This window comes from Mustelus asterias, chromosome 25, assembly GCF_964213995.1.
Source record: "Mustelus asterias chromosome 25, sMusAst1.hap1.1, whole genome shotgun sequence".
Lineage (NCBI taxonomy): Eukaryota > Metazoa > Chordata > Chondrichthyes > Carcharhiniformes > Triakidae > Mustelus > Mustelus asterias.
In genome coordinates, this window is record NC_135825.1 from 7,388,782 (window position 1) to 7,460,870 (window position 72,089).

General features: G+C 41.5%; 1 protein-coding gene across 2 annotated transcripts; it reads left to right on the top strand.

Annotated features, from left to right (window-relative positions):
* Nucleotides 1-2,508: 2,508 nt before the first annotated feature.
* On the top strand, nt 2,509-52,690 carry LOC144511771 (lamina-associated polypeptide 2, isoforms beta/delta/epsilon/gamma-like). Of its 2 annotated transcripts, none has more exons than XM_078242044.1 (7): nt 2,509-2,567; nt 25,666-25,789; nt 28,536-28,661; nt 32,934-32,969; nt 36,419-36,498; nt 48,062-48,129; nt 48,250-52,690. In XM_078242044.1, exons 1-7 carry the CDS (start codon nt 2,529-2,531, stop codon nt 48,596-48,598), a joined length of 822 nt encoding a protein of 273 aa, XP_078098170.1. In that variant the 5' UTR covers nt 2,509-2,528; the 3' UTR covers nt 48,599-52,690. The 2 variants fall into 2 exon arrangements, with proteins under 2 accessions (XP_078098170.1, XP_078098169.1); XM_078242043.1 differs by having other exon boundaries at nt 2,511-2,839.
* Nucleotides 52,691-72,089: the final 19,399 nt, after the last annotated feature.

A 72,089-nucleotide genomic window follows, 5' to 3' on the forward strand; every position in this document is an offset into this window, starting at 1 on the left:
CTTGGCTGGCCTTCCGTGTCCTGCTCTTCATAAACATGAGGTCACCAAATACAGTGCTGTTCTCATCCTAACTCACATCAAGTCCAGTTCACATTTCACCATGTACTTACTAGCTTACATTGGCTCCCAGTTAAGCAAAGCCTTAATTTTAAAATTCATATTCTTATCTTCAAATCCTTCTGTGGCCTTACCCCTACATATCCCTATCATGTCCTCCAACCCCGCCCCCCAATTCTCTGAACTCCTATTTCTGGCCTATAAAGCATTCTCCATTCTAATTGCTGCACCAATGATGGCCATGCCTTCTGTCTAGGCCATAAACTCTGGACTTTCTTTTAATCTCTCTGCTTCTCCACCTGACTCTTCTCCTTTAAGACACTCTTTAAATCCATGTACTTCAAGCTAATATTTTGTCATCTGTCCTAATATCGCCTTTCATGGCTTGGCATCAAATTTATGTTTAACACTGCTGTAAAGTGCCTTGAACATTTTATTATGTTAACAGCACTACATAATTATAAATATAAGCTGTTTCAGTACTGCAACCAGGATGGTCATAGAATCTCTACACAGCAGAAGAGGCCATTCAGCCCATTGGGTCTGCACCGACTCTCTGACAGAATATCTTACCCAGGCTCTCTCCCCTGCTTTATCCTGTAATCCCACACATTTACTATGGACAATCCCATCTAAGGTACACATGGGTGGCACAGTGGTTAGCACTGCTGCCTTACAGTGCTGGGGACCCGGGTTCGATTCCTGGCTTGGGTCACTGTCTGTGGAGTTTGCATGTTCTTCCCGTGTCTGCATGGGTTTCCTCCGGGCGCTCCATTTCCTCCCACAGTCCGAAAGACATGCTGGTTAGGTGCATTGGCCATGCTGAATTCTCCCTCAGTGGTCCCAAACAGGTGCTGGAGTGCGGCAACTAGGGGATTTTCACAGTAACTTCATTGCAGTGTTAATGTAAGCCTACTTGTGACTCAAGTAAATAAAAAAAATCTTGGGACACTAAGGGGCAATTTAACATATCCAATCCACCTAACCTGCATGTCTTTGGACTGTGGGAGGAAACCGGAGCACTCAGAGAAAGCCCATGCAGACATGGGGAGAAGGTGCAAACTCCACACAGTCATCCAAGGCCAAAATTGAACCCTTGTCCCACACTGCGTCATCATGCTGCCCTATGTTGTGCGTCAATGTCTTTTGATTTATTCAGTGCACTCCAACATAACATCAGAAATGGGGATATTCGCCGATGATTGCAGTGTTCAGTACCATTCATAACTCCTCAGTTATTGACGCATTCCATGTCTGCATGCAGCAAGACCTGGACAACATTTAGGCATGGGCTGATAAGTGACAAATAATATTTCTGCCACACACAAATGAGGCAATGACCATCTTCAACAAGAGAGAATCTAACCGTCTCCCCTTGATGTTCAACAACATTACCGTCACTGAATACCCCGCTATCCACATCCTGGGAGTTACCATTTTCCAGAAACCTTTAGGCCAGCTGTATAAATACTGTTGCTGCAAGACCAGGTCAGAGGCTGAGACTTATGTGGCAAGAAACTAATTTCTTGACTCCCTATCTACAAGTAAGGAATGTAATGGAATACTTTCCACCTGCTCAAATGAGTACAGGTACAACAACATTCAAGAAGTTTGGCACATTCCAGGACAAAGCACCCCACTTGATTGGCACTCCATCCGTCACCTTAAATAATCACTTCCTCCTTCAACAGCACTCCATGACAGCAGTGTATACGATGCACTCCCACAACTTGCCAAGCCTCCTTTGACAGCACCTTTCAAACCTGTGACTTCTACCATGCAGAAGAGGGGTAGCAAAACACGACCAGCTACAAGTTCCCTTTTGTACGTTGGAACTATAGTGGCATTACTCCACTGCCACTAGTCTCTTACATAGGCCACATGGACAGAGCGGTTCAAGAAGGTGACTGCCACCATTTTCTGAGGGGAATTAAGGATGGGCAATAAATGCCAACTTTGCCAGTGACGCTCAAAGCCCACAAATGAATTAAAACTCTTCTTTATATCATAATTGTCTGAATTGTGATATCTATGATGGTAATATGTTATCTAGGTAAACCGAAAATCCATGTAATGCAAGCATTGTAATTTATTGACTTGCACAAAGTACAAAACTTTACCTGCAGAATCTCCATTTGTTCTATAATCTTGCATGTTGAGACAGTTTTTGTATGGCATTCAAATTACTTATGATTAATGTATGCCCTGGTCAAGTCAATATATTTGATCTGCGTGTATGAGGGGTACTCGTTATTGCTGCTGCATTTATATCTAATATTGAAGATGACTTGTATTAATAAAATGAACATTGCATCAAGAAAAAAAAAGTGTTTTAAACTATTTGACATAAAGAATCTGTCGCCTTTGATGTGGCTTCGAAGGAGTTAATAACAGTTGTCCAATGGGTTTCCCTTTTCAATCGCGTCCAATCCGCCTTCAACTTGTTTTCATGTACAGTTTGTAATTCGTACATGCGTGTGTGCGGTGGGATATTGTATGCTGTTTCTTTGGTTAGTGTTTAACCTTAATTTATAAACAAAAGAGTAACCTGACCCTCGTGCTGAATATGTCAGTTATTGGGGAGAACCAGGATCCGTCTCATTTAACTAAAAGCAGACTGAAGAGTGAATTAATCGCTCATAACGTGTCTTTACCGCAGAGGGAGCAGAAGAAAGAGGTTTATGTGCAGCTCTATTTAAAACACATTACTTCTAAGAATAAGTCAGAAATAAGGGCGGATTTTTCCAGCGACGAGGAGGATTCTTCAGAAGTTAAAAGCACCGTGAGTTTAGGGGACTCGATGTGTTTTGTGTATGTTTTTGTATTTGAGTGTGATAATGGTTGTCAGTAATCAATCAATTTTAGTTGCGCGCCGAATTGTAAGATTTGAATCTTTTTTTAAAGGCGAGTGTCGGGCTCGCTGTTGGTATTCATAATAATGGGCTTTGTGCGCACAGCTGCTTGTTTGAAGATTTGTTCCAAGCTTGTCTGTGTTAGTTGCATTTGGATTTGCTGTTCTTGTGTTTACAAACCGAAAATTGTGTTATTGTGCATCTTGCATATTATTTCGCTAAGTCTTTAGAGAATGAGTTTGTTGAATTCTGTTCGATTTTATTCTCATCTGGGTTTTCAAATGGCATTTTTTTCGTGCACAATAAATTGAAATAACATTTTTATGGTGGGAGTAAAGCACATACGTAGGATACCGCATTGTCTGGGAATTTTATTTTAAGGTAGTAACCGACCAAAAGATAATGCCCCAAACTTGATAGCAAAGCTTATTTAAAATATTTAAGATACAAAATGGCCGTTACTACTGGGAGCAGATTCTACTGTGTGGGGACCTGTACAGTATAGAAACTTTTTTAAGTTGCTGGCAAACTGCACTTTCGGTTTCTCTTCGGGCTGAAACTTATTTATATTTAACAGCTAGTGCCAGTAACAATCTTGGGATTTTTTTGGTGGGTAGGGAGCGAAATTGCTAAATTGACCTAATTTGTTCAAGTTAACTATGCTTGTGTTAATATCCGTTGATAGTTAGTCAGTCTCTTGGTCCATATTATCAACATTCATTAACAACTGAACCACTTTGCCCTCCCTACTCCCTTCAAAATAAACTTTTGATGTTAACTGTGTTGTCTGGGTCTTGCCATAGGGAGAATATGTTTTCAAACTGTGATCCAAAGACCACATGTGTCCAAACCATAACAAGCTGGCCCTCAAAACTTAGGAACTCCATCCTAATTGTGGTTTTATTTCTCATTTGCTGGTTTATCCTTTCTGAATTTTGTGGATCTGGAGCTTTGGAAGAGTTTGCTCATTTGATGGAGAAAGAATAAATTAAAACAGCAAGGTCGGTTGGCAAAAAATATCTTTAAATTAATCAGAGTGTGAACTTAAATTTTGCATGTGGTCCTTGAGGCTTCATGATTTTCAAAACTTGGACAGTTCTGATATAGACCATCGTGTTTAGAATCATAGAATAATTACAGTACAGAAAAGGCCATTTGACCTGTTGTGTCTACATCGAGACTCTGACAGTATTTTGTCTGCCACGCCGTATTCCTGTAATCTCATACATTTAACATGGCTAATCTATCTAACCTACACATCTTGGGACACTAAGGGACAATTTAACACGGCTAATCCACCTAACCTGCACATCTTTGGAGTGTGGGAGGAAACCGGAGCACTTAGAGGAAACCCATGCAGACACGGAAAGAGTGTGCAACCTCCACACAGTCTAGTTAGTGGCAGTGGCATAAGCATGTTGCCTAGCTGCCTGTTTGATTCAGAAATAGCACTTGGAGGAACATCCTTACGGTTCTTCACTGGATTGTTTCTCTCCATCTCCTCCCTTGGCTTGTAATCATTTTTTTGTAGCTTCGTGTTCGTTTCCTTAAGCACATTAAAAAGTGTATCCCTCAGAACAATCAGTTTATGAAATAGGTGTCCAGAGACACACTCTGGATTTTGAAAAAAATAAGTAAGTCAGTGCTGAAAAGAGATTCTTTTAGGACTTTTCTGGGTGGCTGATTTGTGATGATGTGAATGGCGCAGTTTTTATGGGATATATGAATTTGGTATAAATGAGCAATTTTTGCAGCCTTATGGATTCAACGTTCAGTTCAATAATTTCAGACCATGGTTTCTGTTCTCTATTTTAATTCTGCTTTTTATGCCATGTATGGGTTTGAATCTGGTTTTCGTGTTTTTCTTCTGTACAAGAGCTGCCATTATTCTGATATTTACACTTGTTTTGGACAAATGCTTTGCCTCTTTACCACAGCCATTACCACTCCCTTTGCCTTTCGTTCATATGGCATATTTTTCATTTAATTTCTCCCACCCTCTAACCTATTCCAAACCTTCCTTCCCTTTTGTTCACCACCGCCTCCACTTTCTCAGAAGACTAAGGAAATTTGGCATGTCCGCTATGACTCTCTCCAACTTTTACAGGTGCACCATAGAAAGCATTCTTTCTGGTTGTATGACAGCTTGGTATGTCTCCTGCTCTACCCAAGACCACAAGAAACTACAAAGGGTTGTGAATGAAGCCCAGTCCATCACGCAAACCAGCCTCCCATTCATTGACTCTGTCTACACTTACTGCTGCCTCAGAAAAGCAGCCAGCATAATTAAGGATCCCATGCACCATGGACATTCTCTCTTCCACCACCTTGCTTTGGGGAAAAGATACAAAAGTCTGAGGTCACGTACCAACCAACTCAAGAACGGCTTCTTCCCTGCTGCCATCAGACTTTTGAATGGATCTACCTTGCGCTAAGTTGATCTTTCTCTACACCTTAGCTATGACTGTAACACTACATTCTGCACCCTCTCCTTTCCTTCTCTCTGAAGGTATGCTTTGTCTGTATAGCATGCAGGAAACAATACTTTTCTCTGTATGCTAATACATGTGACAATAAATCAAATCAAAAGTTCTCCTTTCACCTCTCCCCTTTCAAATACATAAGATCTATCTACCCTCCTTCAGTCTTGGAAAAAGAGTCATATGCAACTCAAAATAACAACTGTTTTTCTCTCCACAGGTGTTACCAGACCTGCTGAGTATTTCCTGCATTTTCTGTTTTAATTTTCAATTCCCAGCATCTGCCGTATTTTACTTTTAACAAATAATGAGTTCATAGTAATGTTTCATTTATGTGTGTACAAACTTAAAAGCTATATTCTCTCCATTTCTCTTTTTTTTTTGTTCAATTTCTCTTTTTTTTGTCTTTCACTCTGTGTCAGCCTGCCCTTCCTATGATACCTGCTGGAAATAATCTGTATTGAGGATACTGGCTAAGATTGGCTAACTCAGCACAGACTGGGAATTCAATCTGCAACTCTGATCCATATGGCTCAACTACGTACTGCATTTGCCATCTGTGCTATGCAGGGAGACCTGTCAGATATTTATAATCCAATGCTAAGATCTGTGTTGGAAAGGGCCGTAGAAGTGAGTCAGTTATTTTTGGCCTTTGTTGCTTTCAGTAGGGTCAACTTTATGGCAGAAGAGAGGTGAACAATGAGAGTAAGGTTTTTGGTCATATATGCATGCCAGCGAGGTCTCCGAATCAGTTTCTGACCTGTGCTGAATTAGCTGGTGTTTTCTCAGCCAGGGACTACTCTCGATTACTAAATGGTGATTGCCACTTTAAGTGCGCATGTGGTGTTACAGAGTTAATACAGGATCAGATTCAACTGTGATGCCTGCTGTGCTTTAGCAACTGTCAGCAATTCTGCTCAAATTCACACACGTACTGATCATCTGAGGGAAGGTTCCCAGGACCAATAGAACTGTACCCCAGCAAGAAACAAAAACAGGGAAGAGAAACAACAAAGAACAGGAATTTCCATTTATGGTGTTTGCATGTAATTTTCATAAAATCATGGAATAGTGCAGTTCAGAAGGAGGTCATTTGGACTAGTGAATGCGTGCCAGCTCTTTCACAAAACAATTCTCTTCGTTCTACCTCTGCTCAATCCCCATATTCCTGCATTTTGTTCTCATTTATTCAGTTCCTTTTGAGAGATGTTACTGGATCTATAGTCACCACCACCACCCTATCAGTCAATGCATTCCAAATACTAACCACAATGGCAGACATTACCCTTGATAGTATTAGTGTGATTTACTTTGGCAGTGGATCTCACGTGATTTCCTCAATGTTGATTGAATGATACAGTTTACTACAGCATTAATTGCATGCTAAAAGCTGGATTACCAGCAGGTTGAATTAAATTTCATGAATTCGTAGATGACGGGTGTCAAACATCAGCTGAACTGAGCACTGAATTATTGGGTTTAAAGCATTCATTTGTTCGCAGTGAGTGTGACCCCAGGCAGTGAGTTGGGATTTTGGAGAAATGAATCAGGGTTTTCATTCATAAGTTGTTTTCAAATATCGGTGCTAAATATTGCAGGGCTGAATTGTTTGCAGCTAGAAATGCCTTCGGTTATTACATTTGTGTATATGTTTTCTAGTTGGTTAGCACTGCCTCACAGTGCCAGGGACAAGGGTTCAATTCCTGGCTTGGTCACTGTCTGTACGGAGTCTGCACGTTCTCCCCATGTCTGCATGGGTTTCCTCCAGGTGCTCCGGTTTCCTCCTGCAATCTGAAAGACGTGCTGGTTAGGTGCATTGGCCATGCTAAGTTCTCCCTCAGTGTACCCGAACAGGTGCCAAAGTGTGGTGACTGGGGATTTTCACAGTAGCTTCATTGCAGTGTTAATGTAAACCTACTTGTGACACTGATAAATAAACTTTTAAGTTCCATGTAGCCTGACACTGGTAGTGGGGAAAATTCTGGAGTCCGTTATCAAGGATTTTATAGCAGAGCATTTGGCAAACTGACGGAATTGGACAGAGTCAGCATGGATTTATAATAAGGAAATCATGCTTGACATATCTACTGGAATTCTTCGAGGATGTAACTAGTCGAGTTGATGAAGGAGGGTCAGTGGATGTGGTTTATTTGAACTTCCAGAAGGCTTTCAACAATATCCCATGTAAGAGATTAGCGTGTAAAATTAAAGCGCGTGGGATTGGGAGTGGTGTATTGAGGTGGAGAGAAAAATGGTTGGCTGACTGGAAACAAAGAGTAGGAATAAACAGGTCTTCTTCCAAATGATAGGTAATGACAAGTGGGTTACTGCTGAGATCAGGTGTTAGGACCCCAGCTATTCACAATATATTTTAATGATTTAGATGAGGGAATTAAATGCAACATCTCCAGAATTGCAGGTGACACAAAGCTGGGTGGGAGGGTGAACTGTGAGGAGGGTGTGGAGATGTTTGTGTGATTTTAACAAGCAGAGCGAGTGGGCAAATATGTGGTAGATGCAGTATAATATTTATCCACTTTAGTAGCAAAAATAGGATTATTAGCTAAATGACTATAAATTGAGAGAGGGGAATGTGCAATGAGACCTGGGTGTCCTCGTACACAAGTCGCCGAAGGTAAGCATGCAGGTCCAGCTGGCGATAAGGAAGGCAAATAGCATGTTGGCCTTAATAGCAAGAGAATTCAAGTACAGGAGCAGGGTTGTCTTGCTGCAATTATACAGAGCCTTGATGAGACCACGCCTTAAAAATTGTGCGCAGTTTTGGTCTCCTTATCTGATGAAAAATGTTCTTGCTATAGAGAAAATGCATCAAATGTTTACCAGACTGATTCATAGGACTGATGTATGAGGAGAGATTGAGCCAGTTAGGATTATGTTCACGAGTTCAGAGTAATGGGGGGGCAGTGGGGGAGAGAATCTCATGGAAACCTATAAAATTCAGAAAGGATGTTCCTGATGGTGTGGGGAGTCCGTAACCCGGGGTCATGGTCTAAGGATAAGGGATAAACCTTTTAGGACTGAGATGAGGAGAAATTTATTCACCGAGTGTCTGGAATTTGCTACCACAGAAAATAGTTGAGGACAAAACATTGTATGTTTTCAAGAAGGAGTTAGATATATGGGTTATGAGCACTGCTGCCTCACAGCGCCAGGGTTCAATTCCAGCCTCGGGTCACTCTGTGTGGAGTTTGCATGTTCTCCCCGTGTCTGCATAGGTTTCCTCCCACTCTCCAAAGATGTGTGAGTTTGGTTGATTGGCCATGTTAAATTGCCCCTTAATGTCAGGGAGACTAGCTACGGTAAATACATGGGGTTATGAAGATAGGGTCTGAGTGGGATTATGGTCGGTGCAGACTCAATGGTCCAAATGGCCACTTTCTGCACTGTATGTATGATTCTATGATATATAGCTCTTGCGGCAAAAGGGCTCAAAGAATATGGGGGAAAGGTGTGATCAAGTTATTGAGTTGGATAATCAGTCATGATAATATTGAATGGCAGAGCAGGCTTGAAGTGCCAAATGGCCCTCTCCTGATCCTATTTTCCATGTTTCTATGAATGTTGGCCCATTGTGTAAGCTAAATGATTTGGTGCCTGGAAGGGTTTTATCATTTTCCCTTGGTGACTTTTTGAAGATCGGGGAAATGCACAGAAAATCTATCTCATAGTTTTGCAATAAATTTCTAGCATTTTATTACCATATATTCTATATAGTATTTTGTTCTGGTGTCAGTGAACACCAATAGCACCCAAGTATTTAGCTTCCTGTATTAAAATGTCATCATTAATAAATATATATGTCTTACACTGATATCTGGCAAATTAAAAGTGATCATTGAAGCAAATGCTATCAACTTTTTAAAGAAAATCATTGTAGTTCTTTGCTTTTATATTCTTGAAAATTATTTTGGGGACCATCTTGATGGCAGTCACTTCAGGACCTAATGAAAGTAAAGTTTTTAAACAAAAGAAAATACATCAAAAGTAATTCATGACAAATTTAAACTTCCCTATACGATCCACCTGTATGTATTTGAATTTCTTAAGTGTTGCTGTAGAGACTTTTCACTGTTTAAGAAGGCTGAGGTGCAATTTTGCTGAACCCTTGAGTGAAGCCAAGAATGAACCAGTGTCACTCTGAAAGGCTAAAATTCCCCAAAGCTTCCTGCCGTCTTCAGTCGGTGCCAGGTCATAAAAAATGAGAATTTGCAACTATATATAGACCCTTTCACTATCTCTGGTTGCAAATTGCTTTTAGTTGTCCAATGTAATTATTTTCCTATAATGTCACTGTCGCAGTGTTGGGAAACAATTCGTGCACAACAAATTCCCACAACCAACAATGAGATAAATGACCAGTTAATCTGTTTTTGATCTTGGTGGAGAGATAAATGTTGACTGACTACACCAGGAGAGAAAGCCCACCAACGCCTCTACTTTCTCAGAAGACGAAGGAAATTTGGCATGTCAGCTACGACTCTCACCAACATTTGCAGATGCCCCATAGAAAGCATTCTTTCTGGTTGTATCAGAGCTTGGTATGGCTCCTGCTCTGCCCAAGACCGCAAGGAACTACAAAAGGTCGTGAATGTAGCCCAATTCATCACGCAAACCAGCCTGCCATCCATTGACTCTGTCTACACTTCCCGCTGCCTCGGCAAAGCAGCCAGCGTAATTAAGGACCCCAACCCCGGACATTCTCTCTTCCACCTTCTTCCGTCGGGAAAAAGATACAAAAGTCTGAGGTCACGTACCAACCGACTCAAGAACAGCTTCTTCTCTGCTGCTGTCAGACTTTTGAATGGACTTACCTTGCATTAATCTAATATGTCTCTACACCCCAGCTATGACTGTAACTCTGCAATCTCGTTTCCTTCTCTATGAACAGTATGCTTTGTATAGCGCGCAAGAAACAATACCTGTCACATGTATTAACATACAGTGAAAATAATAAATCAAACGATGAATTTGTAGAAATCAAACGAGGCAAAAGTAATGCACAGTAAATGTGAGAGGTGTGGAAGAATTACCTTGGAGTGAATGTCCATAGATCGCTGAAGGGTTCTTCAGGTTGATAAGGTGAGTCCTTTCATTTATTAGTCAAGGCGTAGACTATAGAGCAGGAGATTTAAACTTTAGTCAGGACACAACTTGAGTACTGTGTGCAGTTCTAGTCACCTAGTTGGAGAGGAAATTTACGAGGAAAGTTGTAATTATGAGGAATGATTGAATAGACTAGGGTTGTTCTCCTTGGAACAGAGGTGGCTGAGGGGAGGTTTGATTGTAATGTGCAAAATTGTCAGGGGCGTGGATAGAGTGGATCAGAATAGCCTATTTACGTTAGCAGTGACCAGGGGGCCTGGATTTAAAGTAGAAGGGTTAAAAGGGAGATGAGGTTTCTTTTTTACCCAGATGGTTGCAGGGGTCTGAAAATTACTGCCTGAAAGTAATAGATTGGAGATGCTGGCATTGGACTGGGGTGGGCATAGTAAGAAGTCTCTCAATACCAGGTTAAACTCCAACAGGTTTATTTGGAATCACGAGCTTTCAGAGCGCTGCTCCTTCATCAGGTGAGTGGAGTCTCTCCACTCATCTGATAAAGGAACAGTGCTCTGAAAACTCGTGATTCCAAATAAACCTGTTGGATTTTAACCTGGTATTGTGAGACTTCTTACTGAAAATAATAGAAGTAGAAACACTCAACTCATTTAAAAGATGCTGTCTGCATGTGAAGCTGAAGTGCCGTAACTTGCAAGGCTACAGACCAAATGCTAGAAAGTGGGATTAGGCTGGGTGGCTCGTCTCTTGGCAGGTGTAGACACAATGTGCCAAATGGCCTATTTCTGTGCTGTAAGCTTTCTATGATTCTAATTCTGTTTTCATACATATCTTCTAGTTCCATGCAGGAAGGTTGACCCATTAGGTTTGGATTTGGGCCCTGGAAATTCCACAGGGATTCCTCCACTCCCTGTTGTGACTTTGAGAGGAGATTGCGGATAATGTGTAGAAAATCTACCACATAGTTTTGCATGGTGAATAGTGATCTTTGAATCGTACTGTGTGACCTTTCACATCCACCAGATAGGACAGGGCCTCAGTTAACACCTCATCTGAAACAGGAAGTTGTAGCTCATTCCAGAAATGAATGGACTCTTACTCATTCATTTTATTTAATAAAAGGTTATCCACATTCTATAATTTGAACAAACAAAAATATTTTTATGCCATACAGTTTTAGGTTAAAAAGCGTAGAGGAAATTTTAGAACAAATACGTGGTATAACCATGCAAGTCCCTGCCTCTATCTCTTTCCAGCTCTTTTTTAAAAAAATTCAGCTTTTGCACATACGTTTGTACCTCAACTCTGTTCTTCCCTTGCACTGTATTCTCACAGCTGTGCTGTTTTTCATCACCCACTTCTGCTGTGTTCTGTTCCGTTGTTTGCTTTGTCCCACCCACTGCACATTTCTCTCCGGCCCTTCACTGTGCTTTCTGCTTAGAATTAGCTCATACCAAACATTACAACTGCTCGCTGAACCTCAGGGCCCCTGGGTAAAAGTTAGGTATGCATTTTCATCAGCAGGTACATCTGCAAGATGTGATTTTAAAGATCTTGGTTTCTTCAAAGCTTTGAAGGGACTATTAAAGTGCCAATCTATATATAAACTGTTGCTAGATTTGAACTCAGAATGCACCCATCAGGAATTAACTTCCTTTTTGCATCAGTTGGGCGTTTGTAGCATAAAGGAACAGATTGTGTTACCCACAACTCCTCCTTTGTATGTAAAATGATATGCTGCTGCCTAACAAAGAAAAGTGTATCCTGTGACATACCATGGACATCAAGAAATCTGTTAGTGTTAATACAGTTTTATTGAAACATTCAGCATCAACGTCAAAGCATTATGAAGTTCATTTTAAAAGATTCTAAGTTAAAGTGTAACTGGAGAAAACATAATTTTTGTAAATGTATCCCAGGATTCTCCCCGAAGTCACTGATGGGAAGGGATGGAGAAGGTTGAGTTTCCTCTTTAAAGCTATTATTTTGTATTGTAGACTGCGATAATGCATGCAGAATAATACGGCAAATCATCGGTCATACTTCTGTTTCTTTCACAGTGTATAGTATATGTTTCTAGTGAATGCTGCTTGAAGTATTAGACATCAAGCAGGGATCATTGGACTGGACTTTTCAGGCCCCTAAGTGGGCTTAAGCAAAAAACTTGAGCTTGGAGAAAAAGTTTTCTCCCTCCATTATAGTTCCGGCATACTGTATCATCTATCCTTTGAAAAATCCATCTTAAAATGTATTACATACTTATGAAACAATTCGAGGCTAAATTCTGGAGCAATATCAAAACTAAATGTGAAGTGGAACTACTTGAAATTTCTCATGAACCTTTTAATGAAGAGAGGTTGAACTAACTTTTGCATTACCTAACTTTTTTAAAGTGCCAAAACTATAAGTTTGGGCTGTTATCATTGTATCGCTGAAAACCTGATCTAACATAAGGATTTGAAACCTGAGGAAAATGTTCTAACTGCAGAAAGATTTGTTTTCGTTCGCTTATCAGGTACAAGATGTACATTTTGGGACAAGAACATTTTCTCATTTTATTAAGCACTTTAGCATCATTCCCTTCAGTGCCAGGTATAGCATGACTAGACGTGTTCTGATTGATGCAGAAATGTATCTTAGTTATAGCAATGTTTGGATTTGCTATGTTTGGGCTTGCACCCACCTACAATAGCAGCTGAGGCAAAATTGAATTCAAATCCATTTCATTTTCCCAGCAAAAAGAGCAACTTTTTCATTTTGTTGGTCTGATGTAGATTCAAGTGTTGTCATTAGCTGTTGTGCCATCCATTTCACTTTGTGGATTGAATAAATTGGGTATTGCATAATTTTATGCAGTGTAACTAATTGACATTAACTAGAAGTTTTTCATACAGTCTTGTCTGAAATCCAGTACTAAACGAGCATAAGATTTCCTCCAACTAAAATTAGAAAGACTGAAGCCACTTTCCTTGGCCCCTGTCACAAACTCCATTCCCAAGCAATTAATCCATTCCTATTCCTGATAACTGTCTGAGGTGAACCACAACACCCATGTCATATTTGACCCTAAGATGAACTCGCGACCACATATGTAATGTATGCGGGACGTAGCTCCGTTAAGTGGATGGGTCAGGTGACCCAGGGGAGTGACCTTTGATTTGATTTATTATTGTCCCAAGTATTGGGATACAGTGAAAAGTATTGTTTCTTGTGTGCTATACAGACAAAACATACCATTCATAGAGTACATAGGGGAGACGGAAAGAAGAGAGTGCAGAATATAGTGTTACAGTCATAGCTAGGGTGTAGAGAACGATCAGCTTAATATATGGTAGATCCACCCCGGTAGTCTCTGTATTAACACTGGCGGCATTGGGTGGTGCCTTGGTTCCATGACTTTGAGAAAGGAGCTAGGATTTTGTTTTTCTTCATCGCAGACCATTGAGGGACCCACAGCAAATACATTGCTTTGGAGGCCGTTCAGGACTGTGAGCCTGTTAAGAATAGGCGTCGGGCAGACATCGGGGCAGGGAAACTTTGAGTTGGGTGTAGCTATGAGGCTGCTCACTACAGCTGCTGCTGATCGCTGGTGGACTGTGGGGCATGTGAAGGATTCCTGTAGTCATCGAGTGACTGGTCAGCAGCCAGGAGTCAGTGCGAGAGGAACAGGCTTCGGACCTAGTTGAGCAAAAGCGGGAAACCTTGTCGCCAAGGAGAAGTGACAGAAAAGTTCGGGACATCAGGGAGTTCAATGAAGAGGCCGAGGATTGGTCGGCCTACATAGAGAGATTCAATATCTTTGTAACCATGAACAAGATAGAAGATGGCCTCGTTATTCTGGCATTTTTGAGCACAGTGTGGAGTAAAGTGTTCAGAGTCCTACTGCAGCCAGAGAAACCCAACTGATAAATCATTTAGAGTTGTTCAAGTTATTGAAGGGACACTGAGCCACAACCATTTCAAATTGCAGAACAGTACAGGTTTTACAAGCAGGACCAGCTGGAGGATGAAAATGTTATAAAAGTTGTAATGTCTCTCAAGGTTGGCAAAATGTTGTGATTTTTAGAAGCTTTTCTTCAAGAAATACTTTGGGCCCGGTTTATATGTGGGTTACAACAGGAAGAAATTCAGGGAAGGTTGTTGGTGGAGGCACAACTGAATTTCAACAAGGCTTTTGCGATCACAGTATCCACAGAACTGGCTGACACTGATGCAGCACACTTAGGCACAAGAGCAATGAGAGTAACAATGCACAAGATGGTGGACACCCCAGGAAGTCGATCAAGGCCTGAGGAGGGTTGTCAGTGTGGCAAAAGGGGGCCATATGGAGAACGGTTGCTGGAGAGAGGAGCTCAATGTTAGAACTGCTGGAAAACGGGTCACATTGCCTGAAATTGTAGACCACCAGTGTCCCAGGAAGGGTTGAAACATAACGGTCAGGGCCCACAACCAGGAGGAAAACAGTGAGCCGGCAGGATCCGCAGACAAAAAGGAACTGACGGAGAGAATGAAACTTAAGCTTAATGTGCTTTCGGTCCAATGTGAAGCGAGCAGTTTTGGGCGATGCCCAAACTGGAAGGGAAGATGGAGGTGGATATGGGGCTGGTGGTGTCGTTGATTCCGGAGTCCCTATATAAAGATAAGCTGAATCACCTTCCCTTGAATCCCACAATATTGTTCTGAGAACAAATATGGATTAGGCAGTTCCTTTTAAACGGTTATGTCCACCAAGGTACACCTGAGGGACCAGTGTGCACGTCTACCCTTGTACGCTGTAAAAGATAATGAATTACCCTGCGTCGTTTGGAAGATCTTGGGTGAAACAATTGAGACTAAATTGGGAAGTGGTAAACAGACTAACAAAAGCTCATTTGGGCCTGGATAAGATATTGGGGAGATGCCAGAAGGTGTTTAATGAAACCCTTGGTGAGATGAAAGGAGTGAAGGTGAATATATGACTGAAACTGGGAGTTTGCCCCAGGAGCCTGAAAGCTTGTGCAGTACCGTATGCAATTAGACCCAAGGTGAGGGCTGAACTTGTGAGATTGGTAGAGTTGGGGGTATTGGAACCAGTGGCCATGAATGAGTGGCCATGCCCATAGTCCTGGCCATGGGGACTGATAGATCAGTGGGGCTATGTGGGGACTTTAAGGTCTCAGTGAACTCGAACTTATGCGTGGAACAGTATCCATTACCTCTCATCGTGGATCTTTTAGTGGCCTGGCTGGGGGGACAAAAATTACAAAAATAAATAGATCTTTCCCAAAAGTATCTGCAAGTGGGAGTGGCTAAAGATTCACAACTGCTATTAACTATTATCACCCATTAAGTGTTGTTTCGTTACAAATGACTACCCTTTGGAATTACATTGGCTCCAGCCATTTTCCAAAGAGCAATGGAGCAAATTCTAAGTGGTCTTCCGGGGATCCGATGTTACTTAGTTGGCATACTGATCACAAGTGCCACCGACGAGGAACATTTATGGAACCTGGAAGAGACGTTGAAGAGATTAGGATTAGGAAAGATGAGTGCGAATTTTTCAAGGATTCATTTGCGTACTTTGGTCATGTCATTGACGGTGAAGTGTTGCATAAGGCGCCGAACCAACTTGGAGCTATGACGAAGGCACCTAGGCTGGAAAATGTGGCCCAGTTGAGGTCTTTTCTGGGACTCATCAATTATTATGACAAATTTGTGCCGGATTTGGTGACGGTGGTGAAGCTTCTCACCCAACTACTGATGACAGGTCAGACATGGCAGTGGATGCCGGAATGTGAGAAGGCATACCAAGCAGCAAAGGAGGCATTAAAGGAGTCCTGGATTTAACTAATCTTAGAGTTATGAAGTTCCACCAATTCCTGGCCAGAAATTTGTCCAACTGACAGACCACAGGCCACTCACCAAAGTTTTGGGCCCCTATTCGGGAATTCTGTCGATGGTTGCAAAGATGGACATTGACCTTGTCAGGATACCCGTTTGAGATCCATTATTGCCAGTCAGACCTACACGCCAACACAGACACGTTATCGAGACTGCTCTTGCCAGGGAACAGGGAGAATTCTGAGGAGACTGTAAAGATAATGTACTTTTCATAAGAGAATAAAGTTCCAACTACAGCTGCGAGTGTTAAGCTGCAAGCAAAGACCCCATACTGTGATAGACCAGAGTTGAGGCGCTATTTAAGTTGACAGTGGAAAATGTTGGAACAGAATGGCTGTTGTGGGGTTTACGGGTCGCTATTTCATCCACCTTGAGAAGGAAGGTGCTGGAGCAGCTGCAGCAAGGGCACACAGGGGTGGTACGGATGAAAGAGATTGCCAGGAGTTGCGTCTGGCGGCCAAACATTGATGCTAGCATAGAAGAGAAAGCAGGAGCGTGTGTAGCGCGCTCCCAAATTCAGAAAGTACCATTAGTGTCGCCATTACAACCATGGATATGGCCAAAAGGACTTTGGGAATGCATCCATATTGATTTTGCTGGGCTGCTGGAAAACCACATTTTACTGGTGGCCGTGGAAACACACTCCATGTGGCCTGAGGTGATGTGTATGAAGTCAACTACCACTACAACATCACAAGAGGCAGAAAACCAGACGTGAACCCAATTCCTTGCCTCCTGTCCAATCTTACTAGCTCACCACACTGATCAGCATGACAAGCCAGTAAGATCGCCCCCTTTAATATTGTAACCCACTCGTGGTTGGCCTCCCACGCTCTACTCTTCATAAACTCAGCTGCCGTACCCTAACTCTCATCCCAGGTCCCATTCACACGTCACCTATAATTACTGACCTACATTGACTCCCAGTTAAGCAATGCTTCAATTTTAAATGTCTCATCCTTGTTTTCAAATCCTTTCTTAGTTAGCTGCTCCCATCTCTGTAGGCTCCTCCACACCACAACCCTCCAAGATCTCTACACTCTAATTCTGGCCTCTTGAGCATCCCAGTTTTAATCTCTCTGGTGACCATGCCTTCAGCTGCCTTAAACTCAAACTCCCCCCTTGAATCTCAGCACTGTTTTACCTCTCATTCTCTCTTTAAGATTCTGCTTAACACCTAACCAACTTAAGGTCCTGTATCCAAGTATTTCCTTGTGTGGCTTACTGTCAGATTTTGCTTTAGAACACTCTGAAGCAAATTGGCAACTTTTTACTACTTTAAAGGTGCTATGTAAGTATAACTTGGCAGCAGTAAATTATTTCAAAACGTTTTGCTCCTGGAGGAGGAGATGAATTTCAATTGAGGTTGGGGAGGGAATAAAACTGATTTCAACCACAATTGTATTGTTTTTATGAAGTTAGCTGGTAGAATATTAGAAGTAACAACAGAAAATGCTAGAAAAACTCCGGTTTGCAGCATCTTCATACGTTAACTCTTTCTTTTCCATAGATGCTGTCATACTTGCTGAGGTTTTTCTAGCATCTTCTGTTTTTATTTCAGGTTTCTAGTATCCAGTATTTTGTTTTATTGCAGAAGATTAGCTATATTGTCAGTGTATCATGATCTCTGGACTCACAGCTTCAGTGTTTCTCATTGCCACCGAGCTATCCTTTCATTGCTCCTTAAGTGACTTAAATAGGTGCCTTAGGTACTTTGAGATTAGTTTTATGACTGCATTGTTTGGAGGAAAACTGGTTGGCAAGTCAGGTGACAGGAGCTCTTTGATTTTCAGTTTGGAGCTGCAGGTTTGAGTTTTAGAAGGGACAGCAAGCTGAAAAGTGTCTCTTCTGGTTTTGGAAATTCTGCAGGTTATCTGAAAGCCTTCCTGAAGTAGACAATCTGCTGTTGGTCGTTTGACCAGAGTCTACCCTGGGGTTCTGAGAAGCTGTTCTGACTTGGGTGTTTTTGATTTGACTTGATTTATTATTGTCACATGTATTAACATACTGTGAAAAGTATTGTTTCTTGCACGCTATACAGACAAAACATACCGTTCATAGAGAAGGAAACGAGAGAGTGCAGACTGTAGTGTTACAGTCATAGCTAGGGTGTAGAGAAAGATCAACTTAATGCAAGGTAAGTCCATTCAAAAGTCTGACAGCAGCAGGGAAGAAGCTGTTCTTGAGTCATTGGTACGTGACCTCAGACTTTTGTATCCTTTTCCCGATGGAAGAAGGTGGAAGAGAGAATGTCTGGGGTGTGTGGGGTCCTTAATTATGCAGGCTGCCTTGCCGAGGCAGCGGGAAGTGTAGACAGAGTCAGTGGATGGGAGGGTGGTTTGCTTGATGGATTGGGCTACATTCACGACCTTTTGTAGTTCCTTTTCAAGAGCACTGCGAGAACTTTAAAAAACTGACGAGTTTTCAATTCTCCAACCAAAGGACCCAATTCCAGTATCATGTTAACATTAGGCTTTACTGTGTTGAACTTGTTTAAAGGGTTTTGTCTATGGAAGGTTTTAGTTTGATTGGAACATCTTAGATATATTTGTAAGGGTATATGTTATTGTGGATGTTTTGTTTTTGTTTGTAATTGATAAAAGTTATTGCTAATTTTCTTATATGGTAACTATATTCTTAATTCAACTTTGTTTGATATAAGTTCCCTAGTGGATCATTTGAATCATATCTGTATCATGCTTATCCTAGCCAAAATCAAGATGCAAAACTTATGATTCAAGTGGGCTCCATGAAACTCTTCGGAGTTTCTGACTTGAGCCGTAACACACGTAATAAATCTTCATTTTATTCCCCCTCATTAAATGTAAGATGTTGCTATATTCTGTCAGAATAAGGTAGTGAACTGTTGTTTAATATTGAGATGGGAGAGAGCAGGAGTAATCTGAACTGTGGACTGGATTTTGGTTTGTAGAACAATTCTTTTGGTTACTTCTGTCACTGAAGAGAATGTTTTCGCCCCCATTTGTTAAAATCTGTTTGTCTATCAAACAAACTTGCTATACAGATAAAAGTATGGCCAGGGAAGAACTAATTAGTTTTTGGCGAAGATGAGTATCTTGGAATTTTTTTAAGAATCTGGGAGCGTTGGGAGTTACGGTGAATTGACTATTTTACAATTTTGAGAGTTTTCGGAACAGGTTATTGGATGTTGTTCAGATGCTTGACCCAAACCCCAAGGTATGTTATGAAATCGGATTAGACTCCAACATTTTTTTATTTTTGGCATAAATGTGAGGCTAGAATGCTTTGTTCCAGGTGTGATTCTACTAACAAATTAATTCTTTTACCAAAACAAGTTTTATTCATAACGTAGCTTACACATAGCTCAAACAAAATGAAGTAGCTTAACTTTTAACAGTTGAACAATACTTAAAACGAAAAGAAACAATTCTAATTTCTAACTTATCACTTTTTCAGTTCCCATAAAGCAGTATTTCTCATACACTTAAAACACACTTTGAATATAGTTAGCAATCACACATATACTTGCTCTGACTTGGGTAACAACCGTGAAGTTTCCAGAGAATCTTTGCAGAGAAAGAACGCAGCTTGTAGGCTTCTAGCTTTTAACAGCCCCCTCCAACACTGAACATAGCTGTTTTTCTCTGCTACAAACTGCACTGTTCTGTGTTCTATGTTCTGTGTTCTAGAAGTTCCCACTTCTAGTATCACATGACTATACAACCCTGTATACCTAACTCACTTCCCACTACTTTAATCAAAACACAATTAGCTCTACTCTAAGTAAACACCAAAGGGCTAAAATGAATAATTATCCTGCTTTCCAACATCTGCTGCTTTCCCTCCAGACATAAACTGAACTTTAAACACCCTGTATAGAAACATAAAATAAATCAATAGCAAGGGATCATCATAATGCCGATTGACTTGAAGCCTCCCAGGTGAGATAAACTTGCTTTGTGGAGGCGGGAGGAGTAGAATGTTTCCCCTGGCTTCAAAACTAGAAGAAACTGTTAGTCACATGCCAGCCAACACTCAAGTTTATTTATTAGTCACTAGTAGACATACATTAACACTGCAAAGGAGTTACTGTGAAAATTCCCTAGTCGCCACACTCTCGTGCCTGTACGGGTACACTGAGGGAGAATTCAGCATGTCATGCTAACCACTGTGCCACCTGAACACTAGCTACACCTCCATTCATTTTCTTTACACCCTCTCCCCGAATCCCTGGGATTTGCCTGTGGACCAGTTCTGTCAAGGCAATTGGCCCAGAAGTGACAGGCTGCATCAGAAATATGCAGATGAGACACTTTGATCAGATGACCTTCTTCAGGCCTATAAGCAAGAGTAACCTAATTTCTTCCATCTCCCCCTCCCCCTGAAATTGCTGCCTGCATCAGAATGGTTCGATGCAAACTTAATTCACGTGCAAGTAAAAATTTGAATGGAATTAATTACCGTGAAGTTTGACCTGTGGCTTTATTTTCCTGCCGCATATTTTTGCCCCATCCATACTAAAATTTGAGAGGGAAGAATTCGAAGTGAAAACTGACTGAAACCTTTTTTCACACTTTTTTCAGCCAGCAGAGAATTTGCATAGCTAAAATCCTTGTGTTCTGCTATCAAAATAACTAGCTCTGATTTCGTCATAATGCACATACCTGAGGATTTAATTACAGTTTGGTCCTAGCCAAATTCTCATGACCTTTCAGAGCACAGTAGTAGTTTATTTGCAGATAAAAATAACATATGTATTGCCTTACCGAATGAAATTTAAAAGTCTAGCTAATTGATTGATACCAGTTCCCAAAAAATGTTTTACATCGGTAAGGAATCACTTTTTTTCCCATTCACTTCTTTACATTTATGAATTTAGTGCCAGTTTGTAGATGCCAGATGGGCCTTTCAACAGATGACCTTTACGAATGGGGAGCAAATAATTCGTGATATATACTTCTGTTTTTGAGTGACTATCCCTGTGTGGTTTTGAGAAGACATCGTGTTCCTCTAATATCCAACAGGTTTATTTGGTAGCACGAGCTTTCGGAATGCCGCTCCTTCATCAGTCTCCCCTGATGAAGGAGCAGCGCTCCGAAAGCTCATGCTACCAAGTAAACCTGTTGGACTGTAACCTGGTGTTGTGAGACTACTTACTGTGCCCACCCCAGTCCAACGTCGACAACTCCACATCACCTCTAATATCAGCAGGGTTCCAGTATCAATTACAGAAATATAATTATGTCGTCTTCAGATCAAGCCAGTTTAATTTTCCAGAGTATCATGTCCCAATATATTATGAACTTTCAGTCAGTACAGTACTTTGTAATTGGACAGCAACTATTAAAATGGCTGCTGCAAATCATGTGACCTTTTCATTTTGAACTCGGACAGTCCTAATTCTCAAGCGAATATCTAATTAAATATGGACATTTACAGCTGTCTGGGGAATTTGCAGATCTCTTTGTTTAAGGATAGATCAACAAAAGCAATCAATTGACCTGACTCTTTCATTTTGGACAGAAAGGATCATTGAGGCTCATGTGAATGTATCCCCAATCAACTTTCCAGAGTATTTAAATGGTTCCCCTCATCCTAACTAGGCTGGGTGAATCTCAGAAACAACAGTACAGGTTGGTTGTTTAGAAACAACATAGACACCAGACTTTGTTTGGAAAAAGGACTTGAACTCAAGGAAACCATTTTGTTGTCTGTTTTTAAAAGCTGCAAGAAGTTGCCTGCAGACAGAGTTCCACCAAAAGCGATCGAACAAGCTGCAAGTCACCCAAGCAGCCATGGTAATACAAAGCAATACCTTGAAAGTGGGAGACCGTACCAGATCTTTCCCAACCTGTTCCAGTTAAAATTCACCTGAGAAACAACCGAGAAGTTGGATTACAAGGAACCTCATAGCCTGCTGAAAATCCCACACTTTACAATTGCATCTTAACGAACTAGAGGCCTGCCGTGAAATGAAATGAAAACTGAAATATTACCTTCAACTATATAAAATCTTTGCTTATGAGTGAAACATAGCATTGATGATAAATAACTTCCTTTATTTTTAAACTCTCAAAAAACCTGCTGTCTGAATTGTTTTAATTGGGATACAGACACTGAAGGTAAGAATACACACACCTCTTATATACAGACATACTGATCTTGGAAACACACATTCTGTCGGCGACACGGAGGAAAAATAGATTTGCTCAGAAGCCACAACTAGTGAAAAAATGAATGTTCTGGAGGGCCTTGTGCTGTGAGAGGCATTTGGACTTCGGGTGCTGCATTGTGCTTTAGATGGAAGCTTTTAGAATCATTTTAAAATACTGTGTATATCGAAAGGAAAAGACTGCAATTTATTGATAAAGTACTTTTGTTGTGTGGTTGCTGCTGCAATTAGGTACTGTAGCTGCCAATTTCCACAAACTTCCGCAAATCGCAGTGCAATACATAACCAGAGTTTTTTGTGATTTTGAAAAACTAAGTGACCTCTCCTGTTCTGATTTGAAAAGTGCCATGGGCTGAAGTATGACACCTCAGACAGTGCAGCATTTCCTCAGCACTGAATTACTAGTGTCAACCTAGACTGTGGAAACTCTGGAGCGGGGCTTGAATCCACAATCTTCAGACAAGAATTAAAGAATGCTAACATGAAGCCTAGGCCAATATCATTAGTTGGTATTGAAATGTCTGTAAAATTTACCTGCATCACTGCTAATTTTGGTGTGTAGACATAGCTAGATTGTAGAAGTATGATTTGCATTTATGTAGCACCTTTAACTTAAAAAGAAATGTGCCACGATGCTTCACCACAGCATGATCAGTTAAAAATTGATACCAACTCAAAAATTATTTCGAGGGTTTTTCAAAGCTTGGTCAAAGGTTTTAAGGAGGAGGGAGAAGTTGAAAGTTTTAGAAAGTAACTCTAAAACTGAGGCCCGTGGTGGCGATACGGGACAACGCATGGCCACCGATAATGGAGCAGAGTAGAAGACGCTTAAGAGCCCAGAGTTGAAGGTGTCTGTTATTCTTGGATAGAGAGATAGGGTGGGATGAGACAATGGAGTGACATTTTAAATTTGAGCTGTTGGTAGACTTACCACTAAAATTCATGTCAGTAAATAGAGGTATAGGTGAGTGGAACAGGGTGGGTTTTAGATACAGGTTTCAAATTTTTGTTTAAACTCAAGTTTATGGAAGTTGGAAAGACATCTAGGAGATCATTCCAATATTTGAGTCTGGAAGTAACAAAATCATGGATGAGGTTTTCAGCAGCCGGAGTGCTGAAGTTAGAGTTGGGAGTAGGTTGTCTTTGTGATGGAAAAGTATGAGGTTGGAAGCTCAGTTCGGGTCAAAAAGGACGATTTGATTTATTATTGTCACATGTATTAGTATACAGTGAAAAGTATTGTTTCTTGCACCCTATACAGACAAAGCATACTATTCATAGAGAAGGAAATAAGAGAGTGCAGAATGTAATGTTACAGTCATAGCTAGGGTGTAGAGAAAAATCAACTTGATGCAAGGTAATTGATTCAAAAGTCTGATGGCAGAAGGGAAGAAGCTGTTCTCGAGTCGGTTGGTACGTGACCATAGACTTTTGTATCTTTATCCCAATGGAAGAAGGTGGAAGAGAGAATGTCCGGGGTGCGTGGGGTCCTTAATTATGCTGGCTGTTTTTCCGAGGCAGCGCGAAGTGTAGACAGAGTCAATGGGTGGGAGGCTGGTTTGCGTGATGGATTGGGCTACGTTCACGACCTTTTGTAGTTCCTTGCAGTCTTGGGCAGAGCAGGAGCCATACCAAGCTGTGATACAACCAGAAAGAATGCTTTCTATGGTGCATCTGTAAAGGTTGAGCTCGCAGGTGGTCTCCATCACTGAGAAGTGACTGGGAACAGACATAACATTGTTGGTGAGAGGACAGTTTGTTGCAATGGATGAAGGAAATGGCTTTGGTCTTCCTACGCCTTAATTGGAAAACATGCTACTCATCCAGATTGGATGATGAGACAAGCTGGTTGATGATACAAGCAGTGGGAGGGTCAAGAGAATTAGTGATGACATAGAGATGGGTATCATCACCATAAAAGAGAACCTGGTGACAACTTCAGATGATGTCACTGAGGGTCAGTGAGTCAATGTGAAAGGGTGAGGGCCACAAATAAATCATGCAGTAATGTGTTAATCTTTCAGAGATGGTATCAGGACCTTATATCAAGTAGTGGAGTTGATGATCTGTTCATGTTGTAGTGATGGATTTGGTGTGGAATTATCTTATGATTTGTTATGTAATGTAATTAATATCACTAGAAAAGATGTTGATGCTGATTAGTACATGTGATAATGTATAAAACACTTTTAGGATTTTTGACTTGATCCCTGAACATGCTGCCTGATGTTGTAAGTGTGTGTGGAAGCAGCAAGCCTACAAATGCTTTTCATTTTAATTTCTTTAGCTGCCCCAACAGTAAATAATGAAATATGTTGTAGTGTGTATGTATGTGCGTGTTGTAGGGGGGATGGTAGGGGGGATGGTAGTGGGGGGGGGGGGGGGGGGGGGGGATTTTTAATATTTTTCGCCTCCAATAGGTCCCAGAATGACCCTAATTTTCAACTTCAAAACTTGTCTGATTGGCAAAAATTTAAAAAAGATATTTCTGGCAGCATTGTGTCCCAAGTCTCCATACACTCGAAGTTTTGTACACTGGGGCAAAATCCATTTTTTTAGTTATTGCCTTTAACGCTACGCAATTCAGTTCTACCTGCCACTTATTGAGGTTCTGGTGGTTTTATAAAGTTAGCCATTTGATAGTTTTGTTTAATTACTGAAACTTAATAGGATGTAATGTTGAATCATTTGTCCCCTCAAAATTTCACACGTTTCACATTTTGTGTGGAATTTACAGAAAGGTAAAACACCTTCAGCCAATGGAATTAAAATATAATTATCTTGTATATTCCATGGATTGTTGGCATGTTTTTGAATAGAATGGCTGCATTTCAAAACATATGGACTGTCTTAAACTGGACTGTGCAAATTCTGCTGTTTTATAAATTGGATGCACTGATGTGTATTCGAACTACATTTTTACTTGCTGAATGAATTTGCATGTGTGGCTATATCTTTGCCATACTGTGGTTATCTGACTGACTTGCATATCCATCCTGGAAGAAGTGTTTTTGCATGTGTATTGTAGTTCATAATCTCTAGTCAGCTTCCTTTTGTGTCATAAGACAATTTTTGCTCTATGTTAAAGGCTAGTGATATTCCAGCTTTTGTTGCAATTACATTTAAACTGTAGGTTTGATTTTTTTTTGTTTTTGTAACTAAGGAACTGCCCAAACTAAAAGAAATTGAAGATAACCATATAAATAAAATGGATGTCGTGCAGCTGAGCAACGATGAATTAAAGGAGCAGCTTATGAAACATGGAGTTACGCCTGGTCCTATTGTGGGTAGGTACAAACATTGAAAGATATTCTGCTACACTGTTCAGTCACTGCCTATTGTTTCTGAATACAAAAACAATGGGAATTTCAAAAATGTACCCAGCTTTATTTGGAAGTGGCCACTTGTAGACTGCAATAGGATAAAGACTACTTTTGTTGAATGCAGCTAGACTATGTTCTGATAATACTTCTGTTTAAAATTCAAACAGCACGGTGGCACAGTGGTTAGCACTGCTGCCTCATAGCACCAGGGACCTGGGTTCAATTCCAGTCTTTGGTAACTGTCTGTGCAGAGTCTTAGGAGATGAAATAGGACGGAATGTGGCCAAGGACTGCAGATTAAGGTACAGTACTCGATCTGGCACTACTGAGCCCATCAAATTTAAATTTAACACAAAGACAAATAAACTTTCTTTAGTCCTGCTGCAAACCTTATTTCCATGCAGTAATGTACACCCAGCTGTTAAAGTTTGCTTAGAAAAACATAATTCCATTCACAACCTCACATGCCCCTTAACAAGCCCATAAAACAGTTTACTGTGCCATTAATTGCCGGCGAGTGTGTTTCCCGGACCTCACCAGCTCTTTGGAAATTAACATATCCTGGAGGCATTGGGGTCCCAGGATGGCCTGTGGGAGAACGATTTTAAAATCGTCCCTGTACCAGACCCCAACCCCTCGGCCATTTGAAAATCCAAACTGTTAACTCTGTTCCTCTCTCCTATTATGATCCTGGACCAGACCCCCAAGTGTTTGGTTCGATCCAATAAGAGACCAGTGACTTCTTGTTTAAAGTAGACAAAGTTTGAGATCGAACTAAGAGAACGAAGCCTCAAAATTCCACTGTTTTGAACAAACAAAATAAACTTTCCGAAGTTAGAAAAGTAAAACAATCTACGATGTATAGCTTATACTCGAACATTCGAGTCAGCATGAGGAACATATGAATCAGCTGCCAAACTGTGGATAAACACCTCTCTGCACATATAGATCCCACGGATTTCTCAGCAACCCCTGGAGACGTCAGAGACACTGCGTTACCTTCACAAGACATTCCAATTTTGCACTTTTGAAGATCTAGCCTTGGAATTTCCCCAAGGCGCTCTAATTCAGACTGTCTTAATAACTGCTCACTGCTGGTTGTTCAATCTCTTCTCCTGAGAATGTGTTCTCCCGGATTCCAGAAACTGTTTACATGCACGATTTCAGCTATTGGCAAGCGGCTAGCTTCACTGAGCTGGTGCTGTTTTTTTTCTGACCACCAATCATTCTTAACTACCAAGGGCTTCCTTGACCCCTATTCTCTGCACTAACAGTTGTTCCCAGGACTTCTTTATGTCAAATGGCTCTCAGATCTTCTGAATCCCAACTCCACGGACAGCTAACAGCACTGTTTCTGCCTGGAACCCACCCCTTCCCTGACTGACTAAAAGAAAATTGACTGCCTCTGAACTCCTTTTCACTAACAGATTTGGGTGACATATCAAAACACCTCCAGAGATGTCCTTATTACTAGGCAAGAACAAATGTAACAAGCATTGGAACATCCTGTTCTTTAAATGTTACTACCTCCACAGAATGCTAGCTCTATGTCACATGGGGACACAAAAAAATGCATTTTATCACAGATACTGCCTGAGGATTTCTAGTTTTCTCTGTTCATATTAAGATGGTGGGACTGCTGGTGTGACTTTAACAAGCTACAGATTTTCAAGCAAGTTGAAAGGTTACTGCTTCTCTTATGTTGACTCCCAGTACATTTATGCTTTGATTTTAAAATGCTTATCTATCTGTTCAAATCCATCCAGGGCCTCATCCATCACCTCTAAACTTCTTCAGTCCTACAAAACTCTTGAACGTATGTTCCTCCAACTGCAACTTGTGTATTTCCTGCTTTTATCCCCTCCATGGTGACTGTTAACAGCTGTTTAGTCTCTCTGTTTTGGCATACCACACCACTTTCACTCATTCAAGACTGCTTCAAAACTAAATCTTTTGAGCAAGCTTTGGCCACATGCTCAAATATTTCCTCCATTAGTTCAGTGTCTAATTCTGTCAGATTTTACATCGTTGAAGCGCATTTGGGTGCTTTATGATTATAAAGGTCAACTATTATTGTTGCTCCGTTTCTGTACAAATGGTCTTGATTTGAGTAGTGTAATGATTTAGCGATTTAACTTTACTGTAATTTTACCTCCATGGTATGTTCTCGATATCTCTTGTACTACCTACAGAAGTGCTAGTTGGTGGTAAAGTTTATTCCCCTACCACACGTTTGAGTCTATGTTAGTTAAACAAAAATACAACTTTTTACAAATAACCCATTGCCATTTTGCTACACTTTGTTTTTGTCTTCTCAACTTTCCATTTTTCCTCCTTCCACAATGAATGATCCTAAACAGGCATACAAAATCACCTTGATTTTGTCAATTTCCTTGAATGTGCTTCTATTTATTTATTTATCCGTGCCACAAGTAGGCTTACATTAGCATTGCAATGAAGTTACTGTGAAAATCCCCTAGTCACCACACTCGGGTGCCTATTCGGGTACACTGAGGGAGAATTTAGTATGTCCAATGTACCTAACGAGCACATCTTTTGGACTGGGGGAGGAAACCGGAGCACCCAGAGGAAACCCACGTAGACACGAGGAGAAAGTGCAGACTTCACAGACAGTGACCCACTCATATTCAATAATCATTCTTCATTGTTGATTTTTGTTGACCTTGCTCCCTCTTTTATCCTCTTGTAGCCACTACAAGGATGGTTTATGAGAAGAAGCTGCTGAAATTGATGGGACAAGGTCCTGCTGTGCCCCCGCTCAAACAAAATGGAACAGGAGATGTTGACCAATACTCGGACAGTGAAGAGGAAGACGGTAAAGTCAACTTCATTTTCAATATAAAAGCAGAGTATTGTAATTGCTAGAAATACGCAGCAGGTTAGGTAGCATTTGTGGAGATAGAAGCATAATTAGGTTAACCTGAAATGTTAGCTCTGTTTCTCTCTTAAAAGATGCTACTTTACCTACTGTGTATTTTGAGCATTTACTGTTTATATTTCATGTTTAGTATCTTGCATGTTTTCAAAGTCACAGTCCGTGTAAGTAGTAATGTCTAAAACTGGAAAAGGACTGCAGACCAGGCAGCGCGTGAAAGAAAAGGATAGGTAATTTTCTCTAATGTCACCCCATCAGTAGAGCTCGGGTTTCTTCAATGACTCTTGCTACTGCTTCTGCCTCCGGCTTCCTCTCTGGCAAGCTTGTTTCTCTACCTCCAGGTGAATCTGAGTCTGTAATTTGTATTTGCTGTATCATGCAATTGGCCAGTCTATAGACTTAAGAATTTCTTGATCATGAAGAAGTGGTCGTGAAAAAGAGAGCGCATTTTACTGAGTGGCCATGTATCAGGTGAAAAAGTTATTTTAAATGCTGGCTTTTCTTTTATAGCAAAGTGCACTACAGTTTTAAAACTAGACAAGTACTCCTTCAGTGCTGCATTGGATTGCCAATCCAGATTCCAGAGTCAAATTTGATCCTATATAACCTTCAGACTCAAGCAAGAGTGCCACCACTGAGGCAATACTGACACTTCTCGATGATTAGCTGTGGAAGAAATGCATACCCAACCTAAGTTACAAGTTACATCCCCACTATTATTACATCCCTAACCATGCTGTGAGAAATAAACATAGAGCCGTGTAAGTCAACTTTGCATTGACTATTTCCAGGAATGACTGGCAAAATTGAACTCAGGAGGGTATCTATGACAGGCCTGAATTTGTAACATTTATGGAATCCTTATACTAATCCTAATAAAAGGATGATGTCTATATGGAGTCATCTAGCTGTTTGGCTATTGAGTTTAGTGTTTTGAATGTATGATTAAATACAGCCCAAGAGTACACATTTTGAACTCTGCCCATCTGTAGAATCATAGAATGTTAACTGCACAGAAGGGCTCATTGAGTCCACATTGTCTAGTTCCAATCCCTTTCCCTGTTACCATGCATATTTTTTACTTTTGGGTGCTTATCCGATTTCCTTTTTAAAACCGTTGTTGACTCTACCTCCATCACACCCTCGGGCAGTACTTTTCAGATCCTAGTCATTCACTGGGTAAAACAATGTTTTCTCATTTCACCTTTGGTTCTTTTGACCATCACTCTACATTGGTAGCTACTGGTTCTTGACTGTACCAAAGGTAACATTTTGTTCTCTAGCAGCTCTGTCTAGTTCTTTGTGATTTTTGTACATTTCTATCAAATCTCCTCTCCATTTTCTCTCCAATAAGGAAAATAATCCCTCTTTTCTAATCTGTCCTTGTAACTAAAGTCCTTCATCCCTGGAACCGCTCTCGTAAAGGTCTTCAATATCTTTCTTCAATGCTTTCACATTCATTCTAAGGTCTGGTGCCTAAAATTGGATGCAACACTCAGTTGAGGTCGAACCAGTGTTTTATCAATGTTCATCTTAACTTCCTTGCTTTGTACTAAATAACTTCAGTTTATAAAATCCAGGATTCGAATTTACCTTTTTAACAACTTTCTCAATCTGCCTTGTCATCTTCAACAATTTTGTGCATGTACATCCTCGGATTTCTCCATTCTTACACTGCCTTTAGAATTGTATCTTGTAATTTATATTGCCTCTCCCTGTTCCTTTTTTAACTTAATTCATGGGATGCGAATGTCAATGGCTGTGATTGCCCATTCCTAATTATCCTTGACCTGAGTGGCTTGCTAGGCCATTTCAAAGGGCATTTTAAGAGTCAACCACATTGCTGTGGTTCTGGAGTCACGTGTACATAAGAACATAAGAAATAGGAGCAGGAGTAGGCCATCTAGCCCCTCGAGCCTGCCCCGCCATTCAATAAGATCATGGCTGATCTGACGTGGATCAGTACCACTTACCCGCCTGATCCCCATAACCCTTAATTCCCTTACCGATCAGGAATCCATCCATCCGCGCTTTAAACATATTCAGCGAGGTAGCCTCCACCACCTCAGTGGGCAGAGAATTCCAGAGATTCACCACCCTCTGGGAGAAGAAGTTCCTCCTCAACTCTGTCTTAAACCGACCCCCCCTTTATTTTGAGGCTGTGTCCTCTAGTTTTAACTTCCTTAGGTCAGACCAGATGAGGATGGCAAGTTTCCTTCCCTCAAGGACATTAGTGAACCACGTGGGTTTTTACGACAATAAACAGTGGTTTCACGGTCATTGGGCTTTTAATTCCAATCTTTTTTTATTGGATTCAGATTTCACCATATGCCATGATGGGATTCGAACCTGCCTCCCCTACCAAAAGTTATCACTTCACTATTCTGTGTGTGAAATTTAATCTTCCATGTATTCCACCAGCCTGTCTGTCCTTTGTGAAATCTATCACTATCACTATTTTGAATGTAAAGCACAGAAGCAGGCCATTTGGCCCAACCATTCCATGTAGTATTTATGCTTCACTCAAACCTTTTCTCATCTAAATTTACCTTTGTAACTATTCCTTCTCCCTCAAATGCTTAACGAAGCTTCCCCTTAAATACATCTGTACTCCAAATCAAGTATCCTTTAGCAATAAATCTGTTGTTTCCTCTGGGTGGTGTTATGGTTCAGGTCAGAAACTCCAAAGTGTTTTATGGAGCCCGCCTGGATCATAAATTTTGCACCTTGAATGTTGGCGAGGGTAAGCATGAGATGTTTCACTTCAGGTATGATTCAACTGACCACGAGAGAGCTTTCATCAAACAAAGTTTATTTAAGAATATAGTTAACAAGAATGGAAAGAAAATTAGCAATAGTTTTTATCAATTACAAACCAGAAACAAACAATCATGATATAGTATAACCCTTAATGAATATAGGAGCTGTCCCAATCAAACCAGTCCCATAAACAAACCTTTTCCACAGGTTTAAAACAGCAAAGACTAATGCTCACATGATATTGGAACTGATTCCTTTGGTTGGAAAATTTAAACCCTGACCCCCCTCAGTCTTGAAATTCCCAGAACAGGCAAGCCACAAACATCAATTGCCTTCCTCCAGGAAGGCAAGACCTTGCTTTCAGATAACCAGCAGAATTTCCAAATAAAACAGAGAGAGAGAGAGGGACACTTCTTTCCAGCTTGATGTCCCTCCTAAAACTAAAGCCTGCATCTCAGAACTGAAAATGAAAGCGCTCCTGTCACCTGACCTGCAAATATTCTTCCTTCTGACAATGCAGGACCATAAAACAACCCAGGGTAAAAATAAACAATCCCCCATTTAAGCTACTTGAGGAGCAATAAGAGGGCTCCTAGTAGATAATCCGGCATTAATGACATCAACTAAGGCTGTGAGCTACAGAGAACATGATTTTAAAAAATACTCTTGCAGTTTCACTAACGTCACAGTGGTTTAGAACAAGGGGATCTCGAGATATTTGGTAGACCGTTTAGAGCTGAGATGAGGAGAAACCTCTTCACTCAGAGGGTGGCGAACCTGTGGAATTTTCTATTACACAAAGCTGTGGAGGCCAAGTCAATGAATATATTTAGGAAGGAAATAGATCGATTTCTAGACTCCAAAGGTGTCGAGGGGTATGGGGGAGCGTGAGAGCATGGTGTTGAGATAGAGGATCAGCCATAATCATATTGAATGGCAGAACAGGCTCAAAGGGCTGAAAATTTGTCTTCCAATTCATGTGTTCAACATTTCAGTTCTGAGGACCTCAGATAAAGGCATATAATCATGGCCTGTGTTTAGAGTGGAGATTGTGAAATGATTGGTGTAGGTACCCGAATGTTTATCAATGGCTTTGCGTTTTCCAATATACGTGCTTTGATCATTTATTAAGTAGATCATATTTTGTCTCGGTAAGTAGTCTCTCAACACCAGGTTAAAGTCCAACAGGTTTATTTGGTAGCACAAGCTTTTGGAGAGCCACTTCTTCATCAGCGGCGCTCCGAAAGCTCGTGCTACCAAATAAACTTGTTGGACTTTAACCTGGTGTTGTGAGACTACTTACTGTGCCCACCCCAGTCCAATGCCAGCAACTCCACATCATATTTTATGTCTGCCAGATTTTATATCTGCTAGAATAGATTTTTCTATTCTAAAATGTTTAGCTTTCCTTATAAATTGTAACCTTCATAAAATTATAATTCTGTTTTGTAGACTTTCCCCCTGAGGGCTCCTCACAGATCATAACTGGTGAGTTGAAACTAGTGTTAGGAGCAATGTATAACTTCTAAGTTTAATTTGTATTTGTCTGTTGAGAGGTGCAACATGGTCCTAGTTTCATTTTGAGTTCTTTATGCTTGGTGCTTGGAGGCTTGGAGACCCTGTTTGTATACGTACATTTTTAATAAGGTTTTTGAACCCTTTACATGAAGAGGTAAGTTACAAAGGGGTTAGTAATTTAGTAAATTTACAAAAAAAAAACACAAAGTAGAAAAACTGTGCTGTTGCTAAGCGACAGTAGTCCAGGGACACAAACAGACATGGGGAAAGACAGAGGGCAGTTCAGTCAGTAAGTGTATGCAAAAGAGAGTGAAACCAGGAGTTTTAAACTGTAAATGAAATCCTGCATGGTTGCTGGGTAAATCGGTTAGCAAACCCATGGCCTGAATTTTCAGGATGGCAAGTGCACGGCACTGCCCGACTCAGCCAGGTCTGCTGAAACTTTGTGTTCAATTGAGCATTGATTGGCAGCAAGAGATTTAGGGGGAGATTTGAGGGAAAACATTTTTAATTAGAGGGTGGTGATGGTCTGGAATGCGCTGCCTGAGAGGCTGGTGGAGGCGGGTTGCTTCATATCCTTTAAAAAGAACCTGGTGAGCACCTTGGCGCGTCATAACATTCAAGGCTATGGGCCAGGTACAGGTAAATGGGAGTAGTTTGGTAGGTCAAGTGTTTCCCACATGCCAATGCAGACTTGATGGGCCGAAAGGCCTCTGCGGCACTGTGTGATTCTAGACCCAAAAATGGACCCAGTGTCGTGCCCATTTTGCCAATGTCAAAATGCAGCCAGTTATCCTAATGACACAGAATTTATGCCCAGATGTCAACATTAAAAAGAGCTAAATCCATACCATATATTCTACTTTAAATATGAAAATTTAAGTTACGTACTCATTTAATCATCATTCAAGTCCAGCATACATGTGGCATAAAATACATTAAAATGAACAGAAAATGTACAGCCAGTCTCAAAGAAACATTTGGAAGTGCCCAAAGTATTTCAAATGCACCTTCGACAGAGCCTCCTTTACCTATAAAGACAATGGACTGCTTAGGAATCCGCTGGAAGAAAATCCATTTTCAATCAAGAAGCCTTGGCCATGAGATGGTGGTAAATCTTCACTGGAGCTTTGTGTCTGTAAGGGTGTTGCTGGGATAAAAGGAATAGCGTGAATTTGAGTCATTTTTTGGTATTAAAAACTTTACAACCTTTTTGTCTCGTGAAATGTAATTAATTTTTCTTGTTTAACAAACATTTTGTTCTTTGTGTTAAACGTGCACTGGCATTCGCTTGTGAATATCTTCAATAACTGATCTCCACAGTTTCTTAAACAAAAATAAAGTTAAAGATCTATCAAGCCGGGTTTCACTCTGGCATCCGACTTATCCCATATTAACATCAGCAGTGGACTAATAGGCACATCACCACCTGCATGTTTTTCTCCAAGTTCTTTGCCTTCCTGATTTGAACTATATCGCCGTGCTTTCTTAGTCACTGAGTCAAAATCCTGGAACTCCCTCTCTAGCAACACAGAGGGTGTACCTACACCATACGGACTACAGCAGTTCAAGGAGACCACTCACCACCACCACCTTGAGGACATTTCGGATTGGCACTCCTTGCAGCCATGTTCACATCCGAAGAACAGATTAAAAAGACACTAGAAGAGTAACGCTGTCCTGTTGCACCTGAAAATCTGAACCACGCAAGTGCAATTGGCGAATAATCATATTTCAGAGTCGGAGGGTGCGCATTTTTGTGATGAATGATGTGGGATACTAGGATTTGAAAATCAAAGAACATCTAAATATTAAAAAGTCTGGGGCAAATGCAGGGAAATTGGAAAAGAGAAGATTACTCTGACGTCAAAACCTCATGATGTGGAGATGCCGGCGTTGGACTGGGGTAAACACAGTAAGAAGTTTAACAACACCAGGTTAAAGTCCAACAGGTTTATTTGGTAGCAAAAGCCACACAAGCTTTCGAGGCTCTGAGCCCCTTCTTCAGGTGAGTGGCACTCACCTGAAGAAGGGGCTCAGAGCCTCGAAAGCTTGTGTGGCTTTTGCTACCAAATAAACCTGTTGGACTTTAACCTGGTGTTGTTAAACTTCTTACTGTCAAAACCTCAGCCATAGGAGCTAAATAACTGACTCTCATCCTGCAATTTTTGTGATTCTATGGGTGGGATTTTCTGACTGCATTCGCCCCAAAACTGCAAAATCCCGCCCGAGGTCAACAGACCTTTCCATGGTCCGCTCCTCGCCTGATATGATTCCCGTGGCGGGCAGAATGGTAATATTCGCCCCTATATCTCAACTACTCACAAGAAGTTATATACAAATTTTTAAAAATAAATGCAACCAGATAAAACCAATTAGAAAAATGAGTAATGACTGAGGTAAAGCACACATATTCAAAATAAAGTTGAGGATTTTTCCTGAAGATCATGAACTTATTTTTAATAATTACAAAAAATGACAGAGATACTGTACCGTTACCTCAGCTATCAGGAAGGATGTCTGTGTCTCCCGTTTCTGCACATAGCCACCACTTACTGAGCCTGTGAGATGGACCAACTTTGTGTGTCAAAAACACACCATTCTGGTACTGTTGTGTTAACCTGTACCTTTTTATATGTGTTTTTTTTTGTACAAAATATACATGAAACAGAGCAGTGTTTCACTGTGAAGCGTTGCACTCTGGCAAATGATTGATTATAACCATTTAATGTAGCTAGCTATAGACTGACATGGTTTTCGTTCCGTGTTTTTGATTTTAGGAAACTTCAATTTCACAAGTTGTCATTTTTTATTCCCATGAATTCTGTGCAACCCATGCAAATTTCAAGCTTTAATTGCGATTCATGCTGGTGATCTTGTTCACCTTCTTAGCATTTTGAAATGATGAAATCAACTTAATCAACATTCATTTGTAATCAAGATAATTTTGCCACAGCTTTTAACTAATTTGCATTGCTTTTGAATTACTGAAACAATTTATAACAATGAATTATAAAGGCAATGCCTTTAACTGTTCCCAGCTTTTGTCCAACTGGCTAATGGCACCCTTTGAATCACCTTGGCCTGTAACATCTGCTTTGGGATTTCCTGTCAATTAGGGCATCAAACGTTTAGACTCTTAATGTCTCGTCATTATTATTTTTTGGTCTTTAAAATGGAATCTTGTTCACTTTGGGGCATTTTCTATTATGTTATGATTTGGGAGACAGGACATAATGTAGTGTGGACTTATGGTATAACAGCAACAACTGCTGATCCTGAATTATAAAACTGCCACTTAGAATAGTATAGCTAATGGCATTAACCCCCAATTATGGGATTAATCCCCAATTATGTTCTGGCTGTACTCTGAATTTAGGAAATTGTAATAATCATATTATCAATGTATTTCTCTTCAGATTCTTCATATCAAAGACAAAGCACAATGAAAGTCACTGCCACAGCTGCAAGTAGTACAAGCAAATCTGAACCAATCCAGGTAATAACAAAGGCCGTATAAAATTGGTGCAAAAGTCTAACCAAACGTATGATCAGCTCAACTAATGGATCCTTTCTACTGGACTGGTCAATTTTGCCTGATTTAAATTTCTAAAATGGGTCACTCCCATTAAGAAAATGTCTGAATGGAAGCAGAAGTGAGGAAATAGTTTTAACTGCAAATTCCTGATAAGAACATAGAACAGTACAGCTCAGAACAGGCCCTTCGGCCCACGATGTTGTGCCGAGCTTTATCTGAAACCAAGATCAAGCTATCCCACTCCCTGTCATCCTGGTGTTCTCCATGTGCCTATCCAATAACCGCTTAAATGTTCCTAAAGTGTCTGACTCCACTATCACTGCAGGCAGTCCATTCACACCCCAACCACTCTCTGCGTAAAGAACCTACATCTGATATCCTTCTTATATCTCCCACCACGAACCCTATAGTTATGCCCCTTTGTAATAGCTCCATCCACCCAAGGAAATAGTCTTTGAACGTTCACTCTATCTATCCCCTTCATCATTTTATAAACCTCTATTAAGTCTCCCCTCGGCCTCCTCCGCTCCAGAGAGAACAGCCCTAGCTCCCTCAACCTTTCCTCATAAGACCTACCCTCCAAACCAGGCAGCATCCTGGTAAATCTCCTCTGCACTCTTTCCAGCGCTTCCACATCCTTCTTATAGTGAGGTGACCAGAACTGCACACAATATTCCAAATGTGGTCTCACCAAGTTCCTGTACAGTTGCAGCATAACCCCACGGCTCTTAAACTCCAACCCCCTGTTAATAAAAGCTAACACACTATAGGCCTTCTTCACAGCTCTATCCACTTGAGTGGCAACCTTTAGAGATCTGTGGATATGGACCCCAAGATCTCTCTGTTCCTCCACAGTCTTCAGAACCCTACCTTTGACCCTGTAATCCACATTTAAATTAGTCCTACCAAAATGAATCACCTCACATTTATCAAGGTTAAACTCCATTTGCCATTTTTCAGCCCAGCTTTGCATCCTATCCTTGTCTCTTTGCAGCCTACAACGGCCCTCCACCTCATCCACTACTCCACCAATCTTGGTGTCATCAGCAAATTTACTGATCCACCCTTCAGCCCCCTCCTCTAAGTCATTAATAAAAATTACAAAGAGCAGAGGACCAAGCACTGATCCCTGTGGCACTCCGCTAGCAACCTGCCTCCAGTCTGAAAATTTTCCATCCACCACCACCCTCTGTCTTCGATCAGATAGCCAGTTACCTATCCAATCGGCCAACTTTCCCTATATCCCACACCTCCTTACTTCCATCATAAGCCGACCATGGGGACCTATCAAACGCCTTACTAAAATCCATGTATATGACATCAACTGCCCGACCTTCATCAACACACTTAGTTACCTCCTCAAAAAATTCAGTCAAATTTGTGAGGCACGACTTGCCCTTCACGAATCCGTGCTGACTATCCCGGATTAATCCGCATCTTTCTAAATGGTCGTAAATCCCATCCCTAAGGACCTTTTCCATCAATTTACCAACCACCGAAGTAAGACTAACCGGTCTATAATTACCAGGGTCATTTCTATTCCCTTTCTTAAACAGAGGAACAACATTCGCCACTCTCCAGTCCTCTGGCACCATCCCCGTGGACAGTGAGGACCCAAAGATCAAAGCCAAAGGCTCTGCAATCTCATCCCTTGCCTCCCAAAGAATCCTAGGATATATTTCATCAGGCCCAGGGGACTTATTGACCTTCAGTTTATTCAAAACTGCCAGTACATCCTCCCTCCGAACATCTATTTCCTCCAGCCTATTAGCCTGCAACACCTTCTCTTCCTCAAAAACATGGCCCCTCTCCTTGGTGAACACTGAAGAAAAGTATTCATTCATCACCTCGCCTATCTTTACTGACTCCATACACAAGTTCCCACTACTGTCCTTGACCGGCCCTAACCTCACCCTGGTCATTCTTTTATTCCTCACATAAGAGTAAAAAACCTTGGGGTTCTTTACCTTGGTGTAATATTTATTTATGCTTCATCACACAGACTGGCAAAAGGTATAACCTGGTGTTCCATTGGGACTGCTGCTGTTCACAATTTGCACAAATGATTTGGATTGTAGAATCGGGAGTACAATTTCGTAATTTGAAGATTTCAAATTGCAGCTATGGTTAATTAAGACTGCAACAAAAAAGATGATAAACTTGCTAAATGGGTGTGTAATTATCAAATTGAATATAAATAAGTGAGTTCTTACATTCTGGTAGCAAGAACAGGAGGCCACATTTTGCTTGCAAAATAAGTCTTAAATGGGCAAAGGAATCTAGAGATACGGGTTAACAAATCACCAAAAGTAGTGACGCCGGTTGTTAAGGCCATTTTAAAAATCAAAACATTTGACTTCATTTCTACAGGAATAAAATTGGGAAGCAGTGAAGCTATTTCGAGTTTGTATCAAATCTGGTTTAGAGCGTACAGAAAATTGTTCTGTTCTTTTTCTATTAATAAAAGAACATGGAGGTACTGGAGAAGAAATGAATTACAAGAATGAGGCTGAACAGGCTGAGGATTTTTCTCTAGGTGACCAAATAGTAGTAGTCTTTAAAATTATCTAAAGATTTGATGAGGCAGGTATGGGAGAAACCAAAACTGGGAGCCTTGAATATAAAATAGTCGCTACTAAATCCAGTGACGAATTCAAGAGAAACCAGAGAAACCTCTTTACCCAAAGAGTGGTTAGAAATTGAAACTTGCTGCTACAAGGGGTAATCGAGGCAAATAGCACAGATGCATTCAAAGGGAAGCTAGATAAAAATGAATGTTAGTAATAGGAAGTTATGCTGATTGGGATAGATGAAGGAGGAGGCTCATAAGAACATAAGAAATAGGAGCAGGAGTAGGCCATCTAGCCCCTCGAGCCTGCCCCGCCATTCAATAAGATCATGGCTGATCTGACGTGGATCAGTACCACTTACCCGCCTGATCCCCATAACCCTTAATTCCCTTACCGATCAGGAATCCATCCATCCAAAGCAATAAATGCTGGCATCGACTAGTTGGGCCGAATGGCTTGTTTCTGTGCTGTGAATTCCATGTAATTTTGTCTATTTTTTAATGCCATTGTTATCAGTTTTTTATGATACAGCTAATATACAGTCTAGGCTTTGAGAACTGCATTGCTCTGAATATAATCACCGATCAAATTAATCAGTTCATTCAAGGAATGCACCTACATGTATTTTAGTAACAGTATGACACTCTTCTACCTTAATTATACCTCATCAGTATTAAATGCATAATTACAGTTGCAGTGTGGATGTTCCAGTCTTCATCTATAGTTTTCATTTTATGGATTAATGCGTCAAGAACAAAGATTTTGAAAGAAGATTGAAAGTTCTCTCAGCAGGCCAGGAGCTAAATCTGTATGCTGCTAATCAGCTCTATAATAAATCTGTTAACTGAAAGCATATCTTGAAGGATGACGAGAGAGGTGTAAAGAAAGAAATTGAGCAAATTCTGATTGTGACAATTAAAAGATGGCAGCAGATTTCACAAACTTAGTTTGCATCGGATCTATAGAGCTAACTGAGAACCATACCTTTTTCTTCCTTCAACTCTCTCCGTCCCTTCTGACTTTGTCTAATCCCCTCACCGCCAGAACTGACTTAGATTTATAATAGTCTGGTGTAATGTTGCATGACTTCACCAAAAAAATAAGGCATGTTGCTTTTTAAAAAAATATATACTTCTATTAGAGATTTTCCCATTTTTTACAAATAACGCAACACACCCTCAAAACTGGTACAGTGCAGTGTGATTTCTCCATATATGAATACAGAAAAAGACAGGAGAACATCAACGTAGTTGGCACAGCTTGTTCATTATATCCAGCACCTCCATTTATACAGAAGAAAATTGAAAACACTAGCAAGAGGATGGGGGAAAAGAAAATAAATCCATGAAAACGTGACAAAATGGTGGACACCCTAACCTACAGCATGTTAAAGGCAGTGCTACATAGCGTATGGAAAACTTTATAGGAGCAAATCAAATCAGACATTACAGAACCTTTTTATTTGAGATATGCGCCCCATTTGTTTCAGAATGCACCCGATTTGGATCAGAATATAGAGATTCGGAGACTTTATCCTTAGAAAGATATCTCTGCATCTTGATGCTAATATCTCCCCAGTGGAAAAAAATCCAGATATCCAGGGAACCTAAACAATTAATCAAGTTTATGATACTTTATGTTCTAGATCCTATGTAAATATTCTAGAGACTCTTTGGTATTGCGCAAAGACTTAACGGTGAATATTAATGAGGAGACTTGGGGCAATATGTGGGAAAATGCCATCAGAATCTCAGTCTGTAATAGAACAAAGGTTGCAATAGAACGAAGGAGACTTTTCGTAAAATATTACGCATTCTGCACGTTAGGAGTTCCTTTGGGATACATTCCATGATAATTTTATGCCAGTTCTGGACTGAAGGAGACTTATTGATTATCCAGGAGCAACGGATGTTCTTCCATGCTGCAAAGGTTCACGCATTATGCAGCCTTTTTTCATTCGCGTCAATTAAAAACAAAGGATCAAATTCTAAGGCCATATCAAATATCTTCTCAAGCTCTTTAAGTATGCTAGACCAGTGGGATTTAATTCCGACACAGGATCAAACAGAATGTGTGTAGTTTCCCTTGACTACTTTGCACCTTTGGCATAGCAAGGGTATGGTTGGGTCAATCCTGTGTCATAAGTTTGGTGTAATATGCAAATAGTGTAATATTTTAAGTAGAGTCTTCCTTCTAGCGCACTCTCTAACTAGAAATAGCACTCTGAAGGGTGTTTTCCATTAAAGACAAGTGGAAGTCCCTAGTATTCTTCAGGATAAAAAAAACGAATTGTAGTGCCCAATTACTGGACCACCTGGTCAGCTTGATAAATAACAACACAGAATCAAAAAGGAATTACAATGACAAGAGAGAGTCCAAAATTTACAGTGAACTGCAGATTCTTCTCCAAATTATTGCCTTCCATTGAGGTCAGAAAAGCCATGGCCTTAGCCAGAGTTGTCGAATGTCACCCTCAATATAGCAGAATGTAGTAGGCATATTGCACACCGATAACCTTCAGCTGTTTTCCAACTTCATCAAAACTCTTGCGCCTTTGTTATAGCGCCGCTGAGAAATCTTGGAAGAAAAAGACCTTTGCACCATCATAGAGTAAGATCCCTTCAGTCTAGCTGTTTCCTGTACTCTTTAGCAATCTCTGAAGTTATGGAAACGCATAATTATGGGCTGTGGTCACCGATTGTCCCTAGGCCTCAGAGACAGAATATGTGGCGCCCTTTCTAACTTAATGCACCCAGCTTTCGTATCCAGATTAAGAAAACGTGGTAGCCAGCTCTCAAAAGAATTGAACTGGGAGCTTATCCTCTGCTTCTTCTGGTAAACTGACAACCTGGACAGTTTTCCTCCGACCTTGGTTCTCCAGATCATCCAGGAATTCTGACAGACCATGTTGCTGCTATTCTAAGGATTGTAAGTGGGCCTCAACCAAGAAAGTTGCATTTTTGACAGAAAGGATTCTCCTCTGCTTCATCAAAAGCCGTTTACCAGTATTCTGCAGTTCTACAGCATGAGAACTGTGTGCTAATAAGCAAAGTTTCTCATCAATGAGTAGTCATCAGCTGTATTGCCTTCAAGAGTGCCGGATCTAGAACCTCTTTGGAGATTAAGTGGCCTTGTTGAGGAGTTGGCTCCGCCCCAGTTACTTCTGACTGTTCCTTTTTTTCGACAATTTTAAAAATACTTCTTGGCATTTTGTCAGTGTTTAGCCAGAAATCTTCCATAGACATGATATGGAGTTTTCACTCCTGGAATAGGTAAGTATGGGCTGCATGAGTGTGATAAATGAAAGGATTAAAGGATGAGTAGTGCCAGAGCTCATGGAAACACAGCTATTCCCACGCTCACATCATGTGACCCCAAAATGTTGTTTTAATGTGAATTGTACTCCTTCCAAGTACAGAAAGCAGTTTAAAAATACCAGAGTATTGTGTGGTGTTCGAGAGTTGTCTTGTGCTTTTCACAATTGTGACAAAAAGCAGTTAGCCAGCACACACGTTGCTTCGTTTGTGCTATTGACTGGCTGGGTTCATATGTAAATAGTGGTTTAATGTTTTAGCAAATGTAAATTGAAGTGACTGCAGGGTGCTGGTACGTGTTGCCCTTAGAACATTGATAAGCAGATGAAACTCTATAGTATTCAGCATCGTCTGAGGGAGTTACAGATAGCCTATAAATAGCTCACAGTCAACTATTGACATAGTATTTATTCTCTACCAATCTTCCTTTCCTGACTGCATTATTGAATTTTTTTAAAAGAACTCAGTTCTGTATTATTAATATTTTAATCTTTGTGAAATTAACCTTAGTAAGTATTTTGCCAAATAAAATAAATTTTTGATATGGCTATATTGTTTTTCCTTTAGTACATGCATCATGTGATGCATGTATTTTTCATAGTAGTCTTCATTTTCAGTGTGCTGAAACGATGGTATTGTTCCAATATGAAAGTACAAATGCAAGTTGCTGTACTAAGTTCCCTGGTTTGATTCCTAATCTAATTTATTCATTTTATCATGTCTAGATTTGCTTAAATGTTCTTGTCTCCCCTCCATAAAGTTCACCTCATCTAAAGCTGCTTCTTGTATTCTGTCCCACACCATATTGAGTCCTTTCATGTTCTTGTCGACATGTCTCTTAACCCTCCCATCCCCACTCACCATAAATTTTCAATTCTTCGCTTCTATTTAAATTCCTCTCTCTCTCTCTTTCTTCCCTGCCCCTTTCCCTGTACAGCGTGAGCATTGAAGGTTAAGGGGAGATTTAATGGGTTCAAAAGTATAGAGTCAATAGGGAAAAACTATTTCCACTGGCAGAAGGGTCAGTAAGAAGTCTAACAACACCGGGTTGACAGGTTTATTTGGTAGCAAAAGCCACTAGCTTTCGGAACAGGCTGTTCCTTTGTCAGGTGGGTGGGAGTTCTGATCACAAACAGGGCACAAAGACGCAATCTCGATTTACATGAATAATGATTGGAATGTGAGTCTTTACAGCTAATCAAGTCTTAAAGTTACAGACAATGTGAGTGGAGGGAGCATTAAGCACAGGTTAAAGAGATGTGTATTGTCTCCAGACAGGACAGCTAGTAAGATTTTGCACATCCAGGCAGGTTGTGGGGGTTACAGATAGTGTGACATGAAACCAAGATCCCGGTTGAGGCCGTCCTCATGTGTGCGGAACCTGGCTATCAGTCTCTGCTCAGCGACTCTGCGCTGTCGTGGGTCGTGAAGGCCACCTTGAAGAACACTTACCCGGAGATCAGAGGCTGAATGCCTGTGACCGCTGAAGTGCTCCCCAACAGGAAGAGAACAGTCTTGCCTGGTGATTGTTGAGCGGTGTTCATTCATCCGTTGTCGTAGCGTCTGCATGGTTTCTCCAATGTATCATGCCTCGGGTCAGTAACCAGAAGACACAGATTTGAGACAGTTGGCAAAATATCCCTGAGGAAAAATGAGTCTTTAATGGAGCAAGTTGTTATGATTTGGAATGCACTGTCAAAAAGAGCAGTGGAAGCAGATTCAACAGTAATTCAGAAGGAAATTTACTTGAAAAAGATAAATCTCGAGGACTGTGGGGAAAGATCAGGGATATGGGACTAATTGGGTAACTTTCAAAGAAATAGCACGTACACAAAAGGCCACTCTGTTCATTCCTACCCACTCACCTAAGAGCTGTCCATTCTTCTGGCTTCAACCTCTTGTGCATCCTACCTTGCCGTTAGTGACTGTGCCTTCCTATCTAAACTTCCTGCTTTTAATGTCTTCCTTAAAATTAATTTCTGTGAGCACCCTTTGGTCACCTATTCTAATCTCCTTCTGTGAAGTGCTGTAGGACATTAAGGGCACTTTTTAGAGAGCATGGGAACAAATGAGAGGGCATGGGATCCAAGGGGCTTTGCCTTGTGGATCCAGAACTGGCTTGCCTGCAGAAGGCAGAGAGTGGTTGTAGATGGGTCTTTTTCTGAATGGAGGTCGGTCACCAGTGGAGTGCCCCAGCGATCTGTTCTGGGACCCTTGCTGTTTGTCATTTTCATAAATGACCTGGATGAGGAAGTGGAGGAATGGGTTGGTAAGTTTGCTGACGACACGAAGGTTGGTGGTGTTGTGGATAGTTTGGAGGGATGTCAGAAGCTGCAGCGTGACATAGATAGGATGCAAGACTGGGCGGAGAAGTGGCAGATGGACTTCAACCCGGATAAATGTGTAGTGGTCCATTTTGGCAGGTCAAATGGGATGAAGGAGTATAATATCAAGGGTAAGACTCATAGCAGTGTAGAGGATCAGAAGGACCTTGGGGTCCGGGTCCATAGGACTCTTAAATCGACCTCGCAGGTAGAGGAGGTGGTTAAGAAGGCGTATGGTGTGCTGGCCTTCATCAATCGAGTGTTTGAGTTTAGGAGTCGGGAGATAATGATGCAGCTTTATAAGACCCTCCTCAGACCCCACTTGGAGTACTGTGCTCAGTTCTGGTCGCCTCATCACAGAAATAAATTGTTGAAAGGGTGCAGAGAAGATTTACAAGGATGTTGCCTGGATTGGGTGGCATGCCTTATGAGGATAGGTTGAGGGAGCTCGGTCTTTTCTCCTTGGAGAGACGAAGGATGAGAGGTGACGTGATAGAGGTGTACAAGATGTTGAGAGGTATAGATCGGTGGTTTCTCAGGCTTTTTCCCAGGGCTGAAATGGCTGCTACGAGAGGACACAGGTTTAAGGTGCTGGGGAGTAGGTACAGAGATGCCAGGGGTAAGTTTTTCACTCAGAGGGTGGTGGGTGAGTGGAATCGGCTGCCGTCAATGGTGGTGGAGGCAAACTCGATGGGGTCTTTTAAGAGACTTCTGGATGAGTACATGGGACTTAATAGGATTGAGGGTTATAGGTAAGCCTATATATAGGCCTAGGTAGGTAGGGACATGACCGGCGCAACTTGTGGGCCGAAGGGCCTGTTTGTGCTGTAGTTTTTCTATGTTTCTAAAAGTTTATTGCGGTGGTTATTGTTAACCGCTTTCTGCCTGAGAGGGGGTGGCGGGGAAGAGAACGATTAACCTTTGATGTCCTGCTCCTGATTCTTGACCACTCTTGTGATGGTTTGAATATGACACAGCTCTAATGTTCATTGTTAGTCGCATAGCCTGCTGCAATTTCACAATGTCCACTTAGCAAGGTTTGGGAAGACTTCTACAGCTCAAGGAACTGTTCCCTAGCAAGAATTAATGCTTCCAGAAAAGCATTTTCTTTACTGTATATACTTGTGTGACGAGTATGACTTTTGGCTGATGAAAAACAGTTTTAATATACCACGTGTAAATATTGCTCCCTAGTTTTTCTGGAATCAAAACCTGTTGTGATTATTTATTACTTACCTGTAATTACTATGGTTTATTAATTTAAAGGCATACATAGAACCTTTAAATTTCCCCTCTGGCAGTTCCCATAGTGGAATTGGCTGGGGAATTGGTGGAGGGAAAATCTAAACAATGGAATTGGCTTGGTCATTGGTACATCCAGCCTCTTGTGAAGAACTGTCATGCAATTGTGGAAGGCTAGGGAGGAAATTGCATGTCCCCTGGCCGAGATATTTGAATCATCGATAGTCACAGGTGAGGCGCCTGAAGAGTGGAGAGTGGCAAATGTTGTGCCTTTGTTTAAAAAGGGCTGAAGGGAAAAGCCTGGGAACTATAGACCAGTGAACCTCACATCTGTGATGGGTAAGTTGTTAGAAGGTATTTTGAGAGACAAGATCTACAGACATTTAGAGAGGCAAGTACTGATTAGGGACAGTCAGCATGGCTTTGTGAGTGAAAAGTCATGTCCCACAAATTTGATTGAGTTTTTTGAAGGGGTAACCAAGAAGGTAGATGAGGGCAGTGCAGTTGATGTTGTCTACATGAACTTTAGCAAGGTACCGCATGGTAGATTGTTGCATAAGGTTAAATCTCACGGGATCCAGGGTGAGGTATCTAAATGGATACATAATTGGCTTCTTGCCAGAAACCAGTTCTGGTCGCCACAGGGTGGTTGTAGAGGCCTGTGACCAATTATGTGCCTCAGGGATCAGTGCTGGGTCCACTGTTATTTGTCATTTATATTGATGATTTGAATGACAATATAGGAGGCATGGTTAAGTTTGCAGATGATACCAAGATTGGTGGCATTGTGGACAGTGAAGAAAGTTATCTCCGATTGCAACAGGATCTTGATCAGTTGGGCTAGTGGGCTGAGAATGGCAGATGGAGTTTAATTTTAGATAAATGCGAGGTGATGCATTTTGGTAGATTGAACCAGGGCAGGACTTACTCAGTTAATGGTAGGGTGTTGGGGAGAGTTACAGAACAAAGAGATCTGGGGTTACATGTTCATAGCTTCTTGAAAGTGGAGTCACAGGTGGACAGAGTGGTGAAGAAGGCATTCAGCATGAATTGGTTTCATCGGTCAGAACACTGAATACAAGAGTTGGGACATCTTGTTGAAGTTGTACAAGATATTGGTAAGGCCACACTTGGAATACTGTGTACAGTTCTGGTCACCCTATTATAGAAAGGATGTTATCAAACTAGAAAGAGTGCAGAAAAGATTTACTCGGATGCTACCCGGACTTGATGGTTTGAGTTATAAGGAGAGGCTGGATAGATTTTTTTCTCTGGAGTGCAGAAGGCTGAGGGGTGATCTTATAGAGGTCTATAAAATAATGAGGGGGCACAGATCAGCTAGATAGTCAATATCTTTTCCCAAAGGTAGGGAAGTCTAATACTAGAGGGCATAGGTTTAAGGTGAGAGGGGAGAGATACAGAAGTGTCCAGAGGGGCAATCCTTTCTCACAGAGGGTGGTGAGTGTCTGGAACAAGCTGCCAGAGGTAGTAGTAGAGGCGGGTATAATATTGTCTTTTAAAAAGTATTTAGACAGTTACATGGGTAAGGTGGGTATAGAGGGATATGGGCCAATTGCGGGCAATTGGGATTAGTTCAGGGGTTTTTTAAAAAAGGGCGGCATGGACAAGTTGGACCGAAGGGCCTGTTTCTATGCTGTAAACCTCTATGACTAATTGTCAATCAGTGGCTTTGGATGAGTCTGCATCTACAGGGGAGGAAAAAACAAGGGGCGGGGCTGTCAGTGTTTGTTATATTGCTGTACAGAATAATTATGTGTGTTTTCAATGTGTTGTTGGAGTTTTCGTATTTAGTTTAAGTAAGTTGTAGTCATTGGTGAAAGGAAACTATTGCTGCAATGTTGGTATTTGTTATTCAGCTGTGCTGGAGGGAAACATACAAGTTCTTATCTACACACTAGATGTGAAATGATTATTTCTTTTTGCAGACATCTGAATGCATCTGGGGGAAAAAGGCAGAACGCATTTTAATATTTGCAGTTCAGCTAGTTATACTTAGCTCGCACATCGCAAGGATTGAAGTAATTTTTAAAAATAATTTATCCTTTAATTGCAGCCAAAGGAGATGGGAGATGTGTTGACCCAGATGTTTCCAGATGAAATGAATTCACCATCAGGAATCAAGTAAGGACATATCCTTAGTTAAGCCTTGAGATCTCAAATACCAGTGGTTTGGGAGGGGTAAGGTGAGGGGCAAAGAATTCTACTGATAAATCTACGTGTACGTTTTGTTTCTCCGCACAGTGCAACACGGCGACGACCAATCAAAGGAGCAGCGGGTCGACCAATTCAGTACAACTTTGATGATCTGCTGACACGGGCCACAGAGAGACAGAACTATAAAGAAAGAAGAACCTATTTGGTTACAAAGGAGAACAAGCCATCGCAACGTCTCGTACCAGTGTGGCTACAGATCCTGCTGTTCATCTTTGTGGTGTTTCTCCTCTTCCTGGTCTATCAAGCCATGGAAAGCAATCAAGAAAATCCTTTTGCATACTTCCTGGAGAAATCAGACAGCCAAGCAGCATCTCAGCCAGAGCAGCTGGATACTCTAACCACACCAGACGTAGATCCACAGGTGGCTCCAGAGTAGGTGTACATGTCAAAACAGCAATGGTCTAAGAATTGAGTGGTTAAAGTATTAAAGTAGTTAAGCATTGTTGAACATCACTGCTTTAAACCAAATTTAGGGTTAAATTGTAATATCCAGACATGCCAGTTGCTGTCTTAAAAAAAAATAAAACTTTTCCCCCACCACCGATTCAAACCATGAAGTGGCTGTTAGATTTGTAATGTACGGAAAACTGTTGTCTAATTATTCAAACTGAATTGGAAGGAAAAATGATAAAATGGTGATTTAGCTGTATATGTTGTGAAACTTCTGTCTCAATACCATCTGATTCACAGGACACCATAGCCCTAACCTTCTTATTGACCTGTCTTAAATTATAGGCTAAATTACAATGTTAACACTCCACACCCAACAGACCACCTTATTTCATTCTTTAGCAATTTTACTCTTTTTAGTAGTCCCAATCACACTAACGAAATAAAATTTCCACTCTGATATTACTGCGAATTTCTAACATGGTGTCTCGGTCATTTTAATATTGGACAGAGGGAAAATCTTGAGGTTAGAATAGCTTTTTTTTAAAAAAATGTTGGATTTTGCAAGTGTTAAGCTTTTCAGTGCTGTCATATATAGCGACAACGATACATATAACTTACTGTTAATACTGGCTTATTATGTACTCAAATCTGTAGTGATTTTTTTAATGTTCTGAGTTAAGTTATAATTGAAACTTTAATCTTTCAAAAGTGTTTTTGTTTTTTTTAAATCAGAAAATTGTTCCAAGTTGTCAAATTTATGGGTCGAATTATCTTAACCAGGTTCATTTTGATATGTCTTGGAAGTCAGTCCTCCCAATTAAATAAACATCCAAACTATTGAAAGATTCAATTTTCTTAAGTTTTATTCATAATCATTCTTATGTCTATTTGTTGCATTTATTGCATGGTTTAACTCAAATTCTTTGCATTCAGAAGTGTATATATTCTTCACTAATCTAATATTATTGGGCACATCAAACTATCATCCGATTGCTGCATTTTGTTTTTAAGAGTAGTACAATCCCAGTTCAGTATTTTGCTTTCATTTTGCAGCTTTTCCATACGTTGCTATTGTCAGTGTGTAATTAGTAAAGAAAAAATGTCACAATTTCTCAGGCTGTAAATCTCGGTCTTCCTTTCCACTGCTCCGTTCCTTATTGTTTACATATACATGTACAGGCAATGATCAAATCCCTGATTGGTGTAATAGGATCACCGATGAATTGCTTCAAAACCTGCAATGTTTGGATTGATCATTATTGAGATAGATGAGAAATGTGCAGGAAGGATGTTGATGCAGCGTGTTTGATAATTGATGCATTCATTGTACCAGAGCAGTGAGGTAGGAACTTTGCCTCTGAGAGGGGGATCTAACTGGTCAAATTACCCAAGATGTGTTCATGCCCCTTGTAGTAGCAGATTACATAGCAGTAGATGCCTGAGCAACATTCCTACCTAGCAAGGAATATGGAGAGAAAAAAGACCAACAAATGCATCCGTCAAGCTCTTCCAGTTAAAATGTGGCTTTTGGATATTGGTGAGATTGACAGGTATCCAGCCTCCAATAGCTTTGCAAATTTTAGAAACTCTACTTGTGTTTGTTTTTATTTTAGAAAAAAGAGAACTGATGTAATTCTTGTAATGCTACGTCATGTGCCTTACTAATGGACATCTTTCATGTTATTAGCTTACCTATATCTCTCTGCTTTAAGTTTGAATTTCAAATATTACCAACAATTTTTTCAGAGAGACTGCTTCTAGTGTGGAGGTTGGATCAAGAAAAGCAGAAATTTAACTGTCTTGTTGATGGGCTCAGTTTGTTGCTACCAATTTCCTAGTAAGCTTTCCTCTGACATGAGATTCTGCAAAGTGTGAGCCAGGTTTTTGCAATGTTTAGCACTGAAGTTTTATTACAACATATGGAGGGGGGGGGGGGGGTAAAAAAAAACCCAATGTTTTGTATTTCCCCCCCAAAAAAATGTTTCAAATAGCTGAGTACCCTGAATGTTGAGAACACCTTGTATGGTTTTGGATTTTACTTGTTCTGCTTCACTTTATATTGCATGGGAGCTTGTATAGGCCACCAAAACAAATGGGCCTGGTTAATCTAACTAAATAAAATCTGTATTTATTATTAATACTCCATATTTTCATGACTTTGCAAAGGCAACATGCTGCCAGTTCCTGTTCTTTAAAAAGCTAAAAGTACAAACTCATGAAGAATGAGAGAGGAATTCTTGAAAGCAGTGTTTACATGATCTGTTTTAGTAAACTAGTACTTTAAAACCCATGGAATTTCTGTTGTGCATTTTTGAGTTTTTAAATGACTATTCCTCTTTTGTAATGTAAGCATTTCAGCTAACCTTTTTTACAGAGGGTGCGATTACTGTAACAGATGGATAAACTTAACCAGCACAAGCCATGGTGATCTTCCAACTCCAAAATAACCTATAATCTTCATAATTACAATAGCTCCTTGCATCCGCATCTGTAGTGAGGCTGTCACGTGTACAATGGAGCAGACTTCCAATGTAACATGTCCTAAGTTCTTTCTGAACATCTACTTTAAAGTTAACTGGAACACACCTTTGCTTCCTGTAAATTGTCTTTTAGAACAGCAATATCCTGGGTTTCCTTTCTCCAAAGACCTATATTTTGCTGGGAGTAGCACTAAGAAGTTTTACCTGTACGCCAAATCAATATTAACCATGCTTTTGGGACACTGCACCTACTAATGCACATTGCTTAATATCTAGAGTAAGCGGCAGCTTCAGTCTCTGGATATCTGAATTACGAATGCTGTTCTCCTGTTGATACCTTTTTGTGATTTTACTGTGTGTAAATGTAGGTATTCTTTTTGTAATGAACCCTGCTCAATTTTCATTGTAAAAGCGTTTTATCTTTGTGTATTTAGATAAAGATTAGCTGATCCACCGAGGATAAACACTTTTTGACTCCTGCAAATATGATTCATTGCAGCAGAATTTTCTTTGTTAACCATCCAGGTCTGTTTCAATTTCCCATTGTGTTAAGGTACGCCACTACTATTGTTTTATATTATAAATTTTGTTTTATTTTGGGGCAGTGGGGAGAAGGAAAAATAAATTCTCAATGATGTTGAATCTCAGCAAGAATTTGTGCAGTTTTCAATTCCATCCTCAAGTGGTGAAAGACATGGTTCCTGGCAGAAATGACTTGTTTTTAGTTTAATCAGTAAAACTCGACAGCTAATGTAATTAGACGCACAGCGGCACATCAACAAGCTTTACTCCATTAAATAAATAGTAATAAGACCGTAAGATCTTTACTGCACAGCTTGTTGAGCAGACAGTTTCCAAATCCTGAGCGCAGACTGGGCTACACTTTGCTGTAGCCTGCAGCACGAATGTTATTACAGAAGTGAAAAATCTCCAAATTCTTGTAAGATTGCAACTTTTAAAAAAATCTACATCTGTAGCCTTTGAGTAAAACTAAGATAAGAATTTTTTTTTGCAGTGAATTGCAGATTTGAAAATATCACCTACACTCTTTAAGATGCAGATTTGCATTCTAGGAATTTTTTTTAAAATGTTGTAATGATTAATTCTTGCTACCCTGAAGTGTGCCTTTTGGACACATTGTGGAATTGAGCATGTTTGGTCTACATCCAAAATGGAGAACTGTTACCAAACACAAACTTTTCTTGTTTTGAGTATTTCCTGCAGTTGTTCCTGGTTTCCAAACTGCTTTCAGCAGCTAAAAGACACCCACTTTTCGTTCCAATGGATAATTGGGAAAACAAACCTTTGTGGACTTGTACTAAATGTAGCTCAGTGGGTGTATTTGCTATTGAAGCTGTTTTGCTAATCTCCCTTCAAAGCTCACAATTAGGACCTGGTGAAATATCATCTTGTTTTATCCATAAATGGTGTCCAATTGGCTCAGAGTTCACATCGTAACTTCTGTTATTTCTCATTTGGTGATGTTTCTATATAAAGTGCTGTGTTTTGGAACGCTTTAAATGCTAGCTCTTGTCTTAAATGTGCCTTATTTATTAAAATTCCTTATCCAAATTTAAATAAAGTTTTGTATATTTAAAGTGTGCCTTCATTTTTTATGTATATATGTTTGTATGTATACACGAGACGGGGAGGATTAGGTTATCCTGACTGCTCATGTTATGTGAGTTGTCTTCTAACAAAACCACGCAAGCAGAAGATCTTTGCTCCACTGTCGCATCTTAACTGTCCATCTTTTCTGTATTTTGTCAAAACATGATTGTGTTTCTAAAGTTGTGATTTAAACAATGGTGGCCTTTTGGTGTTTCCCAAGTGACCATTTCTTTTAATGTCTGTGGTCATGGAGAATGAATGCAAGGAATCCCATGCCTCTGCCCAAACTTGGCCTTTGCTGTGTTGCACACACTTGTTCGTTGGGCAAGACAAACGTGGTTTATGTGGGCTTTTGACTTGAATGGGACTGTGGATACTACTGGTACTATCCCCTTTTTTCTGCTTCCTGCTGTTGCATTCCCAATCTTCTCCTTGCATGGTCTCTGCAAGCTTCATTGTGCTCACACTCCTTCCAAGCCAAAGTTAGCAAAATCTCCACAGAACAGAGATCAAATTAAGGATGTTGCCGTTTCAAGTAAACCAACAACCATAAACTTGCGTTCTGTGATTGTGCAAACTTGCTCTAAAAAATAAATTGAACTAGCAGGTCTATAATCTAGCAATCATGAGGCAGAGTATATTTAATTCATCAGTAAACTGTAAAATTGGCAAGCTGTGAGGTGGAAGTATGTTTTGTGGAAAGAACTTGCAAATGGGCCTGCCATTTGCCAAATGTTTGTCTTTTTCAGTAATCTAACATTTTAATCCTGAATCATTCAATATGTCACGTACTGAATCACACTTGCCGCACTAAATCAAGGAATAGTATAGACCAAACAAAGAAAAAGAACAAAAATTCATATGTGCTATAGTTGAAGATAAGTTCGGAGTCAGGTTTAGTAGTATTTTTAAATTGGCTCTTTCCTGACTTGCAAAAATGTTTCATCCTGAGTTAATAAGGGCAGTGTAGTTGACTCCCGCACCATTTGAGTTAAGCAAGGGAAGGTATAATTAGCTAGAGTTTCTCGCTCCTGATTGCTATCCAGCAATCTATACTGCAGGTGTCTGAGTGTAAGTGTTGGTTCAGGAACAGAATCAAGTTTGACTGATGCACCTCAATCTTTGTATGACCTGCCAACACTCACTATTAAGGCTTAGACATGAATGGAGGTCACGTGGGTTTCATAGTGGAGGATGATTGGTGTCTGTGGAGCTATCCCCCAACAAGGGGTCAGCATCTTTGAGAGAGGAGAAAAGGGCTAAATAAGACTCTGAAAATATGCACAGAGATCTTGAAGGATTAACCACCCATTGCTTCAGGAATAAGTGTTATGCCAACTTCATGCTGCATGATTGCAGTGCGCAGTCCACACTAACTCACTAAGCTGTGCTTTTTGCTTGGGGGGGCTCCCAAAATCATGAGAGGCTAGCACCAGTTTAAGCAAGCCGGCACTGCTTAAAGCCATCCTGCAACTCTTAAAAGGGAAAGTGCACTGTGGTTGAAGCAGATTTTGTAAGCCATTCTCCAACTTGGAGAAATATTCAAAATTGGCGCAACATAGGAGATACCCTGACACTGCACTGAGGATCTTGGTTGAGGAGGTGCAGAAGAGGAGAGATGCCATCTACCCTCAAAGGACTCGGACACAGTGGGACAAGTCCAAAGCTGTGCAGGCTTAGGTGGATTGCCCATGTTAAATTGCCCCTTAATGTCCAAAGATCTGTAGGTTAAGTAGATTAGCCATGGTAAATATGCAGGATTATGGGGATAGCACGGCCCTGGGTAAAAGTTGGTGCAGACTCAATGGCTTCCTTCTGTACTGTAGGGATTCCAGGAAGGTTGTGGCTATCAATGCCAGGAGTCAAGTCCCAAGGTTGTGGATTTGATGCTGCAAAAGTTCAGTGACCTCAAGAGTGACCATGGTCAGTGAATGAAACTTCAAATGCCATATCCCACCAACTGCATAACTAACCTCAGACACCACTCAGTGCAACACATCCTTAACACTCATCTAACAACAATCCTCATCAGGATTCATAGCTTCATCTTGTTCTAGCATACTGAGCACTCCTGTGAGATTGAGAATTGATTGTGCGTAATTGGGCCAATTCCACAATAGGACACACAAACAGATTTCGGAGGCTAGAAAAGAAACCCTTTCATAAGCTCAAGCAGTAACAATTTGATGAAACTCGGTGAGTGCTTAAAGTGTAGTTTTATTTGAAGTCTAGAGCTAGGTATATTTGGCTTCAAGTTGATTAAAGTATGGAATTCGTTGTATAACTTAATGGTTCAGGGCAAGGGCAAATATGACTACAAACTAATTGTATCAAGTAGAAATATTAATCTTCGCAAAAGTGAAGATGTGAAAACTCACTTAAGTTTTATTCCTTGGACACCACATCGCATGGGTCTCTGAGTGGAAGTATTTAATATGACCTCCAGCTCGCTGACCAAGATTAATCAAACCAGTAAGTGATTTGAGACTTCTTAGCAAGCCTGAAGTTGAATTGATTCCATCAGTGACCGCTATAAGGAGTATCTCTGGGAATGGAAGAAATTTGCAGCCAAATTATAATTAGTAAAGTTTGCAATGACAAATACTTAATTGTAATTTCAGTGATCATTTTTTTAATTGAGGTTATTTCAACATTGACCTTCTGCTTTTTTTTAAATTTTCAGTAGCGCAGATCATGAAATCTTTTTCTTTCCTGACCACAATGCAACTTTAGCCAGGACTAGGAAGGATAATTTAATCTTTTAAACAGGATGGAACCTTAAAAAATCAGAAAGTTCAGCGTAAGAAAGAAAATCCAAATGTTTTCACTCAGGAGTTACTATGGAAATTTATTGAAGCCAGCAATATAAATCAGATCAGGTCAATGCCTATCGGAAGAGAGGATAGACACAACGAGAAGATAAATAGCATTGTTCTACCAAATCAATGATGGGTTTAATGACCATTTTCCTCTTCCTAAATGGGTAGTTTGCAAATAACTTTACAGTGCGAGCCAGAAGATTTGACACAAAGATTGTTACATGGTGTTAGTAGGCCTATTGCAACTAATACTTTTCCACGTCTTCCCAAATTAACTGAGTTCTTCAACCAATATTGAAGAATAATTAATGTAACTTTTAAATGGTAATGGAGTAATTATTTTACCTACCCCATAAGTAATTCCTGGTATATGTTTGATTTGATTTATTATTGTCACATGTATTAACATACAGTGGAAAGTATTGTTTCTTGCGCGCTATACAGACAAAGCATACCGTTCATAGAGAAGAAAAGGAGATGGTGCAGAATGTAGTGTTACAGTCATAGCTAGGGTGTAGAGAAAGATCAACTTAATGCAAGGTAAGTCCATTCAAAAGTCTGACAGCAGCAGGGAAGAAGCTGTTCTTGAGTTGGTTCGTACATGACCTCAGGCTTTTGTATCTTTTTCCCAACGGAATAAAGAGAATGTCCAGGGTGCATGGATCCTTAATTATGCTGGCTGCTTTGCCAAGGCAACGGGAAGTGTAGACAGAGTCAATGGATGGGAGGCTGATTTGTGTGAGGATTGGGCTACATTCACAACTTTTTGCAGTTCCTTGCGATCTTGGACAGAGCAGGAGCCATACCAAGCTGTGATACAACCAGAAAGAATGCTTTCTATGGTGCATCTGCAAAAGTTGGTGTGAGTCGTAGCTGACATGCCAAATTTCCTTAGTCTTCTGAGAAAGTAGAGGCATTGGTGGGCTTTCTTAACTATAGTGTCGGCATGGGGGGACCAGGACAGGTTGTTGGTGATCTGGACACCTAAAAGCTTGAAGCTCTCTGACCCTTTCTACTTTGTCCGCGTTGATATGGCAGGGGCATGTTCTCCACTACGCTTCCTGAAGTCAATGACAATCTCCTTCGTTTTGTTGACATTGAGGGAGAGATTAATATTCCTGCACCAGTTCACCAGATTCTGTATCTCATTCCTGTACTCTGGAGTGTAAGGTGGTAGTTGAAAGAAGTTGTCTGGTATTTTAAGCTTTCCATTCAGATGTAAAGTCTCAACTTGGGCTAGAAGGTGTGTAGTCTAAACTACAAATTGGGAAATTCCATATAACAATGGCCTCAGCAATTTTTGTATTTACATGGACCTTTCCAAGATATTGTGTGAATTTTAATCACTGCTTGATAGATTCTGAATAATCTGCATTTTCCAATTGTTACAATCCCCATATTGAGGGATAACTATTGAAAAGAAATTAATTGCCTAAACGACCAACGTAAATAACTGAAGGACAATATTTTGCATTTTAAGATTTGTTGTAACAAACAACATCAACATGGTGTTATGACCACATGAGGGGCGAAATGATTCCCCTATTCTCCCACTCCAGCTTTGACCATAACTGGATCTTTTAGAGAATTTAGAGGGAATGTGGTTCACCAATTCTGTAAACATTCCAGTAATTACACTGTGAGGTTGTGAAAAATTATTCAGACAGAATTCCTTAGATTTAATAAAGAAAAATATGTTTTTCCGAGCTCAAAAAATAGTTGAAATGCAACCACCATTCATACAGTCACACGGCCCACACAAGCACAAGTACAGCTGGCAGAGTGCAAGGATAGGTTTATGGGATTTTTTAAAGACAAAACAAAGGAGTATACAGTTAACTGGTTCTTGGCCGGTCTCAATGTAGTGATTCAGCTTTGTAGCCATTCTGGCTAGCTGTCCTGGTTGTATGGAGCAGATCTCCATGTATTTTTTTGAGACAATCTTGGTTTGCTGTGGGGTTTTTTCTTCACAGGATGGTTAGTTTACAAACCGGTCACAGAATGTCCGTGTGGAACGTGGGTTCGATTCCCAGCTTGGGTCACTGTCTGTGTGGAGTCTGCACATTCTCCCCGTGTCTGCGTGGGTTTCCTCTGGGTGCTCTGATTTCCTCCCACAGTTCGAAAGACATGCTGGTTAGGTGCATTGGCCGTGCTAAATTCTCTCTGTGTACCCGAACAGGTGCCGGAGTGTGGCGACTAGGGGATTTTAACAGAAGCTTCATTGCAGCGTTAATGTAAGCGGACTTGTGACACTAATAATTAAACTTAAACCTCCTACCACCTCCAATTATGTGGGACCACAGCACCGCTGGAAAAGTTTTCACAAAAGACACAAATTCTAAATTCAATAAAGTTCATAATTTACAACATTGCAAATACTGAACTTGCCATCATCAGACTAGTGTCCCTACTGTTTCCCCCTCAAATTGATTTCGATGTTTGTAAATGCAGGAATGTCCTCTGCTCGGGCACATCTCATGTTAAAACCAGGAGAGAGAAATAGATGATGATCTAATATCTTGGCCTTGGCAGTGAAAGAGTCTTTTTAGCTAATTTTCAATGCAATTTGCAGCTTGCACTTGTGGTTTTGTGGTTATGAAAATGTTGCACTGCCCATGCTGTGCCTCATAGGGTGGATGTACAAACTCTAGATTTACAGGTTGGATCACTGAGCGCAGATGGTTGGTGTTACAAACATAATTTTATTTTGGTGTCCAGTAAAGCTCTGGGGACCATGGCAATATAGCTCACTGCTATCACAACAAGTCCAGAGTCCCTGCTATGTAATTGGTTGGTGCTGTTTTAAAGTAAGAAATTACACTGCACAAAACAAGACTGCTATGGACTCTCTAGACATTGCATCTCAAACATCAGAGAACACAGTGCAGTGGGAAAAAAAAATTCTCCTCTTGTGGGTGTCACACAATATTGCACCTTAACCATTGGTAATCCAGCAGTTTCCTGTTGATCTTTTACAGATTCTGGCCTATTACAATCATAGAAACACTACAGTGCCGAAGGAGGCCATTCGGCCCATCGAGTCTGCACTGACAACAATCCCACCCTATCCCCAGCACCCCACATATTTACCTCGCTAATCCCTCTAACCTACGCATTCCGGGACACTAAGGGGCAATTTAGCACGGCCAATCAACATAACCCGCACATCTTTGGACTGTGGGAGGAAACCCATGCAAACACAGGGAGAATGTGCAAACTCTGCACAGACAGTGACCCAAGCCGGGAATCAAACCCAGGTCCCTGGAGCTGAGAGGCAACAGTGCGAACCACTGTGCCACCATGCCACCCTATTCATTTCCAGATTTTTTTTTTCATTCTAAATTTAAGTTCACAAATTGCCATGGTAGGATTTTTAAAATTCATTCGTGGGACATGGGTGTCGCTGGCTGGCCAGCATTTATTGCCCATCCCTAGTTGCCATTGAACTGAGTGTCTTGCCATTTCAAGGGGCAGTTGAGAGTCAACCATGTTGCTGTGGCTCTGGAGTCACATGTAGGCCTGACCGGGTAAGGACGGCAGATTTCCTTCCCTAAAGGACATTTAGTGAACCAGATGGTGTTGATTATGAGGAGAGACTGAGCAGATTGGGTTTGTATTCGTTGGAATTTAGAAGGCTGAGGGGGGACCTTATAGAGACCTATAAGATAATAAAGGGGCTGGATAGGGTAGAGATGGAGAGATTCTTTCCACTTAATAAGGAAACTAGAACTAGAGGGCACAGCCTCAAAATAAAGGGGGGTCAGTTTAGGACAGAGTTGAGGAGGAACTTCTTCTCTCAGAGGGTGGTGAATCTCTGGAATTCTCTGCCCACTGAAGTAGTGGAGGCTACCTCGTTGAATATGTTTAAATCATGGATAGATGGATTCCTGATTGGTAAGGGAATTAGGGGTTATCGGGATCAGGCGCGTAAGTGGAACTGATCCACTTCAGATCAGCCATGATGTTATTGAATGGCGGGGCAGGCTCGAGGGGCTAGATGGCCTACTCCTGCTCCTATTTCTTATGTTCTTATGGGGGTTTTTCCATCAATCGACAATGGATTTATGGTCAGCAGTAGATTCTTAACTCCAGATATTTTTTTAAATTGAATTCAAATTCCGTTATCTGCTGTGGCGGGATTCAAACTCGGGTCCCCAGAACATTAGCTGAGTTTTTGGATCAATGGTCTAGAAATAATACCATTAGGCACCCCCCTGAACTTTGATTCTCTGGAACTTTAGTCCAGTAGCATAACCATTACACTGTGGTACCCCTATTATGAACTAATACACTAAAGAACAGCTTTGTCCCTGCTGCCATCAGACTTTTGAATTGACCTACCAAATATTAAGCTTATCATTCTCGACACCCTATCTCTAACTATGTTCAGCACCCTCCTCTCCTTTTCACCTAGGTATTCTATGATTGGTATGTTTTCTGTGTGTGCAAGAAACAATACTTTTCATTGTATTCTAATATATGTGACAAATCAAGTAATAGTAATAGAATAGTTTGTGGTGAATTAATATTAATTTGACAATTGCTTCAAGCTTGTATTTGAAGCTTGAGAAGGGAGGGTGAGCAGGAGAGTGTAACCTTGTCAGCCCCTCAGCTGGCTCTCTGTAATGTGATGCAACCTCTTGGACGCCAAGGGTTTTCCAGTCACTTCTCATCCTTCGCTATCTCCGAGCAACTGGAGCAAAAGCTGAGGAAGCCATCAAACTTCCACCTTCTCTGTTACAACTGTGATTAAGGAAGACGTTAGATAAACAGGGAGAAGGAAATAGACAAATAATTCATACTTAAATTGTACACTTCCATTTTTAAATTAGTTTAAACATATGCTGAACTATGTGACAATATCACGCTGGCTTATGTGGTAACATTAGTGGTTAACACTCGTGCTTCACAGTGCCAGGGACCCGGGTTCAATTCCGGCCTTGGGTCACTGTCTGTGTGGAGTCTGCACGTCCTCCCTGTGTCTGCGCGCGTTTCCTCCCACTGTCCAAAGATGTGCAGGTTAGGTTGATTGGCCATGCTAAATTGACCCTTAGTGTCAAGGGGGATTAGCACGGTAAATGTGTGGGGTTAGGGGAGTAGGGCCTGGGTGGGATTGTGGTCAGTGCAGACTCGATAGGCCAAATGACCTCCTTCTGTACTGTAGGCATTCTATGATTCTAATATAATCATACACTCATTCCATTCTTATTTATCCAGCGGTAGCCAGATGATTACTTGCATTAGCTTCTCTTCCCATTGCTGCACTGTTACCTCTTGGCTCCTTCCTCTTTCTCACCCACATGCTGCCACTCAGTCACACCATCCAAAAACTGTCAGGTTTCACATGGATGCTGATGACACCCAACCCTACCTCGCTGCCACATCTGTCTCAGCAACTCCAACGTTGCTGCACCCTCAGACTACATGTCCAGAAGTGGATGAATAAATCTAGAATAAAAGCAAAGTGCTGTAAATGCTGGAGGTCTGAAATAAAAACAAAAAGCGCTGGAAAGTCCCAGCAGGTCTGACAGCATCTGTGGAGAGAGAAACAAAGTTAACGTTTAAAGTCCAAAATGACTTGTCTTCCAAAGGAGAACCATACTGGATTGCGAATGTTAACTCTGTTTCTCTCTCCACAGATGCTGTCAGGCCTGCTGAGTTTTTCCAGTACTGGATAACCAGAAAGTTCCTTCAACTAAATAGTGGGCTGACCGAAGCTATTGAATTTGATTTGATTTATTATTGTCGCATGTATTAACATATAGTGAAAAGTATTGTTTCTTGCATGCTTCCCAATGTCAACAAAATGAAGGAGGTTGTCATCGACTTCAGGAAGCGTAAAAGAGAACATGCTCCTGCCTACATCAACGGGGATGAAGTAGAAAGGGTCGAGAGCTTCAAGTTTTTAGGTGTCCAGATCACCAACAACCTGTCCTGATTCCCCCCCATGCCGACACTATAGTTAAGAAAGCCCACCAATGCCTCTACTTTCTCAGAAGACTAAGGAAATTTGGCATGTCAGCTGCGACTCTCACTAACTTTTACAGAGGCACCATAGAAAACATTCTTTCTGGTTGTATCACAGCTTGGTATTTCTCCTGCTCTGCCCAAGACCGCAAGGAACTACAAAAGGTTGTGAATGTAGCCCAATCCATCACTCAAACCAGCCTCCCATCCATTAACTCTGTCTACACTTCCCGCTGCCTCGGCAAAGCAGCCAGCATAATTAAGGACCCCACACACCCCGGACATTCTCTCTTCCACCTTCTTCCGTCGGGAAAAAGATACAAAAGTCTGAGGTCACGTACCAACCGACTCAAGAACAGCTTCTTCCCTGCTGTTGTCAGACTTTTGAACCTTGCATTAAGTTGATCTTTCTCTACACCCTAGCTATGACTGTAACACTGCATTCTGCACTCTCTCGTTTCCTTCTCTATGAACAGTATGCACAAGAAACAATACTTTTCACTATATGTTAATACATGTGACAATAATAAATCAAATCAAATGTTATACAGGCAAAGCATACCATTCATAGAGAAGAAAAGGAAAGGGTGTAGAATGTAGTACAGCCATAGGTAGGGTGTAGAGAAAGATCAACTCAGTGAAAAAATTAGATTGAAGTTTTAGAAGCATAGAACAAGAGTAAAAGATAAAATTAGAAGGTATACTGGGCACAGCTTGCAAGAAGTCTCCTCGCCTCCGGTGTGATCTTGAGATATTTCTTCGGTCCCCCCTTCACAAGCTTGGCCTCCTTGGCATCAACCTCATTCCTTTCCATGGTGATTGTCTGAGACAGAACCCTTCCTCAGTGATATGTTTCCACCTGAGATGAGCTTCCAATCGTATATCTGATCCATCACCAATGCTACCTTCCACTTTCATAACATCACCCCTCTGCCCCTGCCTTAACTCATCTGCTGCTGAAAGCATAGTGTACATCCTTATTATCACCGGACTTGACCATTTCAATGCAATTCTGCGCAGAATTCCATCTCCAGTAAATTTAATCTCATTCAAAACTTGCGACCTACAACCTAACTTGCATCAAATCCTATTTACCCATCATGCCAGGAAGTGTCAATTACTATTTTATTGTCAAATCGCCCTCGATCTCTGTAACCTCTTGCAGCCCTACAAGCCTCTGGTCTCTTACATATCACTAATGGTGGAGATATTAAAACCAGGAAAACCAGTGGGGCGGCACGGTAGCACAGTGATTAGCACTGCTGCTTTACAGCACCAGGAACCCGAGTTCGATTCCCGGCTTGGGTCACTGTCTGTGTGAAGTTTGTACGTTCTCCCCGTGTCTGCGTGGGTTTCCTCCGGGTGCTCCGGTTTCCTCCCAAACTCTGAAAGACGTGCTGGTTAGGCGCATTGACCCGAACAGGCACCGGAGTGTGGCAACTAAGGGAATTTCACAGTAACCTCTTTGCAGTGTTAATGTAAGCCTTACTTGTGACTAATAAATAAACTTTAGTTTGATTTGATTTATTATTGCCACATGTATTGGGATGCAGTGAAAAGTATTGTTTCTTGCGTGCTATACAGACAAAACATACTGTTGATAGAGTACAGAGGAGAGAAGGAAAGGTGAGGCTGCAGGATATAGTCCGGAACTTTCCAGCCTTGCACGCTGGTGGGATTCTCCGCTCCCGCCGGCAGCGCATCCCCGCCTGCGGGTTTCCCGACGGTGTGGGGTGATGTCAGTGGGAACTCCCATTGACAGCGGCAGGACTAGAGAATCCCACCGCTAGCGAACAACATGTCACCTCCCATCCAGTGGGAAATACACGGCTGGAAGGCCGGACAGGTAGGGTGTAGAGAAATTTCAGCCTAATATATGATAGGACCATTGAAAAGTCTGAAGACAGCAGAGAAGAAGCTGTTCTTGAGTTGATTGATGTATGTTTTCAAACTTTTGCATTGTTTTCCCAATGGAAGAAGGCGGAAGAGAGTATATCCGGGGTGTGTGGCGTCCTTGATTATGCTGGCTGTTATTCAGCTGCCTGAACCCCAAGCTCTGGAATTTATTCTCTCAAACTCTGCCTCACGAGGTCTTCTACCTCACTCTTTAAAATTACCCTCCTTGACCACGTTTTTGCTCATCAGTCCTAATATGCCTTTCTGTGGCAATTTTATTTGCTAACAGTCATAACAGAGCCGTTGTATATAAGGGTACTAAATAAATACAAGTTATTGTGTACATGTTGGCAAAGGGGGAGAGAAGAGAAAGGAGATACTATTCAGGCATTTTATACATGCCCACCTGCTGAGGAGTGCAGTTAGAAAGGTAAATGCAATGTTAGCATTCATGTCGAGAGGGCTAGAATACAAGAGCAGGGATGTACTTCTGAGGCTGTATAAGGCTCTGGTCAGACCCCATTTGGAGTATTGTGAGCAGTTTTGGGCCCCATATCTAAGGAAGGATATGCTGGCCTCGGAAAGGGTCCAGAGGAGGTTCACAAGAATGATCCCTGGAATGAAGAGCTTGTCATATGAGGAACGGTTGAGGACTCTGGGTCTGTACTCGTTGGAGTTTAGAAGGATGAGGGGGGGATCTTATTGAAACTTACAGGATACTGCGAGGCCTGGATAGAGTGAACGTGGAGAGGATGTTTCCACTCATAGGAAAAACTCGAACCAGAGGGCACAACCTCAGGGTAAAGGGACGATCCTTTAAAACAGAGATGAGGAGGAATTTCTTCAGCCAGAGAGTGGTGAATCTGTGGAACTCTTTGCCGCAGAAGGCTGTGGAGGCCGGGTCATTGAGTGTCTTTAAGACAGAGATAGATAGATTCTTGATTAATAAGGGGATCAGGGGTTATGGGGAAAAGGCAGGAGAATGGGGATGAGAAAAATATCTGCCATGATTGAATGGCGGAGCAGACTCGATGGGCCAAGTGGCCTAATTCTGCTCCTATGTCTTATGGTAAAGGAGCCGGCAGCAGTGATGTACTGCTATGTACTAATGGAACTGACGGGAGGGAGGGTATGGTTGTGTGTTAGGCACAGTAAGAACTGGAAAAACTTAGTGATGCCATTTTTCTTTCTCTGCAGTGGGGCAGGGGGAAGAATTCTTTCCGAAATGTGCTACCCTGCATCAAAGAGGGTAGGGGATGAGTCTACCGCAACATGAGCCAGTGCGGTAATACGGTGTCAATCACTTTTATGTGTCTTTGAACCCAGGAATGCCAACGAGAAAGCATAAAGAATCAGTATCGTCTGTTGCCTATATGGAAAACACCTATGGTTTCTTTTAGTTTCTTGTTTCATATTTTCACAGACGTTCTGGGTCTTTCCAGGGTCTCTGGTTCCTATTTGTGGCAGATATATTGGATTGAGGGTGTATAGGGAAATTCTGAAGGTTTGTGCATGGGCTGGAGAATGGTCTTCCTTTGTGCCGTACAGCTTTGTGGGCACTGGAATGTGATAATAAATGTCAGACAAAAATATAAATACAGTATTTCTCGTTATTCATACAGCTAGAACAGTCTGTGATGTGAAGTACAGTCCACGTGGCAGAACTGAAGGTGTGTTGGGTCAGAGAGGAGCTTTCTTATTCTGGATCCAAGACCCAAGATATAGATTTATCATAGAACCCCTACAGTGCAGAAAGAGGCCATTGAGTTTGCACCAACTCTCCAACAGAGCATCCAACCCCTTGCTCTATCCACGTAACCCCACGCATTTACCTGGCTATTCCCCCTAATCTACAAGAGGAGCAATTTAGCATGGTCAATCTACCTAACCTGCACATCTTTGGAGTGTGGGAGGAAACCAGAGCACCCGGAGGAAACCCACGCAGACACGGGGAGAATGTGCAGACTCCGTTCAGACAGTAACCTGAGGTCGGAATTGAACCTGGGTCCCTGGCACTGTGAGGCAGCAGTGCTAACCACTGTGCCGCCCTCAAGATCATAAAATTTTAACAGCACAGAAGGAGGCCATTCGGACCATTCTGTCTACCTCCGGCTCTCCAAATGAGTAATTCCCTGAGTTGTTTTTTTATTTTATTAGTGTCACAAGTCGGCTTACATTAACACTGCAATGAAGTTAGTGTGAAAATCCCCTAGTTGCCACACTCCGGTGCCTGTTCGGGTACACTGAGGGAGAATTTAGCATGGCCAATGCACCGAGCCAGCACGTCTTTTGGACTGTGGGAGGAAACCGGAGGAAACCCACGCAGACACGGGGAGAATGTGCAGACTCCCCACAGACAGTAACCCAAGCCGGGAATAGAACCCAGGTCCCTGGCGCTGTGAGGCAGCAGTGCTAACCACTGCGCCACCGTGCCACCCTGTGTTCTTCTGCCTTCTCTCCATAATCCTCCACGCTGTTCTTTTTCAAATAACAATCTAATTCCTTCGAGTGCCTCAATTGAAACTGCTCCCACCATTCTCCGGCAGTGCATTCCTGACCCTAACCACATGGTATGTAAAAAGGCTTTTACTCATCACTTTTGCTTCTTTTCCAGATTATTCTCAATCTGTGTCTCATCATTCTTGCTCCTTTTACGAGTGGGTGCAGTTCCTCTTTATTTTCTCTGCCCAGATCCCTCATGACTTTGAATACCACTATCCAATCTCCTCTCAGCTTTCTTTTCTTCAAGGAAAACATAAAAATATAGAAGGTAGGAGCAGGAGGAGGCCATTCGGCCCTTCGAGCCTGCTCCGCCATTCGTTACGACCATGGCTAATCATCCAACTCAATAACCTAATCCTGCTTTCTCCTCATAACCTTTGATCCCATTCGCCCCAAGTGCTATATCCAGCCGCCTCTTGAATACATTCAATGTTTTGGCATCAACTACTTCCTGTGGTAATGAATTCCACAGGCTCACCACTCTTTGGGTGAAGAAATGTCTCCTCATCTTCATCCTAAATGGTCTACCCTGAATCCTCAGACTGTGACCCCTGGTTCTGGACTCCCCCACCATCAGGAACATCCTCTCTGCGTCTACCCTGTCTAGTCCTGTTAGAATTTTATAAGTCTCTATGAGATCCGCCCCCCCATTCATCTGAACTCCAGCAAAAACAATCCTAACCTAGTCAATCTCTCCTCATACATCAGTCCCAGCATCCCCAGAATCAGCCTGGTAAACCTTCGCTGCACTCCCTCGAGAGCAAGAACATCCTTCCTCAGAAAAAGAGACCAAAACTGCACACAATACTCTAGGTGTGGCCTCACTAAAGCCCTGTATAATTACAACAAAACAGTCCCAACTTCTGTCAATCTATCTTCATAAACTAATGTTCCTCATCCCTGGAATCATTCTCATGATTCTCTGTTGCACTCTCTCCAATGCATTCACATCTTTCCAAAAGTACAGTGTCCAGAAATGGCCACAATACTCCATATGAGATTGAGCCAGCGTTCTACACAAATTCAACATAATGGCACGGTAGCACAGTGGTCAGCACTGCTGTCTCACAGCACCTGGGACCCGGATTCAATTCTGGCCTCGGGTCACTGTCTGTGTGGAGTTTGCACGTTCTCCCAGTGTCTGCGTGGGTTTCCTCCAGGTGCTCCGGTTTCCTCCCACAGTCCAAAGATGTGCGGGTTAGGTTGATTGGCCATGCTAAATTGCCCTTTGTTGTCAGGGGGACTAGCTAGGGTAAATATGTGGGGTTACGGGAATAGGGAGAACTTAGCATGGCCAATGCACCTAACCAGCACGTCTTTCGGACTGTGGGAGGAAACCGGAGCACCTGGAGGAAACACACACAGACACGGGGAGAATGTGCGGACACCCCACAGACAGTGACCCAAGCCAGGAATCGAACCCAGCCAACCAGGTCTTAAAGATACAGACAATGTGAGTGGAGGGAGCATTAAGCACATGTTAAAGAGATGTGTATTGTCTCCAGACAGGACAGCCAGTGAGATTCTGCAAGTCCAGGAGGCAAGCTGTGGGGGTTACTGATAGTGTGACATAAACCCAACATCCCGGTTTAGGCCGTCCTCACGTGTGCGGAACTTGGCTATCAGTTTCTGCTCAGCGACTCTGCGCTGTCGTATGTCGTGAAGGCCGCCTTGGAGAACGCAACACACGAATGGATTGATCAATGGCCATTGTTGGGTTTACAATGTAAGAAGTCTCACAACACCAGGTTAAAGTCCAACAGGTTTATTTGGTAGCACAAACTTTTGAAGCGCTGATCCTTCATCAGGTGAGTGAAGAGTTGGGTGTACAAACAGGGCATATATAGACACAGTCTCAATTTACAAGATAATAGTTTGGGTAATGGTAAAGATAATGGTAATCACATTCCAACCATTATCTTGTAAATTAAGTCTGTGTCTATATATGCCCTCTTTGTGAACCCAACTCTTCACTCACCTGATGAAGGAGCAGGGCTCCGAAAGCTCATGCTACCAAATAACCTGTTGGACTTTAACCTGGTGTTGAGAGACTTCTTACTGTGTCCACCCCAGTCCAACACCGGCATCTCCACATCATGGGTTTACAGTGGTAATAGTAAGAGTAGATATCCCACCATTAATGCTGCTAAGATGTGACAGGGAGGGAGTAAGCAAGGGTTAAAATGTCTAAAGTAGTTTAATAGTTTGGGCACTGGGAATAAACTAGCCAGCTGGAGATTCCAAATTAATATCCCACTATGACAAGTTGTGAAACCTCATTTAGTAATTTTGGCCGTTTGTGGGCTAACATCGGATTCGTGTTAAAATTCCAACTGTTGAGCAAATATTCTTCAGGAAAGGGAAACAGCTGGAGGAATGTTTAAGCGTCAACCTGAATTTATTGGCTAAGATGGGCTGAATGGCCTCATTCATCCCTATTTATCTTGTAAGTCACGATATAAAACATGTTGCTTATGGATCTTGGAATATATGTTGTATGTTTTGATGTACAAACACCATGAAATTAATTCATCCATTAATTAAAGGAACTAATTTGAAGGAACAGGTCTGTTAGTGGGTAAAGCAACAAGGCATGAAGTGTTTGTACAGGGATAATAAATTCCATTATCTCTAACCTTATAAAATGTGTAAAATGGTGTATTTGCACTTGGCTGATTTTCACCAACGCAGCTCCAAGTATCATATTCACACAGTAATCTTTCGTGTTTTCTCTGAGAAATGGTAATGAATTTCTACCCACTCCCGTAGCACAGCACTGACTGAGTTATTAATGGTATGAGGATATAAGTGACTCTGATTCTTGCCAGTAAATATCTCCTGGGACCAAGTTCAAGGGCACTGATTTGTTATTCTAGACATTCTTTGCAATCCGACTGTGCCTGAAGGCAGACAGATCTTAATTATACAACGTCTAGCTCTCCTTTCCTTACCCCAGTCGAAGTCTTTGCGTACACTTGCTATTCGTTCTGTTTTAAAACAAAATGAGCAGGCGTGCAGTTGAGTAACGTGACGGTTTGTGACACCCTGTGTTGAGTATGAATCGGACTGTGTATTTTCTTCAGAAACTTTTGTCAGAGTTTATTTCGAGTGGGCGAAAGCAGAACTCAGACAGTTCTGTTACATCTATCGTGAAAATAATTGGCCCAGAATTTGCTGGAGCAGTACGCCTCGCTGCATGCCTCATTGCTTAGGTTATTTCTCCCCTCACCCCGACAGCTCAACAAAAATACTACTCTAGATATTGCAGCAAGCGTGAACTTGTAACAAAGCAGCAAGGGGAACGAACTGGGCATCTGGGATTTCAGGGGGTGCCGACTGTGTGATTAAAAGATAGGAAAAGAAACAGCTACAATGGAGAAGGAAATTGGTGTCAAATGAGGGACAGAAAGAGAAACAAAGAAAGGGAAAAAAATATTGGATTGGAAGAGAGAAAAAAGGCAAAGTTAAAAATACATTTCAAACAACTTACTACCTACAGGAAAGAGATTATAATGTTTATGATGTTTTCTTTCTGGGTTGCAGTGTTGAGTATCATTGCAGGAAAATAAGGACAAAGAAAATGAACAAAGAACAGTACAGCACAGGAACAGGCCCTTCGGCCCTCCAAGCCTGCACCGATCACGTTGTCCTATCTAAACCAAACGCTTGTATCCCTCTATTCCCCGTCTGTTCATGTGCCTATCAAGGTAAGTCTTAAATGTCACCAACGTAACTGCCTCAACCACCTCACTTGGCAGCGCATTCCAGGCCCCCACCACCCTCTGTGTAAAAAACTTCCCCCGCACATCTCCACTGAACCTTTCCCCCCTTATCTTGATCTTGTGCCCCCTTGTAATTGTCATTTCTGCCCTGGGAAAAAGTTCCCAACAGTTCACCCTATCTATGCCCCTCTCAATTTTATAAACTTCTATCAGATCGCCCCTCACCCTCCGTCTTTCAAGGGAGAACAATCCCAGTTTATTCAATCTCTCCTCATAGCTAATACCAGGCAACATCCTGGTAAACCTTTTCTGCATTCTCTGACAGAGTATTTTAATTAAAAGGATTCTGATATCATTAAGTAGCTTTAAGGGCGGCACGGTGGCACAGTGGTTAGCATTGCTGCCTCACAGCGCCAGGGACCCAGGTTCGATTGGGTGACTGTCTGTGTGGAGTTTGCACATTCTCCCTGTGTCTGCGTGGGTTTCCTCCGGGTGCTCCAGTTTCCTCCCTCAGTTCAAAGAAGTGCAGGTTAGGTGAATTGGCTGTGCTAAATTGACCCTTAGTGTCCCAAGATGTGCAGGTTAGGTGGATTAGCGGGATGAATGCTTGGGGTTAGGGGATAGGGTGGGGGGGGCGGAGGGTGGGAGGTGGGCCTGGTTGAAATACTCTGTTAGAGCGTCAGTGTAAACTCGATGGGCCGAATGGCCACTTTCTTCACCATAGGGATTCTCTGAAGTACTGCCTAACTTTCTGCAGAGAGTTCAATCCATTTTAACAACAAGTAATTTGTTTATAATAGAATGTAATAGAACAGGAAAGGCACTTCACTATTAGAAAACAAAATAGGACACCGAGATTTTCAGGCAGAGGAATAAAAGCTTGATCAAAGATGTACATTTTAAGGATGGTCTTAAAACAGGAAAGCAACGTGAAGGTGAGCGAGGAAATTCCATTGCTAGGATAGAATCGTAAAATCCTGCAGTGCAGAAGGAGGCCATTCGGCCCAATACACCAACCACAATCCCACCCAGGCCCTATCCCCATAACCCCATGCACTTACCCTAGCTACTCCCCCTGACACTAAGGGGCAATTTAACACAGTCAATCCACACGTCAAGGCACAAGTCAAGAGTGTGATGGAATACTCTCCACTTGCCTGGATGGGTGCAACTCCAACAACACTCAAGAAGCTTGACACCATCCAGGAAAAAGCAGCCTGCTTGATTGGCACCATATTCACCCCCTCCACCACCAACACTCACTGGAGGAAGTCAACAAGGCTCCTTAGACAGCACCTTCCAAACCCAAAACTGCTACCACCGAGAAGGACAAGGGCATCAGATGCCTGCAGCTGCTACCGCTGCAAGTTCCCCTCCAAGCCACTCACCATCCTGACTTGGAAATATATTGCCGTTCCTTCACTGTCGCTAGGTCAAATTCCTGGAACTCCCTCCCCAACAGTGCTATCGCTGTACCTCCACCAAGGGACAGCAGCAGTTCAAGAAAGTGTCAAGGACAATTAGGGATGGGTAATAAATGCTGGCCTAGCCAACGACGTACATATCCTCTGAATGAATTTTTTTTAAATGTCCCCACGATACATGATTTGCAAATTTTGATGCTATTGAACATTCTGATTACTGAACAGAAAGATAATCCTGGTCAATACCTGGCAAATTACATGACCTCAAATGCATCGTCGTGTGAGATGTGAGTGCTGATCCATAATCAATATCCATCTTAATAAGGAAAAATATGATATTGAACAAATCCCACCTCAGCAATGGAACAGAGTTCAGTGAAATAGAAACCGTTCCATAAATCCAAAGCAGCTAGCCTGAAAATAAACACAGCACAGCAGGTCAAATAGGGACAAATCTATCAGACATGCAAACAGAAAATGCTGGAAAATCTCAGCAGATCTGACAGCACATGTGGAGAGAGAATAGAGACAACAGCTGGAACTCTCTGCTCTCGTGCAACCCGCCACCACTGCCCGCGAGGATAGAAACTAGAAGCAGATGTAGGCCATTCGGCCCTTCAAGCCGGCTCCGCCATTCATTTAGATCAAGGCTGATCATCGAATTCATTACCCTGATTCCCCCTTCCTCCATACCCCTTGATCCTGTTAGCCCTTGGAGCTATAGAAACATAGGAACTAGACTAATTTGGCGCTCAGCCAAATCTCCATTCACAGCAGCGGGACTGGATAATCCCAGCTGCAGGTGAGGTCGGAGAAATCCAGCCGGGTTTGGGGTGTGAATGACTGTTTAAGTTTATTAGTGTCACAAGAAAGTTTACATTAACACTGCAATGAAGTTACTGCGAAAACACTCTGGCACCTGTTCGGGTACACTGAGGGAGAATTTAGCACGGCCGATGCACCTAACCAGCACGTCTTTCGGACTGTGGGAGAAAAATGGAGCACCCGGAGGAAACCCACGCAGACACAGGGGGAGAATGTGCAGGCTCCCCA

What these genes read in the sequence shown, in the direction of transcription:
- LOC144511771 (XM_078242043.1), top strand. Translation starts at nt 2,624, where the DNA reads ATGTCAGTTATTGGGGAGAACCAGGATCCGTCTCATTTAACTAAAAGC. An exon ending in TACGCCTGGTCCTATTGTGG is followed by an intron (nt 25,790 to 28,535) that starts GTAGGTACAAAC and finishes ATCCTCTTGTAG; the next exon opens with CCACTACAAGGATGGTTTAT. An exon ending in GGACAGTGAAGAGGAAGACG is followed by an intron (nt 28,662 to 32,933) that starts GTAAAGTCAACT and finishes TCTGTTTTGTAG; the next exon opens with ACTTTCCCCCTGAGGGCTCC.